Raw genomic sequence first — 72,089 nt, forward strand, 5'->3', positions numbered from 1 at the left:
CATTCTTGGCATCTCAGGGGGAGAAGACTTGTAGGGGAGATGAGTTGAGGACGAAACGGAGAGAAGATCATGACGATGATCCCAATGCACCAGAAGGTGCAGGTGGTGAGCTGCCAAGAACCTCTCAGGCTCTTGGGGCTTCCACAGCTGAGGGGGAGTCTACAAATGCAGCTGGTGACGACGTGGTAGCGGTTGATGATGATGCTGATGTTGAAGATGTTATCGACGCATTGAAAGAGTTGGATGAGGAGGATGATGAGTTTATGATTGAAGATGATGTGCTGACAGTTGATGAGATCGAGAGGATTGGAGAGCAGATTACGGTTGAAAACGTGTTAGAGGAAGGGGAGATTGTTGATGACTCCGTGGAACACGAGATTCCGGAGGTTGAGAGACCAGAGTTGGGTGATGAGAACGCGGAGGAAGATGCTGAGTGGGAGGAACAACCGAAATGGAAGGAGGGTTGTGCCCACTGGTTCGTAAAGACGAAGAAGCCGGCGGTCCCTAAGATGTTCAGAAAAAGTTACAATATTAAGGGATACGCGGAAGCCAAGAAAGGTATTATCTGCTGGTTATACGACGAGCAGCTGCGGCTCTTCGTGATCAAGGGATACGATGGCATTCAGTACTTCCAGAGAAAGTTGAGATCTCTAAACACACTGCCAGAATGTGAAGTAAAAGATTTAGCCAGATTGAGATTGATAAACAGAAGTGAAGACAACATGGCTAGAATCATTGCGAAGATCGTGTGGAAAGAGTGCGTTAAAGAGAAAAAGTTTGAGCTACTGAAACCACAAAAGGGGAAACTTGTCGAAGACAAGGATAGAGGTCTGAGAGTTGATGGAAAACCTTGGATGGTCATGAAATACAAACCGATCCGGTGCCTTAAAGAAGTACCGATGAAGTTCATGCCCAAGGACGTGCTCAAAGATCTAAAATGGTGGTACGTGGGTTGTGAGACAGCTGAGGCGGTAATGGAAGATGAGGATGAACAAGAAGTACTTCGGGTTTACGACCCGATGCATCTTGTTAATCTATCGCAGGCTGATCTGAAAGTGCTCAACGAGAAGAAGATCTTCTACATTCCTGCTTGGAAGGATCAAGCTAGGAAATATCAACGGGTGGTGTCGGTATGTGTTAGAGAAGGGGCGCATGCGTAGAGATGCAAGATTACAAGACTCAAGATTTGAAGATCAAGATATGAAGCTACTGCCAAGGGGGAGTCTGTTGGTACATGTGTGTCAGTAGTTCATAGTCTAGCATTTGTAATCGAGTCTGTAATGCAATTATGTTTTGATTATGTTTATATTTGTAACACGCGAAGTTGTCAACAAGTTCGCTCTGGCGAACTTGTTGAATCAGCGAAGTTATTGACAACTTCGCCTATGGCGAAGTTGTCATGTTTATATACTGTTTCAGCCGAAACAGTTAGAGTTGGTCGTTTAGGGTTTTCGTTTCAGCTGTTCACTTCGTGTGTTATGTGTCATTGTCTGTAATAGTGACCTCGGGTCACGTGTTTGTTATCAATATAACGTGTTTGGTTTATTGCTTGTGTGTTCGATCTCTACATACTCTACACTCGTATCTACCTACGCAGGGATTCCGCACCTGCGTTGTTAGCGATATCCCGTGTACGATCCGTCCAGGAACCTACAGTAGTATTCATTTCCATTAGGGTCTGGTGTTGGTGAGACCGAGAGGTGATCTAGCATTAGAACACGTTAGCAATTGTTTCCCGGTTTGGTCGTTTTAGGCGATTTTGAGTAGTTTAGGCTTGTTGAGTGAGACCGAGAGGTGATCCAGTGAGCCCGAGCGATCCTTAGTCGTGTCATCTTTAGGGACCGGTGTCTTGAAGTCATTCAATCCATTAGTTTGTTAGGCCTACAATTTGATTCAGACCTAGGTAGACGTTTTTCTCCATCCGAAGTCAACTCAGTTAGTTTGTCGTTAAGTTTTCTATTTTTGGTAAGTTTTGTCAGTTAGTCTAGTTAGTTCAGTTAAGTTAAAAGAATTCAAAAATCAATTAAATATTATTCTAAGGTAGGTCTTGTCTAGGGTTAGTAATCGTTAGCGTCTTACGTGTCCACGTGTTCGATACTCGGACTTCCTAGGTCTATACTACTTGCGATCGGTACACTTGCCGGTTGTGTGTGGTTTTAGGTTTTTCGTTTTTAATATTAAAGCTTAGGTGTGAGGGTCATTATTATAGAGTTATTAGACACACATCAAAACCTTATGTGGACCCCATCAATCAGATATAACATTTCTATCTCTTATACAGTGAATTTCACATGTACCTTTTTATTTGATTTTCCAAATTTTGATTAACTGTGACTCATGCAAAAATAATAAAAAGAAAATAAAGCAGAACGTCAAAATTTTCCCTTAAGATCAGTATTACTACACACAGATAAGGTTCCATTCAACAAAATAAAAAGATAAAAATAAGTTGAAGTTGCATAAAATCTTAACCCTCAATTCGGATAATCCCGTATTATCGCGCGGAGAAAGTCCAAGATTTTATACGAAACATCAAGAAAATAAAGAAGAATACTCAAATATTAACCCTCAGGTCGGATGATCTTATCGCGCAGGAGAGGATCTAATATTTGAATAAAAATAAAGAAAAAATAAAGTTGAATTTCTTTGTAAAATAAAAAAAACAAAGCAAAATTTTCTTAAAAAATGAAAGCATGCACACACAGTAATCATTTTGACTTTTGACTTTTAAGATGTAATTCCACTAGGTTCGGCATTCATTATCTTTATATCTTATCAGTTCTTATATAGTCTGTCAAGCCTATCTTTACATATCATATTGCTGGCCTTACGGTAATTTTTAATCTAGTTTATTCATGTACTAGATCAATCCCGTTAATGTACTATCATTTTCCCTTTTTGTTTCAAAACTCATTTTGAGGAGCATTTTTCAATGTTTTTGAAATTTTTTAATATTTGAATGTTTTTTTTGGAGTTTTTAAATTTCTCTGTACAAACAGAATACACAATATTTTTTGGATTTTATATTTTCTCCCCCTAAAAACAACAAAAATCGAAATAAAACAAGAAATAAAATGATTTAACCAAGATTTTGAATATCTGTTAATGTTTTTAAACCATTTATACCCAGCAGATATTGAAAACGTGTTTTGTCAAACGCTTTGGTATAAAGGTCAGCCTTTTGAAAATCCGTGTGAATTTTATCAATTGATATTAATTTCTTTTCAAAACAATCATGAATGAAGTGATAACAGATTTCAATATGTTTGGTTTTCGAATGGTGAACCGGATTTTTGGTGATTGAAATTGCAGCAGAATTATCAATATAAATGGGAGTAGTAAGAAACTTCAACCATAATCCCGCAAGTGTTGCTGGATCAGAGAACCTGTGAGCAGCAACTCGAGGCCACCACATACTCTGCTTCGGCTGTTGAAGTTGAGACCGTTGTCTGCTTCTTACACTGCCAGGAAACAAGCCAGTTTCCTAAGAATAGACATCCCGCTGTTGTAGACTTGAAGTTGATTTTGCATCCTCCGTAGTCCGAAACAGTGAAAGCGGCGAGATCGAACTTATCGTCTTTGGGGTACCATAACCCGATGTCTGGATTTCCCCTAAGATAATGTAAGATGCGCTTTACTGCCGCCAGGTGAGTCACTCGGGGACTTGATTGGTACCTAGCACACAAACAAACAGCAAATATAATATCAGGTCGCGATGCAGTCAAATACATGAGAGATCCGATCATAGATCGATACAGGGTTGGATCGACGGTATCCTCCAATTCATCCGGTGATAAATTGTGACCAACGGGAAGAGGTGTCGAAGGAATTTTGTTGTCGGATATCTTGAATCGGCTCAAGACATCGTTCATGTATTTGGTCTGATGGATAAAGATCCCGGAATCAGACTGGTGAACTTGCAATCATAAGAAAAAGTTCATCTCCAAATTCGAGCTCATCTCGAATTTGATTTGCATCGTCTTTTCAAAATCTTTACACAAGCTGTCGTTCATCGAACAAAAAATTATGTCGTCCACATCTAGGAGCAAATCATCACCCACGTTCTTAAAAAATAACGTACAATCCACAGTCCCTCTCGTGAATCCACTTTCAATTAGATGGTCAGCCAACGTACTGTACCAGGCTCTTGGGGCCTGATGTAAACCATAAAGAGCCTTGTTTAATTGGTAAACACGCTCTGGAAAGTCTGAATCCTCGAAACCGGGATGCTGCACATACACTTCCTCAAGAATAGCTCCATTCAAGAACGCCGATTTCACATCCATTTGATAAACCTTAAAATTTTTATAGGCTGCATAGGCAAGAAAGATACGTATAGCTTCCAGTCATGCAACCGGAGCATATACTTCGGTGTAATCTATGCCTTCTTGTTGATTGTAACCAAGAACGACCAATCGTGCCTTATTTCACACGATTACCCTGCGGTCGTCCTTTTTGCACTTAAAAACCCATTTAGTTGGAATCGCCTTTTTCACGCGACCGGGTTTATCAATTAAGTCCCATACACCCAGTCGAATAAACTATTGTAGCTCCTCCTGCATAGCTTCAACTTAAGACGGATCCTTGAGTGCCATTGCGACACTTGTCGGTTCTATCTGTGATAGGAAGCAGGTGTATTGTGCAATACTATGGATACCAGAAAAGTGCAAATCTGCATAAGCACAAACAATCGAATCCTCAGTAGGAGATAAATTACACTCAACTTGTTTGTCACATATATTAGCTAATTGGTGTCGTGTACGAACCCCGTCGTGTACATCACCATTTATCTGTTCCCGCGGATGATTAGAATGAATCCTTAAGGAAGGATTGGTAGGTACAGATACGTTATCACCCTGATTGGTGATATTTTCCTCAGCCGTGTCTAAAGAGATAGTTGGAGAGTCATCATCAATTAGAATAGGCTCATTTGTGTATATATCTTCCTCTAATGGTCCCGACGATGAATCAACAACATCAGCTTCATCGGAAGACTCAAAAACATCATTCGATGTCTCTGATACGTTAGGAGAGTAATTCACATCAGCATACAAAGAACTAGGAATTGGAAGACATTGTTCCTCCAAATAGGATCGAATAAAATTTTCAGGTATGTCTTCAACGGCTGAAGTGAACGAATTAAATAAACCATCGTAATCGAACATCCAGTCGGGACCCTTGCCTGTAGGTGGAATGGTATAACTTTGACAATCCACATGGTACCACTCTTCCACACAACCGGAAGAGATATTGAAGATTTTCTTTTTCGGAGAATTGTATCCCAAGAAATAACCCTCAAACGCCTTTTCTTCAAATTTACCGGCATCTCTCTTCAAAATAGTACAAGGACACCCAAATGGTTCCAAATACTTTAGATTCGGTTTACGATTATTCAGAAGTTTGTAACTCGTCTTCTTGAGTTTCTTTACAGTTAGTACGCGATTCAGTGTGTAGCATGCTGTATTCACAGCTTCGTTCCAGAATTGAACGGGTAGCTTTGAATCAGCGAGCATTGTTCTTGCAGCTTCAATCAGCGTACGATTCTTTCTTTCAGATACACCATTCTGTTGAGGAACATAAGGTGCACTGAATTCCCGATGAATTCCTTTCTGAATGCAGAAGAAATCCAATACATTATTCCTAAATTCAGTTCCGTTGTCACTACGAATTCGTCTCACTTTCAGTTTGTAAAGTGATTCGATTTTTGTAATCAGATTCTGAATTAAGATAGGTGTCTGATCTTTTGATCCCATAAATAACACCCATGAGTAACGTGAGAAATCATCAGTCACTACCAAGCTGTATAAATCTCCAGCAATACTAGCCCGATTCACTAGACCGAAGAGATCTATATGAAGTCGTTCTAGTGGTGTAACAATCGTGTTGAGTGATTTGCTTGGATGTGATTTCTTCTTTTGTTTCCCCTTCTTGAATGCAACACAATGATCATTGAACTTGAAATTCTTAAGAGATACACCATCCACCAACTCGTTTGAAATAAGAAAATTCATCTTGTGTAAGTGAATGTGTCCCATGTGTCGATGCCAAAGAATAGAATCCTTTTCTGTAGCTTTAGACACGAAACAAGTAGCTGAGGGTGAAACAGGTACATCATTACTCATGTCCAGTACATAAATATCACTTGATCGAGGTGATCTCATGACAACCATATCTTCAGGAATTGTATATCCTGGTTGAAGGATAATACATTCCTTGTCTGTGAAAATTGTGGTAAACTTTTTATCACATATGTGCGAAACACTTAGCAGATTATGATCCACCTTTTCACAATAATTTACTCTTTCAACCGTCACAATCCCGTTTGACACTTCTCCCTCCTTTGTAATCATTCCCCCGTTGTTACCAGCAAACGCAACATAACCCCCTTGAATATCTATAACATTCTTCAGAAGATTGAGGTTGCCAGTAATATGCCTAGAACATCCACTATCCAAAATCTGTTTGTGTGTAGACCCGGACCTGGATGAACTCTGCACAAACAAGTAAATGATTAGTTCAAAAAGGCAGCCCAAGCTTCAGTCTTGGGCTCTTCCTTTGATACTTTCGGAGAAAAGGATAATTTAACACTCGTATTCGGTACTTGAGAATAGGTGACAGGTTTCTTGTTTTTCTTCTTTAAGTACTCGTCACGTATAATTCCCGAATCAGTGTTTGAACAAATTGATTGAGCACGATCAACACATTTGTTTGTTACCTTAAATGATTCAATCCTAATAACTTTTCTTGGATTGACATCAGAATACATTATGACACTCTCATCAACTTGTTTTTCATTTGGTTTTACATTCAGTTTAGTCTTACAATTTGATGACACTTTTATCTCATCAACCTTTGCTCTACATTCTTTAGCAACATGTCCCGGTTCTCCACACTTAAAACATAAACGTGAGTCTAAAGACTTATGTAGTGAACCACTAGTTTGACCGTTAATCACGGGTTGAGATTTTGATTCTTCAAAAGACACTTTCTGAGTACCAGCAGATGTAAATCCCTTTTTATTTTGGAAAAATTCTAGGTTGGTAACATTAGATGAATTCTCCATCCCAGATGATTTGACAAATTTTATGGGTTTAAATGTGCTGCTCTTTGTCTTTTCTTGAACATGTTTAGATTTTGATTTGTTAAATTGTTGTTCAAGTTTGGTAACTTTTGAAGTGTCATCCCGATATACACTTTCAATCATTTCAGGTTTAAGAAGGTTCAATGGAACTTCTTTGTCCGAAAAAATTTTGATAAACCCTTTAACTTAAAAACTTTCCCATTTGAAGAAACAGACTGAGGATTGACAAATTTCATCAACTCCTCATCAGTGACAGTCGGTTTATCTAATTTCTTATTAGTGCATAATGTCAGTAGTTCATAGTCCAGTGTCTGTAATCGAGTCTGTAATGTTTAATTATGTTTTGTATGTTTAAGCGAAGTTACTGACAAGTTCGCTTAACAGGCGAACTTGTTAGTCAAGCGAAGTTATGGACAACTTCGCCTGAACATGCTAGGCGAAGTTGTCGTGTATTTATAGTCCTAGGTTACGGCTTGGTTTGTAATCGTCGTTTTAAGTTCGTGTCAGTAGTTCGAGTTCATTGTAACGTGAGGATGAGAGTCTGTAACAGTGATATTACATCACGTGTTTGAGTTATAATATATAACGTGTGTTCGTGTGATTCGTGTTCTATACTTGTATCGATCTACGCAGGGATTCCGCACCTAAGTAGACCGAGATATCTCGTGCGATCCGTCCAGGGAACCTACAATTGGTATCAGAGCATTTGCTCGATTGTGTGGTTCGGGATATTCACGCGGGTATAGAAATCGTCCCGTTTCGACTATTCCCGGGACGTGTTTTCTGTGTTTTTGAGTCAATCTTACCTCCTACCATCGTGTTCAAGCCTTTGCACCGTCAAAAACCTCGTAAAATCCAGATTTCAGATCTGCAAAAACGTCCGTGTTCATCAGGCGAAGTTGCCGTCAGGATACGTAGGGTTTCGGCGAAGATATAAGGTTAAGCGAAGTTATCCACAACTTCGCCTACCTTCTCAAGTTCGCCTAACTCAGTGAAGTTCTCTACAACTCCGCCTACCACCTAAGTTCGCTTACCTTAAGCGAAGTTAATCTTCTGCGAAGTTCTTCAGCGAAGTTAATCAGCGGCGAAGTTAAGGCTTAAGCGAAGTTATCCGTAACTTCGCCTACAGTACTTTTCAGAAAATTTTTTGATTTTTTTTGGGTTTCTTACTTTTCGGGAAAGATGTCGTCAATTAACATCTCTGAGTTAGTGAAGATGGAAGTTGAAGCAGGGTCAGCTACTAAGGCCCCAAGATTGCTGAAGGGAACCGATTTCGTTGCATGGAAGGATCGGTTCATACAATATGTCAAGTACCAGGATGCGAAGATGTGGGTATGCATCCAGGATGGTTATATTCCACCAGTTATGGAGTATGAAGGTCGTGATCAAATAAAAAAATATAGCAAAATGGAAGAAGAAGAGAAAAAGATGTATTAGGCCGAGAGCAAGGCTCATGCTGCTATTACTATGGCTCTTCCACAAGAGATCCTTCATACGTTTAGAAAGTACACGTCAGCAAGAGAGCTTTGGGAAGCTCTTGAGAACATATTTGAAGGGAATGTAGGAATCCGTGCTTCAAAGATAAAATTGCTCAAAACCCAGTTCTCAGTCTTCAAGTATTTGAAGAATGAATCTTTAGATGATATTATCACTTGATATTACCATCTGATGACAGAATTGAGCAACTATTCAATTTCCTACCGAGAAGAAGAAATAGTTGAGAAGCTTCTAGATGCTCTCCCACCAAAATGGGAGATGTACACTGTGCTGATGAGGGAAGACAAAGACTTTCCCACATATGATCTAGAAACGGCAGTCAACAAGCTCAGAACATTTGAGCTTAACATGGTCAGAAAGGAGACACCTATGGATCAGGTTCAAGATCCAGGTATGTATGGAGCTAAAGTCAACACTAGCTCAGGATCGAAGACTGAATCTGCTGCCTACTACTCGAAGGGAGAGTCGGGTGCAAACTCATCACATGAGGGTCATGTGTCAGTCAACACAAATGGTGATGTTTGCTATGTAGCATGTGGATCGAGTGGTTCTCAACCCCAGGTAAGCAAGAGTAGTTACTCTCCAAGTATTCCCAGCAACAACTACTCTAAGATGCCTATGAGTGTCAAGTCTGCTGAAGAGCAGTTTGGTCTCTATGCTTCTTTTATTGCTTCCTATGAGAACTACATTCAAGGGAAGGTTGTTGATCCAACTATGTTGGATGAAGACTATGACCAGATTGATGCTGATGATCTGGAGGAAATGGATCTGCAATGGTAGATGGCTATGATCGTAAGAAGAGTGAAGCGGTTTATGAGAAAGACCGGGAGAAAGTTTGTCGGTGGAAAGCCAGGGTTTGACAAGGCGAAGGTGAGATGCTACAATTGTCAGCAAAACGGTCACTTTGCAAAGGAATGCAGGAATGAGCGTGTGGAACGAAGTCAGGGCAGGTCTACACAGCAAAGTGGGGGTTCTAAAGATTATAGTGCAATGATTTCCAGAGAAGATGGTGAATACAACTGGAACCTGCATTCTAAAGAAACTTTTGAGCAGGCAAATTTGGCGAAGGTTGAAACTGAAGAGAATAAGAAGGTTACCGGAGAAGAAAAAGCTCTTATGGCAGACGTAAATGACCAGCTCTCCGAGGTATGTTCTAAACCTACATGTTCTAAATGTGAAAACTTGTCTGAGCAATTAGCAACTATAACCGATCAGTATGTTAGGTTGGATGCTGAATTTAAAACCCTAAAAGAAGATCATCATTTTACAAAAGCAAGAGAAAATAGCTATAAAGTCAAAATAAAAGCTTGTGAAAAAGATGTTAAAAGCCTAAAAACAAAACTTGCTGAAAAAATTGAAGTGATTGATTTAAGCTATGAAGTTTTGGAGGAAAAAACCAAACTAATTGCTGATAGAGAAAAACAGATTGCTGATCACCAGGTAAAAGTGGTGGAACTGAATAGAAAACTAGAGCAGTTTCAGAAATTCCTCTGCTATTCTTGATCACCTTGTTAGTGATCAAGGTTCCTCTGCTAAGAGAGGAGGAATCGGTTATCATGAGGTTCCACCACCTTATAATCACAATTACACTTTTAACCCTAGTATTCAGAAATCTGTTGATTTTGAGGTTGCTCAGACAGTACCAGTTAAAATAACTTGTAAAGAACCAAATGTTAGTGGAGGCGAAACAAGTTCGCCTGTTTCAAGTGTTAAAATTTCTGATCCAAGTCCAGTCTCATCGGATTCGGATAAGTCATCCGAGTCTGGTAAGGCAAAAGAGGAGGGGGTATTACCCAATGGTGGAGAGAAAGATAAGACGAATAAAAAAGAGTACTCCACTAAACCCGTACGTCCCACCATATGTGAGACGAACGGGCGGTAATAAAGCCTCGACATCGTTGATAAAAAGGTTGAGCATAGGTGTTGTTTTAGGTGTAATCAATTAGGGCACCTAGTTGCAGATTGCCCTCTGAAGCAGCGATTCAGAGGTGTAAGGCCTACTAAAACTGAGAATAAGCCTAATAGTTATTATCATGCTGCTAAAAATGAAAACCATTTAAAATTCAAAAATGTGACTAATTCAGGTTTTCATAGAAACAAATCTCAGTTTTACACTGCTAATAACCAAACTACAAACTATAATTCTTTCAATTCACTAAGGTTTGGTAGGCCTCACAATCAATCTACAAGGAGGTATTCTAGTAGGACTTACAGGAATTATCAAGATACTAACTTTGGAAAGCCAAAGTTTGGGATGTATAGATCCAAGACCAATTGGTCTTGGGTCCTAAATTCTAATCTTTTGCTTTATTGTGCAGGAACAGTTGAACAGGGCTGCCAACAATCTTTGGGTTGTAGATAGCGGCTGTTCCCGGCACATGACGGGTAACAAATACTTGTTACACGATTTGAAACCTGTTCAAGGAGGGAGAGTGAGCTTTGCCGGTGAAAGTGGTGGCAAGATTACAGGAATGGGAACGGTGTCGAACGGAAAGATGACATTGGAGAAAGTTAACTTTGTAGAAGAATTGAAGCACAATCTGCTGAGTGTGTCGCAGATCTGTGATAAGGAGTACACCGTTCATTTTACTAAGAATAAGGCGATTGTGTTGCAACCTGGTTTTCAGATACCAGAGGAGTGGATTGTGATGAAGGCTCCACGTGAAAGAAATACGTATATTATGGATATGAGGTCGACTGAAATGGCCACGGAAGAATCATGCCTTATGACAAAAGCGAGTGAATCGGAGTCCGAATTGTGGCATAGGAGAATGGGACACATTCATCTTCGGAAGATGAACCACATTGTCAGAAATGGACTTGTGCTGGGCGTTCCCTTGAAGAATTTCAATTTTGAAGATAAATGTATAGCGTGCAAGAAGGGAAAGCAGCACAAGAAATCCCATCTCACCAAGAAAGTCAATTCAATTGCCAGTACTCTAGAATTGCTTCACATGGATCTCTTCGGTCCTGTGAATGCAAAAAGTCTAGGAGGTACTTCTTACTGCTTGGTGATCACTGATGACTACTCACGATATTCGTGGGTATATTTCCTGAAATCAAAAGACGAAACGGCTCAGATGGTGAAGAATTTGATTACCAAAGTTGAGAACGTTATGGATAAAAGGGTTAAGTTCATCAGGAGTGACAATGGAACGGAGTTCAAGAATTTTAAGATGGAGATCTTCTGCCTTCAGAGAGGGATTGAACACCAATACAGCGCTCCGTATACACCGCAACAGAATGGAGTGGCTGAAAGGAAGAACAGAACATTAATTGAAGGAGCCAGAACAATGCTGGCTGATTCGAAGCTTCTTATGGTGTTTTGGGCTGAAGCTGTTGCTACAGCCTGTTATGTTCTGAATAGAGTCTTAACTGTTAAAAGACTTGGTAAAACGTGTTATGAGCTTATGCATGGGAGAAAGCCTAACTTGAGTGGTCTTGAACCATTCGGGTCCCCTTGTTCGATTTTAAAGACAAATTCTAAATTTGGTGAAGTAGCCGATGAAGGAATCTTAGTCGGTTATGTTGTTGGGACTCCCAACAGACGTGTCTTTAATACATTGACCAGCAAGGTTGAGGTGGTGTGTAACACCGATATCACAAGTTACCAACCGCCAAAACCAAGCAACGGACCTGCTGAGTTTTTCGACTATGTTAAACTTTTTAAGTCTTTTAACATACCGTATTTGGATATTGCTGAAGAAGAAGAGAGAGTTGCTACGAAGATGATCCTTGATGAGGAAGAAAACCTATTACAAAGACAGCTGATCGATAAATGTCAACCTTCCTCATCAAATGCTGTCGATACCCCTGCTGCCTCGACTGAAGAAGAATTTTTCAATCCATTTCACTCTCAGCATGAAACAACCATTGACGAGCTCTCTTCTAACTTGGAAGACAATTTGCATGTCGGTTCTGTTCCGACCACGAGAATTCATAAAGATCACCCTTTGGAGAATGTGATTGGTGATGTGTCCTCCGGTGTACAAACAAGACGTAGCTTGAATGAGCACACCTGTGTTTACACAAGCATCAAGGAGACAGGGATAATCAACGAATGCTTGTACACCTGCTTTATCGGCCAGATTGAACCGAAGAGTTATCAAATGGCTCTCAAGGACAGCTCGTGGGTCGAAGCTATGCAAGAAGAATTGGCTCAATTCAAGAAAATGGAAGTTTGGACTTTGGTTGAAAAACCGAAGCATGTGCATGCGATAGGCACAAAATGGGTGTTTAAGTGCAAGAGAGATGAGAAAGGGATTATCATAAGAAACAAGGCGAGGCTAGTCGTTAAAGGTTTTAATCAACAAGAGGGGATTGATTATAATGAAGTGTTCGCTCCTGTCGCAAGGTTGGAAGCCATTAGATTGTTTTTGGCGTTCGCTGCTTATAAGAAGATGAAGGTATTTCAGTTGGATGTGAAGAGTACGTTTCTGAATGGGAAAGTTGATGAGGTAGTGTATGTTGAGCAACCTCCGGGTTTTCCTGACCCAGACTTTCCTGATCACGTGTACAAGTTAAGCAAGGCATTGTATGGACTACATCAGGCACCTCGTGCCTGGTATTCAACTTTATCAGATTACTTGCTTGAAAATGGGTTTGAAAGAGGGAAGATAGATAGCACGTTGTTCTTCAAGAGAGATGGAAGCGACTTCCTGCTGGTGCAAGTCTACGTGGATGACATTATCTTTGCCGCAACAAGAGTCTCCATGTGTCAAGATTTTGAGGCCGTCATGAAAAAGAGGTTTGAAATGAGTGCTATGGGTGAACTAACTTTCTTTTTAGGATTGCAGGTTGATCAGAAGAAGGATGAGATGTTCATTCATCAGACCAAGTATGTCCATGATGTGCTCAAACGCTTCAAGATGGAGGACAGCACTCCATTCGACACTCCAATCTGCGTCAATCACAAATTGGGTGCTGAGTCAGACGGTGAAGCAGATGTGGACCCAACTCAATATCGGGCTATTATAGGTTCTTTAATGTACTTAACTGCTTCTCGGCCTGATATAATGTTTGCTGTTTGTCTTTGTGCACGCTTTCAGGCAAACCCAAAAGAATCTCATCTGAAGGGTGTGAAGAGGATACTGAGGTATCTCAAGGGAAAACCGAAGCTGGGATTGTGGTACCCGAGAGGAGGAGACTTGGAGCTAGTCGCTTACACAGATTCTGATTATGGAGGGTGCAATCAGAGTTGAAAGTCAACAACTGGAGGATGTCAGTTTCTTGGTAGCAGATTGGTGTCGTGGCAATGCAAGAAACAAACTTCGGTCGCAATTTCAACCTGTGAAGCAGAATACATGGCAGCATCCAACTGCTGCTCCCAGGTTCTTTGGATTCAACAACAGTTGCGCGACTATGGTCTGAATTTCTTACTTACTCCTATTTGCATTGATAACACAGCTGCTATCTCAGTAACTAACAATCCCGTGAAGCACAGTAAAACTAAACATATTGACATACGTCATCATTTTATACGGGATTGTGCTGAGAAGAAACTGATTGTGCTTGAAAAGGTGGATACGCTTGATAATTTCGCTGATCTTTATACTAAAGCGTTTGACAAAACAAGATTTCAAAACCTTATTGAACTGAATGGGATGATCAATCCCGAGTAACCATGCTTTTCATGTTCGTTTAAAAAAAAAATGTCACTATCGCTTAAAAATATGTCGGTTGCCTCAGTTTGACGGACTTGTCTTCGGATATGTTTTGGTCCTCATTTTCTACTTGTAGAATTTGAGGATAGCCATTAACCAAAGGACTGAAAGTGACCGGGGCGGTTTATGATGAGTTTTCATTCTTTCGCTTAATATTAGTCGATCATACTTAGTTAGAAGGACACATACTAGTATGTGGTCGGTCCAGCTGATCCATTGGATCTTCGGGATAGCCGTTTACCTGAAGACTTTGTTTTGGTCGGGGCGATTAATGTTAAAATTTTTTTTAAAGGGAAATGAAATTATTTTTCAAGTCTGCTACTTCGTAAGAAGTTCGTTTACTATGTTTAACAGAAAATTGATCCAACCTTGGAAAATGATAGATATACTAATTATGTGTGCTTAACTAGTGAAGTTATTAGGCTTAAAAGGCTTTAGGACAGTTATTGTATGTCATGGTAGCTTTTTATGGTGCGTAAAAGTAGATGTGATACAAACTAAATCTACTTGATTTTACGTGGAAACTCCTTACGAGTTTTGCATGTCTTCATATATATCTTTCCGAATGATAGGCAGAAAAGCGATTACCCAGTCATACACGAGCCCGTAAGTGCTCTGATTCCCGTGAAGATAGCGTTTCAAGAAACTGCAGTGATCCAGATTCGGGACTTGCAGTTGTTTACTACTCTGAAGTCTATGTAAATGTTTATCATAAAAAAAAAAAAAAATTATGAGTTATGAAAACATTCTAGAGCTGAAAATGTCAAGACTTCTCAATCATGGAGTAAGAAAGAGAACGGGAAGCAGATGAAGAGTACTTACAAACTTAATCAGACACTATGGGTCGAGGTCAATTCGGGGTGACTTGGGGAAAGCCAAATATGCTTTGAGAATAGATAGGAGGCATCAAAATCTCTGAGTTGTTGCCCACTTAAATTTTTGAGGCATAATTGAACCTAACTCGTATCACAGAAACGATGAAAACCATCTTAAGTTATTTACCTGCTTACAACCTGTCTCCTTATGTCATAATACAGCTAAACACGGATCTATGTGACAGTCACGTAGTTAGTATGATTCCTGTTCGGATCTTTTCTAAAACGTAGTAGTCCCTATCGAGACTGAAATTTGATCCCTTATACTTTATTTTAAAAAAAAAGTTTCTTGTACTTAGGTAGTTTTATAATTTTGTATCTGGTTACTTGGACTTGTTCGTGTCATTTAATTCTTAAAGGGAAGTTTTAAAAGTTAATTGAAAAATGTTCAAATTATAAGGGTTGATTTTGTAAATATCGGCGAAGTTGTTAAACAGGCGAACTTGTGAATAACTTCTCCTAGGCGAAGTTAACCGTAACTTCGCCTGTATAACATCGTCCCTATATAAGGATTTTCAAAGGTCAAACTGTTCATACTTTTCAAATTCAGCGAACTTATCAGTAAAACCCTAAGCGAACTTCTCGATAACTTCGCGAAGTTATCTGTCGATTCATCTTTGCTATCTTTCTTCGATTTCAAACAGATTTATAGGTTTGTTGGGTCATCATATCGTATAATCAATGTTCATTGATGTTAATCTGAGGTCGTTTCGACTTGTTTCGTGACCTCGGTCGATCGACCTTTGTTACCGGATTGTCAAAACTGGTTTTTACGTGGTCATGAACAAAACGATCGTCCAGATACTCTTAATATCATGTGTTTTAGGCTCCTCAATCGTCAAAATTGACCGAAACATCAGATTTTCCGACTTAGATTCTGCTTACTGTTGTCGTTTCAGATTCAGGCGAACTTAAGGTTAGGCGAAGTTATCCGTAACTTCGCCTGAGGCTCAACTTCGCCTGAGGCTCAACTTCGCCTGAGGCGATGTTGTGGTGAGGCGAAGTTATCATTAACTTCGCCTGGACCTTTTAATTTTTTAATTATTAGACGAACTTAAAGATGAAGCGAAGTTGTTCCTAACTTCGCCCCAACTTTAACTTCGCCTATACAGATTTTATCACAACTTCGCACATGGTAACAAGCGAACTTGTGGTACGCCTTAATGTTTATCTAACTTGGTTCGTTTGTTGCAGATATGGCTGCAGTAGCAGGTGCTGGAGGTGCTGGAGGTGACGATGGAGATAATCAGAGGCAATTCTTCCCAGGTCACAACATGTTCATCACCTTAGACCCGGAAGCGAGTGGTGTGGAGGATTACCACGAGATAATCACATTCCTCCTTCGCTCGAGGATATTCCACGCAATCACTACGACTCTGCCGATTTCCTTACCCAATATTGAGGATTTCTGGCAGACTGTGGAATACGATTGCCGCGTTGAGCCCCCGGTTATGAGAGAAACCGTCAATAATCAAGAAGTTCAGTTCTCGTCTGAACAAATTCGGGTGGCGTTACGTTTTGGAGAGGAGACTAGGGATGACCCTACAGAGTTTGTGGCTCCGTTCCGTGATGGAGCGTTTCTCCGAATGGGCTATTCTGGTCCATTAGGTGATACTCAGAGGAGGAAGGGTTTCCTACTCGATCAGTGGCGCTTCCTCATGCACGTAATGATTGTCTGCATGTCAGGGAGGAAGGCGGGCACTGACGGTATGGGTGCGACCATGCAGTCAGCAATGACTGCTCTGACTTATAACAAACGTTATAGCTTTAGTCAGATGGTCTTTTAAGAGATCGATAGACAGAGAAGAGCGATGGCCCGTGAGAGGTTCATCATGTATCCAAGATTCATTCAGATGATCTTGAATCATGTTGCTCCCACGTTGCCTCAACGACGTCCAATACGATACGTGGAGAATGTGAGCAAACGTATCTTCGCTCAATGCCGCACATCCAGTGCGAGGAGCAAGCCCGAGCTGCGTCCGAGGCATACTCCACTGTTTGGGTATTTAATCAACCCGGAGTATGTTCCTGCTACTGGGATGAGTTCAGAGACCCTCAACCACGACAGGTAGGAGCACCTCGAGATGTACCTGCTGTGCTTGTTGTGTCGGCTGGGAGGATGTAGACCTTGATGCTGCATTTGGCGGCCAAGGATTCTTCGATATGGACCGGTTTGATCCGCAAGAAGAGGTGCAGGTCTCTGCTGCACGGGTTCGGGAAGTGAATGTTACTAGAGCAGCTACGACGGTGGCTGACTCAGATCTTGATGATGTTATGGATGAGGCGAGAAGGATGTTGGTGACACGAGAAAGGACGTTAGGGAAGAGGAAGAGGACAGTTGATGATACTGAGTCAGAAGAAGAAGAAGAGGATATTCACGAGTTGATTAGACGGTCAAGACGGGAAAGTACAGGTGCAGGTATGGGAGCTGGAGAGACTTCAAGAGTGGTACGTTTCGCTCCGCCCGCACTGTCAGGTATGTCGATTGTTCCTACATCACTACAGGTCACAGGTTTAAGCGCCGCGGATGTTCCCGTGGTGGCTACATCATCAGCTTTTGGCATCCCAATCACTACTATCCAGCTGACGACTCCGGAGATTGTGTCTTTACCACCTCCAACGCTTACTCCTTCAGAGGTGGTGGCACAATTTGTAGAGTCGACAGTCGTTGCAACTGCAGGGTTGTCGGTCACGATACCACCTGCGGTTACGTCCACAACTGCTTCTGATGTCCCGGTTACATTCGAGATCCCTGCTGAGTATACTCAAGACACATCTAACATGAGGTTCGATTTCGATGCAACCCTCTCAGACTCGGAGAGAATAGCTGCACTTGAGCGGGTCGTGGCTGAACAATCAAGGGTGAATCTTGTCCAGACCCAGGCTATTCAGCGCCTTGTAGCAGAGAATCAACTACAGTCGTCCCTCCTGATTGAACATGGGAGATTTATAGATGCTATGAAGGAGTTCTTGGCATCTCAGGGGGAGACAGGCTGTAAAGGCGACGAGTTAAGGACAAAGAAGAGGAATGACAAAGACGATGATCCCAATGCATCGAAAGATGCAGATGGTGAGTTGCCAAGAACTACTCAAGCTCTTGGGACTTCCACAGCTCAGGGGGAGTCTGCAAGTGCAGTTGGTGGTGATGAGGTGGTGATGGTTGATGATGAAGATGATGTGATTGATGCTTTGAAAGAATTAGATGATGATATGCTAGATGATGATGTGATGTTTGATGATGATGTGCTGCCTACTGAGGAGATTGAGAAGATTGGAGCACAGATTGTGATTGAAGAAGATGTTGAAGAAGGTGAAATAGTAGAAGAGAATGTAGAGCATGACATTCCAGGTGTGGAGAAAGCAGATATGGGTAATGAGACAGTAATCGATGAGACTGAATGGGAAGAGCAGCCTAGGTGGAAGGAAGGCTATGCTCAGTGGTTCGTCAAAACGAAGAAACCAGCGGTCCCTACAATGTTTAAGAAGAGTTACAATATTAAAGGCTATGCTGAAGCAAAGAAAGGGATTATTTGCTGGATCTATGATGAGCAGTTGAAGCTCTTTGTGATTAAACGGTATGACGGCGTTCAGTATTTTAAAAGAATGTTAAGGTCGTTGAATACACTGCCGGAATGTGAAGTGAAAGACTTAGCCAGATTGGGGTTAATCAATCGAAATGACGATAATATGGCTAGAGTCATTGAGAAAATTGTATGGAGAGAGAGTATAAAAGAGAAGAAGTTTGAGCTGTTGAAACCGCAGAAGGGAAAACTTGTTGAAGACAAGGATAGAGGTTTGAGAGCTGATGGAAAACCTTGGATGGTCATGAAGTATAAACCGATCCGGTGCCTTAAAGAAGTACCGATGAAGCTAATGCCCAAGGATGTGCTTAAAGACCTAAAGTGGTGGTATGTGGATTGTGAGACAGCAGAGGCGGTGATGGAAGACGAGGATGAACAAGAGCTCCTAAGAGTTTACGATCCGATGCATTTGGTAAACTTATCGCAAGCTGATCTGAAGGTGCTTAATGAGAAGAAAATCTTTTATATTCCCGCTTGGAAGGACGAAGCGAGGAAGTATCAAAGAGTTGTGTCAATTTGTGTTAGAGAAGGAGTGCATGCGTGAAGATTCAAGATTGAAGATTACAAGACAAGTGCTTAAAGATCAAGATATGAAGCTACTGCCAAGGGGGAGTCTGTTGGTGCATAATGTCAGTAGTTCATAGTCTAGTGTCTGTAATCGAGTCTGTAATGTTTAATTATGTTTTGTATGTTTAAGCGAAGTTACTGACAAGTTCGCTTAACAGGCGAACTTGTTAGTCAAGCGAAGTTATGGACAACTTCGCCTGAACATGCCAGGCGAAGTTGTCGTGTATTTATAGTCCTAGGTTACGGCTTGGTTTGTAATCGTCGTTATAAGTTCGTGTCAGTAGTTCGAGTTCATTGTAACGTGAGGACGAGAGTCTGTAACAGTGATATTACATCACGTGTTTGAGTTATAATATATAACGTGTGTTCGTGTGATTCGTGATCTATACTTGTAACGATCTACACAGGGATTCCGCACCTGAGTAGACCGAGATATCTCGTGCAATCCGTCCAGGGAACCTACAAGTGACAGTCGGTTTATCTAATTTCTTCGAGTTAGAAATTACATTAGACCTTTTCACTGAAACTCCCGACGACTTTGAGCCATAAACTGCTTGCTTAAACTCTTCAGGTTCACACAGAATGTGATTGTCAACGGGTATATTTTTGTTTTTCACAATCTCACCTGGTTCAGTCAACTCCTCGATTGAACCATCCAATTCATTTTTGGTAAAAACAGTTTTACTTTTGATATGAGTTGGTTCTTGAGTAGTTTTAGTTGAATCAATACCCTCAGATTTAACAGTAGGCATATCTGAGCATTTTTCCACATCGGGAATGCTATTATAATCTTCCTTAAAAGAAGGAGGAATCTTGACATATCCCAAACCTGTTTTTCCATTTTTCTTATGTGAATGGTTAACTTCAATGATTTCATTCAAAAGAAATGATGAATCTCTAAATTTTCCAAGCATATTTTTAAGTTCCATTACTTCATTTTCGAGATTAGAAATACAGGTTCGGAGTCAAAGAATCTCCTTAAAATGTTGAGCAACAATAATAATTTTACACTGAATCTTAGCTTTAAGATCATGATTGCTTTCAGACAGTTTTTGAATTTTAAGAGTTGACTGTTCTAGTAATTTTGATTTCTGTTTGTAGCATTCATTGATTATAAAGTGATCCTTTGTGAGAGTATTGTTCTGATTTAAAGCTTTTTCAAGTTTGGCTTTGAATACAGCACATTCAGCACACTTAATCAATTCAGATGAAGATTCAGATGCATTAATTTGAGGTTTAGAACATACCTCATCAATCTTAGCCATACAAGCATAAGATTCAACTTGCTCAGGAATTGATTCGGTTTGAGATGATGAACTTTGATCAGTATCAGTCTCAGAGTCAGATGAATCACTTTCCTCAGATACATTATCACTGCTTGCATCTTCGAATTTTTCCACTGGTTCAACAATAGCTACATTTACTTGATTTCCCAACAAACGTTGAGACCAATCAACAGCTTCATTAACCACCAAAGCTTGAATAGCAGGAGACTTATCTTGTTCACCACCAGATGTCGTTTTACTCTTATCCCCACCAGATGAATTCTTTCCTAAAGGTCTATCTGAATTGTGGGCCCCAGAAAATTCTTTTCTTGGTTTATCGGATTCTTTGGCAAAATGGCCAAAGTCCCTATAATTGTAACATTTCACCTTCAACTTATCAAATCCAACCCTTTTATTCAAAGTGGCCAGGTCTTTCCCAGTTTGTTGCATGAATCTCTTGACTTTTCTGACTATCATAGCCATGTTCCACTTGAGATCCATTAACTCATGATCATCAGGGTCGATTTGATCATAATCTCCATCAGTTAACTCACTCGTGGCTATCTTACTTCCAACAAGCTGTTCATACGAAATCATAAAAGCGCACATGAATGCAAACTATTGTTCAGCCTCTTGCAGACTTACTTTAGGCAAGCTTGAAGCTGGAGCATTTGTGCTTGCATTAGCTTTATTAGCCATAAAGCATACATTAGGAGGATATTTTACATTAGGAATTTCTTCTTGAGCTTGGGCAAAGAAAGCATTAATTGGTACAGAACTTGAAGAATGATTTGCTGGCATAGCACCCCCATAGAGTGAAGGATTTTGATTTGAAGGATGCTGATTTTGATTTTCCTTCAACGAGTTTTGACATTTGATATCAAATTCCCTTTCCTCAATCTTATTGATGAATTGTACAGCTGTAAGCTCGGTGTTTCAAAAGAAACCGGTTTCTTTGAATACAAACAGGAAAGTCGAATATGAAAGGGGGAAAGCATTCTTCAGTGTATCAATCTTATCTGTTTCAGTTGGCTCAAGATTGACACTTGACATCTCAACAATCAAATGACTAAATCGGTTAATCATCTCTTCAACCGTCTCATTTTTCATCAAAATAAAATTTCTAAATTGAAATTTTACGAGAGTCTTCTTACTCTCAAGAGTGTTCCCCAAACTTCTTGTTTTCAAGTTGTGAACAATGAAGCACATATCTTAATGGTACTGTATTGATGTAGGTTCCCAGCCGGATCAACATAGGAGTATCTCGTAACACGAGGGTGCGGAATCCCCTACGTATACGATACGAGTATTTAATCGAGAGACACGTAAAGAAACATGTAACACGTAGGACAAAGGTTACTTGTTATTAGATGTTACCACCAAAACACCAAAAGACTTGCTGTAACTTACAAAACAGGTTACTTGTCTCTTTCGAACGGCGTAAGTTAGGTTTATATAATACGACTTCGCCTAACACCCTAGGCGAAGTTGTCCCTAACTTCGCCAAAACCAAATAACCAAACTAACTAGTTCATCAAGACATAACAAGCAACGTAACGATTGTAGACACGATAGACTCTAGACAAATGAATTACTGGCATAATGCACCAACAGGCTCCCCCTTGGCAGTAGCTTCATTTCTCTTACACCTTCGCCTCGTCTTGTAATCCAAAAAGCCGTACCTTCCATCTTCATACACCTTGTCTCACACAAACTGAGACCACCCTTTGATATTTCTTCGCTTCATCTTTCCAAGCAGGAATATAAAAAATCTTCTTTTCGTTTAGTACCTGCAAATCAGCTTGAGAGAAGTTAACCAAGTGCATAGGATCATACACCCTTAAGATCTCCTGTTCATCTTGATCTTCCATCACGGCTTCAGCAGTCTGGCATTAAACATACCACCATTTAAGATCTTTCAACACCTCTTGAGGCATAGTCTTCATTGGAACCTCTTTCATACATCGAATCGGTTTGTACTTCATCACCCTCCAGGGCTTGCCATCATCTCGCATTCCCCGTTCTGTATCTTCAATCAACTTCCCCTTTTGAGGCTTCAACAACTCAAACTTTTTCTCCTTAACAACTTCACACCACACTATTTTACCAACCCAACTAGCAAAATTGTCCCCACTCCTATTAATCAACCTTAAACGAGCCAAATCCTTCACTTCACACTCAGGTAACGTATTGAACGATCTCAACTTCTTAGCAAAATACTGAATCCCATCATATCTTTTCACCACAAACACTTTTAGCTGATCATCATACAACCAACAGATAATACCTTTTTTCGATTCAGCATACCCCTTGATATTATAACTCTTCTTGAACATCGTAGGTACCACTGGCTTCTTTGTCTTGATAAACCAATGAGCACATTCTTCTTTCCACCTTGGTTGTTCCTCCCACTCAGAATCACCCGACACATTATCATCTTGACCCACACGTTCTTGACCAGCACTCGGAATATCATGTTCAACACTATCATCAGGTATCTCACCTTCCTCTAAGCCACTGTCAATTTCAATCTGTTCACCAAGCTTTTCAATCTCACTAAGAGGCAACACATCTTCATCCATATCATCCTCATCATCCACCACAACCGTCTCACCACTTGCACTGCCAGATGGATCAGTAGATTCCCCCTGAGATGTGGAAGCTCCAAGAGTTTATTCAGTTCTTGGCAGCTCACCACCTGCATCTTTCAATGCATTGGGATCATCATCTCTGTCCTCTCTCCTGTTGGTTCTCAACTCATTCCCTTTGCAACTGGTCTTCCCCTGAGAGGCCAAGAACTGTTTAAGAGTATCAAAAATTTTACCATGTTCAATAAGAAGAGATGACTGAATTTGGTTCTCAGCCACTAGCCATTGAACAGCTTGTGTCTGAATGAGATTAATTCTTGACTGGTCAGCCACTACACGTTCTAGAGCCGCTATCCGCTCTGAATCTGACAAGGAAGCATCAAAGGTAAATGACATGTGAGAAATGTCTTGAGCATATGGCGGAGGGATACCCAAAGTGACCGGAATTTCTGATGATGGTGGACTAGTGATCGGAGAGGGAATTGAAACAGAGGACCTAGTAGTTACCATCACCGTAGATTCAACAAACATAGACACAACCTCAGACGGAGTAATAGTACGTTGTGGTGTAGACGCAATCTCTGGCATAGATATCTCAATCGTAGATGGTGCTGACAAAGCCACCGTTGGAATACTAGATGTCACTGGTAATGGATCAGATGAAGAGGGAGGCAGTGTAGACATACCAGACAACTGTGGAGGGGTAAAATGAACAACACTCGAGCTTTCACCAGCTCTAGCCTTCTTCGATCTACGGATCGAGGCATACAACTCCTCTTCATAATCCGACTCACTATCATCCGAATCTTTACTCCGTTTTCCTTGGATCCTCTCTGTGTAACCAGAACTTTCTGAGCTTCAACAGCCTCATCATTGGAAGAATCAGATAAAGTTTCCTCTAACTCCTCACCAGAGAGTTGAGATTTACCAACTGAACAAACGATCGAGGAAGATGGTACCCCAGATACTGCAATTAAAGAAACCTGAACTTCAGAGGATGTACCAAAAATCCCTTGCACTCCCAAAGCAACATCAAGATCTATCCCCTCTACAGCATACATAACAGGATCTATAACTGGATCATCCAGTAAAGGAGCATCTTGAACAGGATCAACAGGAACTGGAGCAACATGAACCACAGGAGGTGGTTGAGGGATATTAGCTTGTGCCGGAGCAGGATCAGCAAATCCATCCTCTGGTGGAGCAACATAGTCAGGATTCACAAGATACCCAAACAAAGCTGTGTGTCTCGAACGATGATTAGAATTACTCCGTGCGCTTGATGATCGACATTGAGCAAAAATTCTCTTGTTTACACTTTCCACAAAAGAGATAGGACTACGTTGTGGCAGATTAGGAGCAACATGATTAAGAATCATCTGTAAAAATCTCGGATACATTAAGAAACGCTCCTGATCCGCTGCCCGCCGCTGATGATTAATTTCGTAGAACGCCAATTGACTGAAGCTAAATGGTTTATTATATGTCAGCGCGGTCATGGTATATTGCATTGTCGCACCCATACCATCGGTTCCAGCTTTGCTGCCGGACATGCAAACAATCAACACATGCATCAAGAAACGCCATTGATCCAATAGAAATCCCTTTATGCGTTGTGAGTCTTCCAACGGACCAGAGTATCCCATACGAAGAAATGCCCTATTCCTAAAAGTGACCGAATACTCAGTGGGGTCCTGAGTAGTTTTAGCTCCAAACTGTAGAGCCTCCTGTATCTGATTTGTAGAGAACTGTACCACCTGACGATTGACGGTAGCACGCATCACTGGAGGTTCCACTCGACAATCATATTCCACTGTGCTCCAAAAGTCTTCTACATTTGCTAAAGAGATCGGAAGAGTTGTAGTGATAGCATGAAAAATCCTTGATCGGATGAGAAACGTGATAATCTCCGAGTAATCATCTACCCCACGAGCATCTGGGTCCAATGTCACATACATGTTGTGACCCGGAAAGAATTTTCTCTTATCCCCATCTCTTCCATCACCACCTGTACCACCCGTACCTGCTACAGCTGCCATACCTGCAAAGCAAACGAGTTAAGTTAGATAAATGTTTACTCAGTTTGTAACTTCGCTTAGCATGTAGGTAGCGAAGATGGTGTTTCGGCAAAGTTGTGACCAACAGATGTCAAGCAGCGAAGTTATAGTAACTTCGCCGTATAGGAACTTCGCCGCATATACGGTGCCTTAAACAAGATCCTTTTCAGTTGCAATTACAAACAATCAGAGACGGAAAATAGGTACAAGGATGTCCAATTAAGGTCTCGGAGTTCCAGACATCACCAATACATTAAAAAACTGAAGAGTATTATCGACTTTTATGGTTATTCAAGAGAACTGGTAAAAATCCTACATTATGGAACTGACTAACAAACGAAACTAGTAAATTATGAATCGATAGACGTCACTACACCTTATTATCAGACAAAAAGCAGATTATGTGAGGGTTGATTCAGAGGGATAAGTTCGCCGAGGGTTTAGAGTGTGTGTTTGACCAAAATGGACCCTGTCTGCCTTTTATACTTTCTGAAAAACCCAGGGGCGAAGTTAAAACAACTTCGCCGGTTTGACAACTTCGCCTAAGCGAAGTTAGTTTTAGAACAATTTGAAAGAAGAAAAAGACCAAAAACGAGTAACCCAAGATTCTATGTTATTCACATAAGACAAACGCATTAAATAATATAAAATAAACATTAGTAAAATAACATTGACGGGATCAAATTTTAGTCTGTAGAGAACCCAACATGTTTAAGAAAAGATCCAAACATGGAATCATACTGATTAAGAGGCTGTCACAAGGATCCATGTTGAGCATTATTATGACATAGAGAAACAGGTTGAAGGCAGGTATAAACTTTAGCATGATTTTCATTGCTTCTGTGATACAGATTAGGTTCAATTAGGCTCAAAATTTAGATGGACATCACTTAAGGAACCGTGATGCCTCCTATCTATTCTCAAGGCGTATTTGGCTTTCCCCAGATCACCCTGAGTTGACTTTGACCTGTAGTGTCTGATTAAACAATGTACATTTGAGTCGGCTTCACAATCCTTACATCTTGCACAAGACTCAGTTGGTGCCTCATCCATGTTGTTTTAGACTTTGTGAATTTCAAAGGCAATAAGACATAATAATCTTTTTTTTTTAAGAACTATAACAAACACCTGCAAGTCCCGAATCTGGATCACTGTAGAAGGATAACACAATATACGCGGGGATCAAGACACTAACGGGCTCCTGTATGACTGGGTAATCACTTTTCTGCCTATCATTTGGAGAGATATATGTGGAGACATGCACATTTCAAAATTACTCTCCATAGTAAATCGAGCAGATTTAATTTGTATCACATTAACTTTTACGCACCATGGAAAGCTACCGTACCAAACAGTGACTGGTCTAAAGTCTTTTAAGCCTAATAACTTCACCCGTTAGGCGCACAAAATCAGTTCATCTATCATTTTTCAAAGGTTGGATCAATTTTCAATTTTACATCAATTTTGAAGCTTCATGAGAAGCTATAGACTAAAAAAGTATATCATTTCCCTAAAAAAAATAATTTTATATTCAGACGCCCCGATCACTTCTAAGTCTTTGGGTAAATGGCTATCCCGAAAATCCAGTGGATTAGCAAGACCAAACACATACAAATATGTGTCCCTCCAACTGAGTGTAACCGACATAATTTTCAGCGAAGGAATAAAAACTCATCACAACCGCCCTAATGGCTTTCAGTTATTAGGTTAATGGCTATCCTTTGAATCTACACGTAGATACAAGGACCAAACATATTCAAGAACATGTCCTTCAAACTTGAGCGACCGACATAATTCTCAGCAATAGTGATGGTTTTTCTTTCTTTCTTTTTTTTTTAAGGAAAAACATGGTTACTCGGGATTGATCATCCCATTAAGCTCAATAAGGTTTTGAAAACGGGACTGGTCAAAAGCTTTTGTAAAAAGATCGGCAAAATTATTCAGTGAATCAACCTTTTCAAGCAAGATTAATTTCTTCTCAGCGCAATCCCGTATGAAATGATGACGAATGTCAATATGTTTTGTTTTACTATGGTTTACGGGATTGTTAGTTACTGAGATAGCAGCAGTGTTATCAATGCATATAGGAGTTTGAGTGAAATTCAGACCATAATCTCGCATTTATTGTTGTATCCATAAAACCTGGGAGCAGCAATTTGATGCTGCCATGTATTTTGCTTCACAGGTGGATATGGCCACTGAAGTCTGCTTCTTGCATTGCCACGACACCAATCTTCCTCCTAGAAATTGACAGCCACTAGTTGTTGACTTCCTGTTCGGGTTGCATCCTCCATAGTCCGAGTCTGTGTATGAAACCAGATCCAGTTCTCCTCCTTTTGGATACCAGAGACCCAATTTAGGCTTTCCTTTAAGATACCGCAAAATTCTCTTCATTCCCTTCATGTGCGACTCCTTTGGGTTTGCCTGAAAACGAGTACAAAGACAAACTGCAAACATAAGGTTAGGTCTGGAAGCAGTTAAATACATCAAAGAACCTATAATAGCTTGATACTGAGTGGGATCCACATCTTCATCACTGTCGGAGTCAGCACCTAGTTTGTGGTTGACACAAATCGGAGTGCCAAACAGAGTGCTTTCTTCCATCTGAAAACGTTTAAGCACATCGTAAACATATTTAGTTTGATGAATGAACATGCCATCCTTCTTCTGATCTACCTGTAATCCCAAAAAGAAAGTTAATTCACCCATGGCGCTCATCTCAAACCTTTTCTTCATGACCGCTTCAAACTCCTGACACATAGAAATCTTTGAGGCTCCAAAGATGATATCGTCCACATAGACCTGAACGAGAAGAAAATCTTTCCCATTCCACTTTACAAACAATGTATTGTCGATCTTTCCTCTCACAAACCCATTTTCCAGCAAATAATCAGATAAAGTTGCGTACCAAGCTCGTGGAGCCTGATGTAGGCCATATAATGCTTTACTGAGTTTGTACACATGATCTGGAAAATCTGGATTAGGAAAGCCCGGAGGTTGCTCGACATATACCACTTCATCGACCTTGACGTTTAGGAAAGCACTTTTAACATCCAGCTGAAACACTTTCATATCTTTGTGTGCAGCAAAGGCCAAGAAAAGTCGAATTGCTTCTTGTCTTGCCACAGGAGCAAACACCTCATTGTAGTCGATCCCTTCTTGTTGATTAAATCCTTTGACTACTAATCTTGCCTTGTTACGGACGATTACCCCTTTCTCATCTCTCTTGCATTTGAATACCCACTTCGTATCGATTGCATTCACATCTCGTGGCTTTTCAACCAAACGCCATACTTCCATTTTGTTAAACTGAGCCAATTCTTCCTGCATGGCTTTGAACCACGAGCTATCCTTTAATGCCATCTGATAGTTCTTTGGTTCGATCTGACTAATAAAGCAAGCATACAAGCATTCATTCATAATACCAGTGTCTTTAATGCTTGCATACACACGTGTGTTTTCTTCCAAGCTCCTTCTGGTTCTCACTTCATCGGAAGGACTACCGATCACATTCTCCAAGGGATGATTCTTGTGGATTCTGGTGGTTTGGACAGGACCAACCTCTAAGTCTTCTCCAAGATTTGGAGAGATTTCATCTGAATTGTGTTGAGTGTGAAACGGATTGATAAAGTCATCACCACTTGAGACAGCAGGAGTTTCAACATTACATGACACGGGAGTTTGTTTTTCATTAAACTATGGACGATGCAGAATTGCCTCTTCTTCATCGAGTAGCATCTGAGTTGCCATCCTTTCTTCTGTATCTGCAAAATCAAAAGAAGGTAAATTAAAGGATTTAAATAATTTATCATAATCGAAAGCCTCTGCTGGTCCCATGCTTGGCTTTGGTGATTTGTAACTTGTAATGTCACTGTTACAGACCACCTCAACCTTATTGTTCGATAGATTAAAGACTCTTTTGTTGGGTGACCCAACTACGTAGCCAACAAGAATACCTTCGTCAGCTTTCTCACCAAATTTTGAGTTAGTCTTTAAGATCGAACATGGGGACCCAAAAGGTTCAAGACCTTTCAGATTTGGCTTTCTACCATGCATTAATTCATAACAAGTTTTATTTAATCTTTTAACAGTTAAAATACGATTAAGGATATAGCAGGCCGTGGCACACAGCCTCAGCCCAGAACACCACGGGAAGTTTAGCATCTGCCAGCATAGTCCTGGCTCCCTCGATTAGAGTTCTATTCTTCCTTTCAGCTACTCCATTCTGTTGCGAAGTATATGGTGCACTAAACTAATGCTCTATCCCTTTCTGCAGACAAAACATCTCCATTTGATAGTTCTTGAACTCCGTGCTGTTATGGCTTCTAATGAACTTGACCTTTCCCCCAACAATATTTTCCACTTTGGTAATCAAGTTAATTACCAACTACACTGTTTCATCTTTAGCTTTCAGAAAATAGACCCATGAGTAACATGAGTAATCATCAGTCACAACCAAGCAATAGGATGTTCCACCCAGGCTTTTAACATTGATAGGACCAAACAGATCCATGTGAAGCAAATCCAAAGGTGTGACAATTGAGTTAATCAGTTTGGAGTGATGTGATTTCTTGTGCTGCTTTCCTTTCTTGCATGACAAACATTGATCTTCAAAGTTGAAATTCTTTAATGGAACCCCAAGTACCAGCCCATTCTTGACTATGTAGTTCATCTTACGTAGATGGATATGACCCATCCTTCGGTGCCACAATTCTGACTCAGATTCTGTTGCTTTTGACAAGAGACATGATTCTTCCGTCTCCATCTTGGTGGACCTCATGTCCATCACGTATGTATTCTTCTCTCTTTGAGCTTTCATCACAACCCAGGTTTCAGGAATCTTGAAACCAGGATAAAGCACGAGTGCTTCATCCTTTGTAAAGTGCACAGTGTATTCTTTGTTATAGATCTGAGAGACGCTCAGAAGATTGTGCTTTAACTCTTCCACAAAATTAACCTTCTCCAACTTGATTCTCTCATTAGTAACAGTACCGATTCCAGAAATTTTTCCTCCACTTTCTCCTGCAAAACAAACTCTTCCTCCTTGTACAGATTTCAAATCACGTAACAATTTCTTGTTACCTGTCATGTGCCGGGAACAGCCACTGTCGACAACCCACATGTTGTTCACAGTCCTGTTCGACTGTTCCTGCACAGTTAAATAAACGAATTAAAAGCGGGGGACCCAAGACCTTCTGGTCTTGGGTTGGTCAAACCTGTTAAACGGTATCCAATTCCTTGGTTGCCTAAAGTTCCTTTGAGGGAAGTTTTCATTTGATCTGAATGGAAGATTTCTAGAAAACTGATTATGAGGCCATCCAAACATCCTTGAGTTTCTAGCATTAATGGATTCGAAGTTACCCGTTCTGTGATTAACTGGGAAAAAACGAGGTTGCTTTCTTTGAAATCTTAAATTTGTCCAACGATTAAAGTTGGATGCGTTAGAATTCTTACCAGTACCAGTTTTAAAGTTCGTTTCATTTTTAGTTTTGGTTGGCCTCATATTTTTAGATTTCTTCCTTTTCAGCGGACAGTTACTGACAAAGTGTCCTATCTTGTTACATCTAAAACAACTTTTGTTCGGACTATTAATTTTGTTTGGACAATTTGTGTCTATCCGAACATTCTTTTCAGAAGTTGCAGCAGAAGATGAAGTTGCTTCACTGACAGTTTGTTTCATATAAGGGGGGACGAATGGGTTTAAAGAAGATTTCTTTTCACTAAAAGTATCACTCTTCCCCCTTCTGAGTAACACAACTTCATCATCCACTTTGCGAATGTTCACAGACTCCTTATTCTTGGAATCTTGATTCACGACTGACGAATTTGTCTGAACCGATTTGTTAATATCTTTATCGGGGTTCTCATGATTGTTCAATTTAACGTTGGTGTTGCTTGATTGAACTCTAACGGGTAAATCAATGGAACTGAAATTTCCCGTTACTGTCTGATCAGGTTTAACAAAAGCAGATGGCTGATTACAAGGATTATAAGTATAGTTATTGTTAAAAGGTGGTGGAACTTCATTGTATCCAATTCCTCCTTTATCGTTAGGAGAACGTTGAACACTTAGGACATGATTAAGCATAATTGAAGAATTCTTAAATTGTTCAAGTTTTCTGTTTAGTTCCACCACTTTCACTTGATAATCTGCTATCTGTTTGTCCTTTTTAGCAATAAGTTTGGTTTTTTCTTCCACAACTTCATAACTTAGATCAATTACTTGGATTTTCTCATCTAATGTTGCCTTAAGGCATCTTATGTCTTTTTCACCAGCTTTAATTTTGACCGAGTAACTGTTTTCCTTTTGTTTAGAGTAATGATGTCATTCTTTTAAAGTTTTTAATTCTTTTTCCAAACTTACATACTGATCAGTTAAAGCATTTAATTGATCATACAGTTTTTCACATTGTTCACAATGAGGTTCAGAACATACCTCTGAGAGCTGATCATTCACTTCTGCCATGTATGCTTGATCCTCCACTGGTTCCTTGTCACATCTTCCAGTCACGATATTCACCTGATTTGCTTGTTCAATCACCTCCTCAACTTTGATGTTCCAATTATACCCACCATTCTGTTGAGACACCATGGCTTTTATTTCATTTCCATTCCCCTTCTGTTGGGTAGGCCTGTTCTGACTCCGTTCAACTCTTTCATTTGTACACTCTCTTGCAAAGTGTCCATTTTGTTGACAGTTGTAGCAACGAACCTTTGACTTGTCAAATCCCGGTCTCTCTCCCACGAACTTTCGTCCTTTCTTCTTCATAAACCATTTTACCCTTCTTACTATCATCGCCATTTGCCACTGCAGATCCATTTCTTCCATGTCATCAGCATCTATCTGATCATAGTCCTCATCCAAGGTTGCAGGGTCAACTATCTTTCCCCTGATGTAATTCTCATAAGACGCAATGAAAGATGCATAAAGAGAAAATTGTTGTTCAGCAGATTTTACACTCATAGGCATCTTTGAGTAATTTACACTTGAAGGACTAGTAGAAGAATTACTGACTGAGGGTTGAGGTTTTGAAGAACTACTTCCACTAGCTACAAAGCATATATCTCCATCCATATTCATCACCACATGACCATCTTGAGTAGAATTTGGTTCCCCGCCTGAGTAATAGGCGGTCGATTATGTTTTAGAACTTGAGTTTGGAGAGCCTTTTGCACCATACATTCCCGGATCCTGAACCTGATCAGTAGGCGTCTCTTTTCGTAACATATTAAGCTCATAATTAAGTAACTTGTTAACCACCTTCTCTAAATCAAAGCTATCAAATTCTTTATCTTCTCTCATTAGAACTGTGTACATCTCCCATTTTGGTGGAAGAGCATCAAGAAGTTTTTCCACAATCTCACTCTCAGAATACTTTATGGAGTAGTTTTTCAATTCGGTCATCAAGTGATAGTATCTTGTGACGATGTCATCAAGTGAATCATTCTTAAAGTACTTGAATACTGAGAACTGAGTTTTTAGTAACTTTTTCTTAGAGTTTCGAATTCCAACATTACCTTCATAGCGATTCTCCAATGCTTCCCACAATTCTCTAGCAGACTTGTAGTTTCTGAAAGTATGAAGAATTTCCTGAGGTAGTGCCATGGTGATTGCAGCTAGTGCCTTACTTTCTGCCTCGTACATTTTCTTCTCATCGTCCTCCATTTTATTATATTTTTTTAGTTGCTCACGTCCTTCAAACTCAGTTGTTGGAGGGATATAGCCATCCTGAATACATACCCACATCTTTGCATCTTGATATTTCACATACTGCTCAAATCTGTCTTTCCACACAACAAAATCAGTGCCTTTAAGTAACTTTTGAGCTTTAGTCGCTGACCCAGCTTCAACCTCCATCTTTACCAGTTCAGTGATGTTTATTGACGTCATATTAAACCGAAATGAGAGCTGAAACTAATTCAAACTGTATTCTGTGATGGCGAAGTTAGGATAACTTCGCCTTGTGTTAACTTCGCTTTAGGCGAAGTTAGAACGTATAAATTAACTTCACTTTCTATTAACTTCACCAAATAACCTTGCCAGATTACAACTTCGCCGAAACCCTAATGACAGGTGATGGCAACTTCGCTGGATGTGGGATCTGATTTTGAGCACTGTTTTTCTGGTTTCGAATGATTAAAAGGTAGTATGGGGTGCGACGAGGGTAATATGGTGTAGGAATGGACTGAACGAACGGTGTTTTACGTGAAATGATTCCGCGAAAAGTCTAGCGGAATAATTTTAACACTCGTGTGATAATCCCGAACCACACAATCATGAGCAAATGGTTCTGATACCAATTGTAGGTTCCCAGCCAGATCAAAACAGGAGTATCTCGTAACACGAGGGTGCTGAATCCCCTACGTATACGATACGAGTATTTAATTGCGAGACACTTAAAGAAACACGTAACACGTAGGACAAAGGTTACTTGTTATTAGATGTTAACACTAAAACACCAAAAGACTAGCTGTAACTTACAAAACAGGTTACTTGTCTCTTTTGAATGGCGTAAGTTATGTTTATATAATATGACAACTTCGCCTAACACCCTAGGCGAAGTTGTCCCCAACTTCGCCAGAACATAAGTTCGCCAAAACCAAATAACCAAACTAACTAGTTCATCAAGACATAACAAGCAACGTAACGATTGTAGACACGATAGACTCAAGACAAATGAACTACTGGCATAATGCACCAACAATTGATGAAAAATTTGTTTAGGTAATGCCATAGTGAGAGTTGAATAAGCTTTATTTTCACTCTCAAAATCTTTCAACTCTTGAGTTTCATAATCCTTAAATTCCTTAGGTGTCCAACCCATGTTATCACTGCCTACCAGAGGTGCCGCATATACATCATCGAGAAAACGCACACTACTTGGAAGAACGGATCCCAAATGAGCATGGAACCTCGGTTCCCAACGAGCAAAATCTGAAAGTTTTAACAATTTGGGACATTTGTTGTGAAAGCCAATTTCATTATCCATGGTCAGCATCTGCTGCATTAACGCGTTCTGAGATGCTAATGCATAGTAAGAAACGTTTTGCGAAGCCATGAGGAAACAACTGTTTAAAAAAAAACTTCAAGGGTTAAATTTGTCAATCCTTTAAGGTTTATTGTTTACTGTTCACGCAAATGGGTACACAGTAACGAATGAAGGTTCCTTTAACGAATGAGTGATATTCGTTAAATATTTTCACGAAGGAACTGATTAACGAATGGACCGATATTCGTTAATGTTAAGGATTAACGAATGGGCAGTTATACTTAACGAATGAGCAGTTATGTCTTTAACGAATCAGTCTTCATCGTAACGAATGAGTATGCAAATCTTCATCAGGTCTGAAAACCAATTTAAACTTCAAATCCGTCCAAATAAAGCTGATTCACACTAAAACCTTAATCAATCTGTTCATAAACCAAATCTGAACCTTACTGAACTAGTCCGAACTCACTAACACTCATCAAACTTGGTCAATTTACTCGATCCATATTCATACCAATCCGAACACAATTCAAACATCAATCGTCTAATCAAACCTCAATTCAAACTGAGATTAAACTTAAACTATCAATTCTCATTCCTTAACACCTTAATAACGAATCAATACAATTATAACAGTCACTTTGAATCGATTCCTACAAGTCTTTGTTTCACTGGAATTTAATTAAACTTCAAATCTCAATCAATTCATCATGAAACGAATCAACTACAAGCTCAATTATACGATTAAACCAACTAGAAGCATCGTAGATCAGATCTGTGGCTCTGATACCACTTGTGAGAGCTTAGACGGATCTAGATCTTGTGATTATGAAAATACTCATGTTGATTATCAATACGATTAGGTTAAGGTATACGTTAGTGAGTACACTGTGTGTATTGAGAGAACAAATGGGCAGAGTAACGAGAGGGAATTCGGGAAAAATTAGAACTGTTACTTTAGATAACTTACAGGGGATATATATAGGAGATGATCTCATTCATTAAGATAGACTTAACGAATGAGTCATTCGTTACACTTACTTAACGAATAAACACGCTTATTCGTTAATACTTTAATGATAGCGAATAGCCCACATTCATTATGTTCCATTCGTTAATCTTGGTTAACGAATGGGACTTACATTAGGAGGAATGTGACACATTCTTTACGGAGTAACGAATTTACCTTACATTTAGGCAACTTTACATTAATAACCCCTATACAATTAAACTATTACATTATCAATCAATAAAGACCGAGACGGACAAAACATGTATCAACACAATCTCATCGGGTCAAACCAATTAATAAAATTGTGTTTGTGCATGGTAAGACCTCGGAATCTGAAAAGGAAGCAATTTTTAGAAATCAATCTAACCGGAAGTTTTATCAACAAAAACAAGAGCGTGAACAATCTGAATGACATCTCAGGTTAACAAGTTTGTTGACCAGAGACGTTGTTTTTGCTGTAATGAAATTGGGCATGTTTTCTATGCTTGTCCCAATCGATTTAAGAATGATCATGCTCCATCTCAGAAGTCTATCACCAAGAAACCTGGTCTAGGTTATGTGAGTAAAAAGAAACCGGTGATTGTTCCTGAAAATGTAAAAATCTTGAAACGTGATGAGTTTGTTAAAACTAATGATGAAAAGGAAGTTAAAATTGATGTTTCAAAGTCAAAGGTCTCAAAAATAACTCAAACATCTTTCTACAACAAGAAGCAAGCCATAGGTCAGAATTGGGTGGCTAAAACTGTTGGTAAACCGCCAGAGGTTGTTGAGAAAGTAAAAACTAAATCTGATTCACAAGTAACTAGTGAGGATTTGTTGTCTTATTATTCAGATATTGATGATATTAGGTTGTTGTACAAAAACTTCAAACAACCCAAGACCAAGAAGGCTTGGGTTTCCTTGTTTCACTAAAACTGTTTACTGTATGTGCAGGGGCTTCCAAGATCTCACAATTCTCGTTGGATAATGGATAGTGGAGCCTCTAGGCACATGACGGGTACTCTTCATCTTTTCAAAGATGTCAAATCTATTCATGGAGCGTATGTCGGTTTTACAGGAAACCAAGGAGGTCATATTGTTGGGGAAGGTACATTGACGAATGGAAATGTTACTTTTGAGAATGTCAACTACATTTCAGAGCTGGGGAATAATTTGCTGAGTATATCACAAATTTGTGATAAAACTTTCTCTACACATTTCAATGATCAAGAGTGTTTAATTTTGAAACCGAGTTTCAAAATACCTGAAGAATGGATTCTTATGCGTGCTCCTCGTGTGAATGATCTTTATGTCATGAATATGAGTACCGCATCAACATCTTCGGGATCTGCTCAATGTTTTATTTCTAGGGCATCAGAAAGAGAGTTAGTTTTATGGCATCGAAGAATGGGACATATAAGTGTAAGGAAGATGAATCATCTGATTCATAAGAACTTGGTTGAAGGAGTAAATGTGAGAAATTTTCAGTTGAATGAAGAGTGTTTGGACTGTAAGAAGGAAAAACAAACCAAGAAATCACATCCGAAGAAACTCATTAACTCCATTAACTTACCTTTCGAACGTCTACATATGGATCTCTTTGTTATGGTGAACGTCAAAAGTATCACATGAGAACTCTATTGTCTTGTGGTTAATGATGATTATTCGAGATTTTCGTGGGTAATGTTTTTGGAATCTAAGGATGAGACCTATGATTCCCTCATGATTTTATTCAAGAAATTGGAGACGTTGTATAATCTACCAATCCGTCGAATAAGAAGTGAAAATGGGACGGAGTTCAAGAACAACAAAATGCTTGAGTACTGTAATGACCGGGGGATTCTTCATGAATTCAATGCACCATACACTCCGCAACAAAATGGGGTTGCTGAATGAAAGAATCAGACATTGATTGAAACAGCTCGAACTATGCTTTCAGATTCAAAATTACCAGTTAATTTTTGGTCAGAAGCAGTAGTTGCAGCTTGTTATACACTTAATCGGGTGCTTACAGTCAAGAAATTTGGCAAGACGTGTTTCGAGCTACTTAATCATCGAAAACCTAATTTGAAGTGGCTTGAACCATTTGGATCAACATGCACTATTCTTGAATCAAGTGGGAAGTTTGGTCCCAAAGTTGTTGAAGGATTCTTTGTGGGGTATGCTAGTCCACTGAGACGTGTATACATTCATAGCCTCCACAAAATTGTTCAAGTCCAAAATGTTGATTGTCAAAGATATACTCCTACTGTTCAATGAACTGGAAATTCTAGGCTGTTTGATTATGAAAGCGTGTGGGAGAGTTTCAAACTCCCTGAGGAAATTCTTTCTGATGAAACTTTGGCGATGTTATATAATCAACAGTTATCAGAAGATTGTGTACCAATACCTGAAGTTTCTATGACCGTTCCTCAAGATGTACCAGATCATGTTCAATCTGATGACATGCCAGAGACTACTCCTGTTTTTGATGATGATAGTGACTCTAATGAGGATATTATCGAAGCTATTTCTCCATCTATTTCTACTGAATAATCTTCAATCTGAAGTGTCAGTTCCTATAAAAGTGGTGCCAAGAACTTTATCCTATCATCCTAAGGATAACATCATCGGAGATTTAAATACTGGAGTTCAAACTTGACGTCAAATCGATCAAAATCTCCAGTGTTTCTACTAAAAAATATCTCCGTTACTAAATCAATTCTCGTTCAAGTGTTTTATTTCGCAGATCGAACCTAAAACGTATAAGGAAGCCCTAACCAAGGAGAGCTGGGTCAATGCTATGCAAGAGTATAGACGAATGGGTTTAGCGAATGAGGAATGACGAATGTATATAACGAATCAGCTTGAACGAATAAGGAATCAGATTTAACGTTTGTGATTTGAATAACGAATGGTTAAGATTTTAACGAATAAGCAGTTAAGTTTTAACGAATGAGCAGTTAAAACGTAAAGAATGGGCAGTTAAGAATTAACGAATCAGTCTTCATTGTAACGAATGAGTATTCAAATCTTCATCAGGTCTGAAATTCAATCCAAACTTCAGATCCATCCAAATCTTACTTATTCATCCTAAAACCAATATCAATCTGTTCGTAATTCAATTCCAAACCTCACTATGTTAGTTCGTAATCACAAACACCAAATCCGGACCTCAATTATCCAGTTAACCACTCGTCGTGAGTTAACCGATTCAAAATCTCAATTCACTTATCAATTTAATCAAACATAATACAATTCCACTACAATCCGTACTCAATCCGCCATTACTCGTTCCAGATTACCTTAACTTTAATTAGAATTACTATCATATCGGTCCAATTACACTTAAAATGAAACTCTGTTTCACCTGAACTCAATTGCACTACAATACTTGATCAATTCACCATGAATTACTTCACTAACTGATGAATCAATACGGTTAAACAACGAATAGCATCGAGGATCAGATCTGAGGCTCTGATACCACTTGAGAGAGCATGATTAGAATCTAGATCTTGTGATTACAACGATGTATTCGTTATCTAGGTATACGATTAGACAGTATTACTTTAGGTATGGGAAGTGTGTGTATTGAGAGGATATTTTGGCAGAATAACGAGAGGGAAATCGGATAATCAGAACTGTTACATTAATGAATATATTACAGGGTTTATATAGGGGATGACTACATTCGTTAAGTTAACACTTAACGAATGTGTCATTCGTTACATTAACATACACGAATGAAAACTTCATTCGTTAATACACTCAAACATAACGAATAGCCCTCATTCATTATCTCATTCGTTAATCAAGGTTAATGAATGAGCTTACATTTAATACGAATGTGTTACATTCGTTACGGGCTAACGAATGTAACTTACAATAGAGCGAATGGCATTTTACATTATAACCCCTATATTATGAAACAATTACATTAATGTCCTGATAAAGACCGAGACGTATAAAACATGTATCAACAAACTCCCCCTCGTCTCGAGGTCTTTATCTTCATCTCTGGAATATCTTTGTCTTCCAGTCCACACAACTGTGAATCTTGTATGCATAACAGACATGAACTACTTTCTAGAATTGCATAGCAAGTTCATAGTCGCATACGTTAGCGAATCTGATCTGACTTGTAAATAAGGCATCGTTATCAAACTCAGATAAGTTAACCAACCACATTGGATCAATAACACGTATGGTCTTCGTGTTTGACCCAGATCCATAAACAATAACCGCTTCACCTGTATGACTGTCATAATACCAATAATTAAATGAGGTGAACAGACTCTGAGGGAATGTCTTCATTAGAGCCTTCTTCATTGTCTTTGGCGGCATTACTTGCAGAATCATCTTCCTCCAGCTAGTGCGTTGATCAATCTCATCAATATACTTGTGAGTCGGCACCTGCGGCTTGAAGAACTTGAAACCATAACAGGTTTCATGGAATAAATGAGTATAGAACCACCCAGCCCACTGATCATCTCCTCGATTCACAAACGGTCGGTTGGCTAGTGTTCTAACGTCCCACCTTGGCATAGATAAAATATCATGTGGGCGTTTGAAGTAATAAATACCGTGCTCCCACTTTACGATATATACTTTAAGCTCAAAATCAAACGGCCATGCAATCAAATCACCCTTCACGTCTTTTGCTGGCTTGTACTTTGTCATCTGGTATGCAGATGCTCGAGCCTTTGCCATGTTGACTTCCTCCCGTTCATGATAACGAAAGGTCTCGATTATCTTGTTCATCTTCGTTACGTTATGCTCGAACATACCATCCAAAGCACGTTTGCGCTTTTTCTCAGTCGCCGAGAAATGACTTGTTTTAGCAGCTTTATTCCATCTTTCTCTCTCTCTTCTTGTAATCGACGTTCTGCTGCGTCAAAATGTTCTGTAGTCAAGAAAGGAATACCTGAATCGTTTTTGCTGTTATCGGTGTAGAACTCAGGATACTCCTCAGCAGTAACTTCTTCTACTTCCACCTCATCAAAATCAGGTACATTCCCACGAGGAATACCTGTATTCGTACTTTCTTCAATCTCCACATCTACATCCACACTCTTACCCAACTCCTCAACCTCATCTTCGTTTAGATCCAGAAGCAAGGCTATTTGTTCTTTTGTTAACGAATGATCAACAAATTCACCTTATTCGATCTCATCTGCGTTTACCATACTGTACACAATCCCATCCATACCCACAAACAGAAGCATATTAGCCGGAATAACATCTATTGGCTTGGCTCTCGTGTAATCTTTGTATGGAACAATCTGTAGATTACTTGCTTCAGATCCACCACCAGTTCCCGAATCAGTCTTATTACCCGCCACGGAGCAGAACTACCGCCCGGTTGCTGATCTACACCTCCCGATCCATCTTGGTCATCTTCATCATTCTTTAACTTCTTCAATTCATCAACTTTACAAATGAGCTGGAGTATGATTTCATCTTGTTTGTCTAACCTCTCCCCCTGAGCAGACAATTGTTAACTTCAAGGAACAAAATTGTCAATGCTTAAAACTTAAGGTTACTGTTCATACGAATGAAGAAACAGTAACGAAAGTGAGTTGCAACTTTTAACGAATGAATGATATTCGTTAATGATTTACACGAATGAGTTGATTAACGAATGGATCGATATTCATTAAGAATTGAAACGAAAATGGATAACGAAAGAGAATAGACGAATGGGTTTAGCGAATGAGGAATGACGAATGTATATAACGAATCAGCTTGAACAAATAATGAATCAGATTTAACGTATGTGATTTGAATAACGAATGGTTAAGAATTTAACGAATAAGCAGTTAAGTTTTAACGAATTAGCAGTTAAAACGTAATGAAAGGGCAGTTAAGAATTAACGAATCAGTCTTCATTGTAACGAATGAGTATTCAAATCTTCATCAGGTCTGAAATTCAATCCAAACTTCAGATCCATCCAAATCTTACTTATTCATCCTAAAACCAATATCAATCTGTTCGTAATTCAATTCCAAACCTCACTATGTTAGTTCGTAATCACAAACACTCAAATCCGGACCTCAATTATCCAGTTAACCACTCGTCATGAGTCAACCGATTCAAAATCTCAATTCACTTATCAATTTAATCAAACATAATCCAATTCCACTACAATCCATACTCAATCCGCCATTACTCGTTCCATATTACGTTCACTTTAATCAGAATTACTATCATATCGGTCCAATTACACTTAAAATGAAACTCTGTTTCACCCAAACTCAATTGCACTACAATACTTGATCAATTCACCATGATTTACTTCACTAATTGATGAATCAATACGGTTAAACAACGAATAGCATCGAGGATCAGATCTGAGGCTCTGATACCACTTGAGAGAGCATTATTAGGATCTAGATCTTGTGACTACAACGATGTATTCGTTATCTAGGTATACGATTAGACAGTATTACTTTTGGTATGAGAAGTGTGTGTATTGAGAGGATATTTTGGCAGAATAACGAGAGGGAAATCGGATAATCAGAACTGTTACATTAATGAATACATTACAGGGTTTATATAAGGGATGACTACATTCGTTAAGTTAACACTTAACGAATGTGTCATTCATTACATTAACATATACGAATGAAAACATCATTCGTTAATACACTCAGACATAACGAATAGCCCTAATTCGTTATCTCATTCGTTAATCAAGGTTAACGAATGAGCTTACATTTAATACGAATGTGTTACATTCGTTACGGGCTAACGAATGTAACTTACAATAGAGCGAATGGCATTTTACATTACAACCCCTATAATATGAAACAATTACATTAATGTCCTGATAAAGACCGAGACGTACAAAACATGTATCAACACCAACAGCTGAATCGTGCATACTCATCCATGGGAAAGGACCTTAGGGTATTGCTTGATAACGGGGGTATGTCTTGTAGTGGGGATTATTTGCTGATATGCTTAAAATAAAAGTATTTTTATCTTCTGATTCTAAGGTTTAAGTCAAGTTGTGGTGACTGTGTAAAAAATCAAATTATGCCTGAATCAAGATTAGAACTGATAAATCCTGAAATCTTGTGCTTAATTGAACCAAATTAAAACTATCATAGAAATCTCTGAATCCTTTGTTTTGAAAGGTTTAGGTGGACAACAATGCCATTGACCAACTTAACACCAGTCATAATAAACGCTGAAAATAAAACTGTGATGGAAGGACAATTTGGTCAATGTGATTCCCTGCTCAAACTCACAAAAATATGTGATTTTTTGTTTTGATTTCAAGTTTGTAAATATTTGTTGAATTACATTTGCTATTTGTTTTTTTTTTTTGAAAAACCAAAAAGATTTTCTTTTCTGATTTGGTTTTTGACTCTTGATGGGCAGGTGAACTATATCTCTGAGTGTTTTCATGAATCAATAAATCTTGTAAAGTTTCTTCAATTCAAAATCAAAAAGATCAAAATGTGTATCTTTTTTCTACAAGGTCATTGATTTGGACTTGTTTAAAATAGAAATATTTTTTATAATTGAGCTTATTTATGTTATTCCTATAATGTACAAGGACATTAAGTTGTACTTGTGACATTGCATTGGTGTGACCAGGACATGAATTCAAATGTTTGATTGGTCATACTTATGCAACGTATAAGGATGAGACTTATACTCCGCATAAGTTATGCGCCGTATAAGTCTTACACTTATACGCCGCATATGTCAGAGTATATATAGAATGTTATACGCCGCATAAGTCACTTATGTGTTTAGATTTCCTGCTTTTGCTCTGGCATTGATTCACATTTCATAAAATATCATCCTGGTTCTTTGATTATTGACATCTGTTGTGGTGATTTGCACACCATTTCAAATCTTGAAGGTGAGAATTTGTTTTCAGATCTGAGTGTGAACAGTACTTTCGGCACGTATAAGTCAAAATTGATCTGAATAATCCATGGTTTGATGCAAAGTTTTTAAGAAGAAAGAAGAAAGACTGAAGATTGAAGATCGAAGACCTAGCAACATCCAAGGGGGAGTCTGTTAGAGCATAATGTCTATTGCTAGGGTCTTAGTTGTATTAGATATGATTGTGTAGAACTAAAATGTCAAATGTATAGTTTGTGTGTGTTAGTCAACGCATAAGTCTTCAAGTCAACGCATATCATATGCGGCGTATATGATATACGCCGTATATCATATACGGACTTGATGAGCTTGTTCATGTGTCCTATAAATAGGGGACTTATGTGTTATTATGTAGACTTTTGGTGAATGTTAGAGAGAGAGTAGAGAGAGAAAGTTGCTACAAAGTCATATCTTGTAATCCTTCAAGTTATCAATGAAGAATATGCTTAATGTTTACTTGTTTTGTTCACTCTCAATGGATTCCGCACTTTGAGATACAAGCTGTAACATCTAGAGATCCTAATTGTTGTATACATCAGCATGGCATCCCCTTTCAGCTGGAGTAGCTTGTGGCTGTGGGCTCGGCATTTGTGCAAGCACAGTTTGTAAAATATCTCCAAAATGAGGATCATACATTGCAGTAGTCATCAATGTCATGGTAGGAGGCACCGGAGATGTAGTCATAGGAACAAGTGTTGGAGAACGAGGAATCATAGGGGAAATAGAAGCAGGAACAGAGACATGTGTAGATGGTCTCACCATAGGCATAGCCGGTTGGCTTGGAATCTTAATACCCGAACCATGTGTAACCCTCTACTTCTTAGGTTTATCATCCTTCTCGATCATAGGCTCCTTTCCCTTTCTCTTACGTTTCTCAGCATAAGACAAATCAGCACTAGGACCCTGACCACCATCATTACCACCACACCTATACCACCATCACCACCTTCACGCTCCGAATCGGAATTATCGTGAGCCCAATGATCATTAGGTGGGGCCTCGTAATCGATATTGGCAATATGGCCAATTAATCTCTTGTACCTCGGCCGATCTTGTAAACTCCAGTTCCAGTATATACGTAAATGCCTCATAGTCTGCAGGTTCATGTGTTCCAACTTTATCAAATCGGCAAGATTCGTTGGATCCTTGAATAAGTTAGGCTGCAAGTCATTGATAATCAATTGGAGAAACCTCGGATACATCAGGAATTTGTGCTGGCTTGTGCAATTCTCCTTCAAATGATAGAAAACCAATTCAGAGAAATTGAGTGGTTTATTCAGCACCAAAGCAATGAAAGCCGATTGCAACATCACGGGCATTCGTCGTATCCTCCCTTTCTTCCTCCCAAACAATGTATCAACACGTGTAACAAGTACTTATATTGTTCGCACAAGTTAGCCTTGTTATACATGGAACGGTCCAAACTCCCCTTATACCTGATCCGTTTAAATAACCCATGTATCAACCCACGGTCAAATTCACAACGATCATCAATAGTGTCTCGAACCCCCAAATCATCTCTAATGACCCCAACATCCACCACAACATGTTTATCCTGAATCGTAGCCTCTATCTGGTTCTCCCCCTCAACGTGTCGAGCGGTATTCCAGAACGCTCGGATAATACTTTGATAAATCAACGTATCTGTAGATATCGCCTTGTAAATCCTTGACCTCAACATGTCTCCAAACATAGTTTTCCCAAAGAAATCGTCCTCTAAGAAAGCACAGATGTTGTGATTCTTATCCCATGATAATAACACTGGTGCTTCTTTAGGTTCAGCCTCGTGGACTTGAGTTTGAACTTCAGCTTCGGGTTGTTGCTTAGGTACGGGATTAGGCACGTTTTCTTCAGCCATTACCGTTAAAAAGAAATACATTAGTATTAAAAAATAATAAAAATATTGTTTCTTATTAACGAATGTACTCTTATTCATTAAATGAAATTTGAACGAATGACCACATTCGTGCTATAATACTTTAACGAATAACAAGCTATTCGTTATTCTAACGAATTAGCTAATTCATTACAGTATAAACCTTGTTAAAGAATGACCAACCTATTCGTTACAATTATCAATCCATTCGTTATTATAACAAATCACTTACCTATTCGTTATGACAAACGAAAGGTGAGTCATTCGTTACCCAAACAAATAACCACATTCGCTGAACTAGCGGATGACCCGGTTATTCGTTATGTAATAACGAATATGACTTGAATAAGTTAATTGACTATCAAGAGTCAAAATCAAAATTAACCAGAAACTCAAAAGTCAAAGACGATTAAACATCATCTAAACTTCATTGATTCTGAGTTTTATATTTCAATTAACCCTAATCATTCATGTCGTAAATGATCCTAACACATTAATGAATGAACAAACACCCTTAAACTATCAAGAATCTCAAGTATGTAAGACCCCAAAACTCGAGAATCCTACAGTTGTGTAAGACCCCGAATCCCGGGAATCCTACAGTTGGTAATCATATCCAAAATTCATAAAAATTTAAAACCAATAAAATTAGTTTTGTTTAGAACAAGTTCAGAGTAAATAACAGTGGAATAATAAGTATCAAGATTCCCAAAACTTAACAAAAGTTTGTCCCAAAGCAATACATTTTATTTGAAAACCAGTTCAGAGTATAAATCAACGGAAAATCATAATTATTAAAACAAGTTCCCAAAACTCGGGAAATATGCCAAAACCAAATTTCAATGTATTAAGTATAATTAAAAAGGACAACATTCATTAACAAAACTTTCCAACTAGATATGCCTTCAACCGTTCTAGTAGCCTTGAGCACGTCCAAGCGGTAAGCATCCTCCTCCTAACCTGAAACTCACACTGACATACAGACAAAGTCAGCTTGAGCTGAGTGAGTTCAAGTTTTAATAATTGACATTCTTAATAATCATTCCAAGAGTTTTAAATTTAAAACAGGATACGAACAGTTAGGCCATCATCAACAATAAGTAGTCATACTTATATGTACATCCATATAATGATATCCCTATAAATATCATCCAAGTAATAACATCAAGGTCGAGCACACGTACAACACAAACACGTAACATCTCATCCAACGTATGCAAACACAAAGTAGGCATACGTAAACATCCTTAGTCGATAATGACTAATTAACATCGCCAATTATTGGCCATACAATAATACATGTATAAACATACGTATATATATTATTCCAAAGTATACCATACTACAAGTAAGCCATCCTTAGTCACTAATGACCAACTAACGTCCCTAATCATGGCCATATGGTAACACATGTGTAAACATACATACATAACATCCCAATATGTACCACAATACAAGTAAGCCTAAGGGCCATAAGGTAACACATGTGTATACATACATAATTAACCTCCCAAACATACCATAATACAAACAAGCCTATGGGAAATCATTTAAACGGTTCATCATGTAAAATCAATTGGGTGTGTATGCTAGCCCAAAACTTGAAAAGAGTAAAAAGGGCATCATGAACTCACCTGACACAAGGCACGAATTCACGACGAGCTAGAGAACCCCTAAGTATCCCCATAACTCAAAAGCCTGTCGGTTTCCATACAAACATTACTAACGACACCGAAAGGACTCGTTTATCCTACGAGACGTTCTAGCATGGTTCGAGTTACCTAAAGCCTCGACCTCATCAAACTCATTCATAACAGCCCCCGGGGCCTTAAGTTTACCAACACGACCCTTAGATACTCCCGGGAGTAAAGGATTCTCAAATTACCCCGGAAGCACTATGTGATACTAACACACGCGTTTAAGAGTCATTTAGACAATTAACATCAGCCCCGTGTGGACCCAATATGATAAATTCACACACAACAAGTCCACACGGCGCTACACGAGTCAAATGGGTTGGTAACTCGCAAGCACAACGCACCAATTGTTCAATAAACGCGAATGCGCGTTGTACCGACCCGTTTGAGTAACCGACAAATTCAGTCCCAATACTTATAAAAATCATTTTCCAACAGCCCGCACATTAAACTGAAGCTATCCAAACTGAATTGGTCATCACTTACTTCATCCCTCGCGTTAAACGCAACAAATCACTATTCTAGACAACCGAAAACTAGTTTTCAATCTACAACTAGTTGACCAATCAAACGTACATCAATGGACATGATTTTAAAGTATGTTATACTAGACATACCTAGGAAGATGTTGGTGCAAAAACCTCCACCAAAACAGTCCTGAAATTGCTCAATTGGGCAGCCACCCGGTTAGCCTAGAACAAGCCGTTTATCGATCAATACGCAAGATATATGACCAATTAAGGTGTAAAAGACTCGGGGGAACATAAAACTAACCTGCAATTGAAGTTTTAGACCTTGGGAGCGGCTGGAAAAAAGAAAAACAAAGCCCTATTGCAGCTGCTCAAGTCCGATCGGCCAAGGGAGGGAGGAAGGATTAGGGTTTTGTGATATAAAACTAAATGTTACATTCTAGCCCCTTGAAGTTGGAAATTATGCTAACTTGAGTGAGAAGGTTAAGAAATCCACTTATAGGAGTGACATGAAGGCCCCCGAGGATTACCGGACAAGACCCGAGAGAAGTACATACTTAACAAAGCTTAAATCATTAAACTGGAAGTGACGGGGGTTACAAGTTGGTAATCATATCCAAAAATTCTCAAAAATTTAAAACCAAACATGTTCATCTTATTAAAATCAGTTCAGAGTAATAAACAGCGGAAAAATAAACATCAAAATTCCCAAAAACCAGGAAAAGTGCCCAAAAACCAAAATTTAAATGCTTATAGTAATAAATTAAAAGAAACAGTTTGCGTTATTAATTCTTCGACTAGATATGCCTTCAACCGTCCGAGTAGTCTCTAGCACGTCCAAGCGGTAATCTCCAATCCTCAACCTGAAAATCAATCTAACATACACACAAAGTCAGCTTGAGCTGAGTGAGTTCAAGTTTTCAATAAGTAACATCCGTTAAACAATTTAACTCCCTAAGTATAAAATGTAGGAGAAAATCATAAGTGAATAGATATATAACTATCCTTGGTCAAATCATAGGTAAATAAAATAAACAAATAACTCTTCTTGATCAAATCATAAGTAAATAAAATAATAAATATCTTTTCTTGATCAAACACACAACACGGGCCTCCTCACCCTGGGTCTCCCCCAAGTAATATATTTGACCCGGTCGCGGTTTAACAAAACCAAAATCGCGCAACACGAGCCTCCTCACCCCGGGTCATCCCCAAGTAATATATTTGACTCGGTTACAGATTAACATACCTAAACACGTCACCCCGGGTCTTCGCCAAGTAATATATTTGACCCGACCACGGTTTAACAGAACGACGGGCCTCCTCACCCCGGGTCATCCCCAAGTAATATATTTGACCCGCCGGGACATAAACATGCAACACGGGCCTCCTCACCTCGGGTCTTCCCCAAGTAATATATTTGACCCGGTCATAGTTTACCACACATACACATTCACATACACACTTACAAACATCTAATTCAAACATTCAACCAAACCATATCATCACATTCAATCCATAAATAATGAATAATCTAGAAATTAATATTAGGCCTAATAGTATCCTCGAGCCTAGACCATAAATAGTATATATAACCTTAATGAATATAAGACCATAAACGAGTCTAAAATATCCTAAGGCATAAAATATAATTCACACATAGTTTCATAAATCCACATATACAAACGAGGCTATGTAATACCATCCAAATAGTTTCAACGAGTAAAATCGGGTAAAATCGTAATACGGTGTGTATGCTAGCCCAAAACGTAAAAAGATTAGAAAAGGCATCATGAACTCACCTGAAATGAGGTACGAATTCACCATGAGCTAGAGAACCCCTAAGTATCCCCAAAACTCAAACGCCTGACGATTTACATACAATCATTACTAACAACACCGAAAGGACTCATTTATCCTACGAGACGTTCTAACATGGTTCGAGTTACCTAAAGCCTTGACCTCACCAAACACAATCATAACATACCCCTGGGCCTTACATTTACCGACATGACCCTTAGACACTCCCGGGAATAAAGAATTCCCAAATTACCCCCGGAAGCACTAGGTGATACTTACATGCGCGTTTAAGAGTTGTTTAGGAAATTAACATCCAAACCAACCCCGTGTGGACCCAATATGATAAATTCACAGCCAACAAGTCCACACAACGCTACACGAGTCAAATGGGTCGGTAACTCGCAAGCACAACACACCAACTATTCAATAAACGCGAATGCGCGTTATACCGACTTGTTTGAGTAACCAACAACCAATTCAGCCTCAGTACTTATAAAAATCATTTTCAAACAGCCCGTACGTTAAACCAAAGCTATCCGAACTGAATTGGTCATCACTTACTTTATCCCTTCTGTTAAACGCAACAAATCACTATTCTAGACAACCGAAAACTAGTTTTCAAACTACAACTAGTTGACCAATCAAACGTACACCAATGCACATGATTTTAAAGTATGTTATACTACACATACCTAGGAAGATGTTGGTGCAAAAACCTCTACCAAAACAGTCCTGAAATTGCTCAATTGGACAGCCACCTGGAAAGACTAAAAACAACCGTTTTTCGACGAGTAAACGAGCCATAAGGATGAATTAAGGTGAAAAAGAGTTGTAGACATTTAATACCGACCTGGAATTAAACTTTGGATGGCTGGACGGTGGTTGATTGCACACAAAACGAGGAGGGGGAGGGTCTAGGGGGTCGCCGATCGGAATAGAGCTTGGGGGTTAGGGTTCATTTTCTTTATTTTATTTTAATATAATAACTATTTTACACTCTAGCCCCTCCACTTTACTAATGGTTGAACTTGTATGAAAAGTTAAGCATGATAAGCTTACGAGGGTGGCAAGGGGTTCCCGGGAATATGCCGGATCAAGCCCGAAAGGTGCACACAACACTACAAGGTTAAACCTTTTATCGGAAATTAACGGACGTTACAAAGTACTTGATCCATATTATATGCAGCTCATAGCCGTTTGTTTGATATTCAATTAAACCCTTAAAACTATGTTCATATGGCATAAATTTGATATCCCCGAACTCGCCATTACCTGTAGAATAACAATCGATCAGTTAATTTGATTAATATTGAGTATTGGAATTCTAAGAAAAATTGGCAAGAGTTCTGTTTGTATATCAATGAAATAGTGAATGGACGAATGAGGTTCCCATTCGTCACCTGGGGATTATAAATCCCCTTTAATAATGTCACACGAATCGAGGTAATTTGTTAATTTTTGAAATAACAAATGACGTCATTCGCTAACTTAAACCCGTTATTCATTTAAAACTCACATGAAAGAGTCACATTCGTTAAATTTTTAACAAATAACACTCTCATTCATTGAATTTTAAAAAATAATACATAAATTGTCCATTTGTTACAACAGTACACGGATGTCTTCTCATTCGTTATGTCAGCGCAAGCGAATGTGCATCCTTAACAAATGAGTCCCATACGTTATGGATAAGGACGAATGACCTGTCATTCGTTAATACTATTATAACGAATAGCAATATCCATTAACGAATCAAAACTCATTTAATGAATTAAATAATCAATTAATTCTCAATTAGGGTTTCAATTGAATTAAATATTATTACTTACATTAAACCCGATCGATCGTTGACCAAAAATGATTAACTTAAGCGGATTTACTTTAAAAATAATACTTTAAGTACAAATTAACTTAAATTGGGGTAAATCTTTTTGTTTTTGTTTTTGTTTTTAAAAATGTTCGCTAGCTCGATAAATTGAAAATAAAGCAGAAAAATTAAAATCGTTTTGGATTTTGAATTTTATCAAACAAAAAGGAAATGCCGTAAATGTAAAGCAGTAAAGCTAACAACTATTCAAGCGATACATCTTTTTGTGAATTCGAGCAGGGAATCATATTGACAAAGTTATATCTAAGTACCACTTCAATTTCAATATTATTTTACACGTAACCCAACGATGATTGCTGATATAGTTATTCTCTTAAACTTTACACAGACTTTTTGAAATATTTATGATATTTATTAGGGTTCAATTAAGCACGAATCTTATGTGGACCCCACGTATCAGATATAAAATTTTTGTCTCTTATACAGTGATTATTTACATGTACGTTTTTCTTGACTTTAAAATTCGATTAACTGTGACTCATGCAAAAATAATAAAGTGAAAAATAAAGCAAAAAGTTAAATTTTCCCTTAAGGTCGGTATGACTACGCGCAAATAAGGTTCTATTTTAACAAAATAAAAAGATAAAAATAAGCAGAAATTGCACAAAATCTTAACACTCAATTCGGATAATCCCGTATTATCGCACGGAGAAAGTCCAAGATTTTATACAAAACACCAAGAAAATAAAGCATAATATTTAAATACTAATCCTCAGGTCGGATAATCTTATCGCGCAGGAGAGGATCCAATATTTGAATAAAAATAAAGAAAAAATGAAGTTGAATTTCTTTGCAAAATTAAAGAAAAAAATAAAGTAGAATTTTCTTCAAAAATGAACGCATGCACACACAGTAATTTTTCAACCTTTTGACTTATTCAATCAAATATAGTATCACACGTCAAGATGTTATTCCACTAGATTTGACGTTCGATATATTTATATCTTATTAGTTCCTAAATAGTTTGTCAAACCTATCATTGCATATCATATTGCTGGCCTTACGTATTTTTAATCTAATTTATTCATGTACATTTTTCTTTACATAACTTTTCTCATTTTTTTTCTTTTCAGATCAACATTTAGAATATTTTTATTTATTTAATTTTTTTCTTTATTTTTTTATTTTTTTCCGTTGTGTACTTAGGCATCTTTTACCTAAAAATATATAACTAAATTCTAAAGCTCGTATAAAATTGGACAAAGCGGGGCGCCACCACTCTTTATTTATTTTCATAAAATGGAGTGACGTGTTAATTTTAAAGTGCATTCAATTCTCACCACCTTAGGGTAATTAACTTATGGTAATACTCTCTATGCCTTATTGAATTTCAGCTTCACTATCCCCCCTAGGATGAGAACCCATGAAATCTATGATTAATTAGGTTTATTTAGAATATACAATGGGAAACCTTTCAAGACTAGTTGGGCCTACCGACACATCCCAAGCTAAGTACGCCTTCTTTAATATTATCTCATATTATTAGTAGTTTGAAAAATCAATTTCCGATTATGCTATCATCTTCCATTATAGTGCAAAAAGAGACAAAATCAAGGGACATTTTTCAAACTTTTTTTTTTCAATTTCTTAATCCTGTCAATGTACATCACTTTCCCTTTTTGCTCAAGAACTCATTTTGAGTAGTATTTTTTGATGTTTTTGAATTTTTAATATTTGAATGTTTTTTGGGTTTTTAAATTTTTCTGTACTAACTAAAACCACAATAGTTTTGTATGTTTATATTTTCACCCCCTAAAAACCTACAAATAAAAACTAAAAACAGGAAAAAGAAAAATAAAAGTGATTTAACCGAGCTTTTGAACATCTTTCAAAGATTTTAAAACGTTTATACCAAGCAGATATTGAAATCGCGTTTTGTCAAAAGCTTTGATATAAAGGTCAGCCTTTTGAAAATCCGTATGTATTTTTTCAATATAAATAAATTTCTTATCAAAACAATCACATATAAAGTGATAACGGATTTCAATATGCTTCATTTTTGAATGTTGAACCAGGTTTTTGGTGATAGATATAGCAGCAGAATTATCAATATATATGGGAGTAGTAAGAAACTTCAAACTGTAATCCCGCAGATGCTGCTGGATCCAGAGTACTTATGAACAGCAACTCGAGGCTGCTACATACTCCGCTTCGGCTGTTGAAGTAGAGACCGTTGTCTGCTTCTTATATTGCTAGGAAACAAGCCGGTTTCCCGCCGTTGTGGACTTAAAGTTGATCTTGCAACCCCCGTAGGCAGAATTGGTGTAAGCAATTAAATTAAAACTATCATCCTTAGGTACCACAACCCGATGTCGGGATTACCTAATCCCGTTAGATAGTGTAAGACTCGCTTAACCGCCGCCAGATGCGTCACTTGTGGACTCGATTGATACCTGGCACACAAGCAAATAGCAAACATAACGTCTGGTCGAGACGCAGTCAAATACATCAATGAACCAATCATAGCTCGATATAGGGTCGGATCTACGGTATCCTCTAATTCGTCCGGTGACAAATTATGACCCACAGGAAGAGGTGTAGATGGGATTTTTCCGGCAGATATCTTGAATCGGCTCAAGACATCGTTCACATATTTAGTCTGATGGATAAAGATCCCATTCTCAAACCGGTGAACCTAGAGTCCAAAATAGAAACTCATCTCTCCCATCGAACTCATCTCAAATTTTGTCTGCATAGTAGTCTCGAATTCCTTGCATAATCTGTCGTTTGTGGAGCCGAAGATGATATCATCAACATAAATCTGGACGAGGAGCAGATCATCACCAACATTCTTGTAGAAAAGCGTACAGTCTACGGTCCCCCGTTTGAAGCCACTATCGATAAGATGATCAGCAAGCGTACTGTACTAGGCTCTCGAGGACAGGTGTAAACTATAAAGATCTTTGTTTAATCGGTAAACTCGCTCTGGATAGTCAGGATATTCAAAACCGAAAGGTTGTTTCATGTATACTTCCTCGTGAATTTCCCCATTCACAATTGCAGACTTAACATCCATTTGATAGAGTTTCAAGTTCTTATATGCTGCATAGGCCAAGAAAATGCGTATCGCTTCTAGTTGTGCTACTGGAGCGTACACTTCAGTGTAATCTATGCCTTCTTGCTGATTATACCCAAGAATGACCAATCATGCCTTGTTGCGCACAATCACCCCACGATCATCCTTTTTGCACATACATACCCATTTAGTCAGTATCGCCCGTTTTACTCTGTCAGGTTTGTGGATTAGGTCCCATACACCCAGCCTTACAAACTGTTGCAGCTCCTCCTGCATCGCTTCTAACCAAGATGGGTCCTTAAGTGCCATCGTGACACTCGTCGGTTCAATCTGAGATAAGAAACAGGTGTATCATGCAATATTCAGAATACCCGTGGCGTGCACATCCGCATAAGCACACAACACGGAGTCTTATGTAGGAGATACATTAGAATCAGCTTCTTCATCACATACATTAGCCAGTTGATGTTGAGTTCTAAGACCATCATTTACATTACCGATGATCTGTTCCTGTGGAAGATCCGTGTGAACCCTTAAGGAAGGATTAGCAGGAACAAATGCAGTATCACCGATATTGGTGATTTTCTCCTCGGTTGTGTCTAAAGAGACAGTCGGCGACACGTCTTCAATTTGAATCGGCTCGTGAACTTCTTGAACTTCATCCAAAGGAACTGAAGATGAATCGACGAATTCAGCTTCATTGGATGATTCAGAAACATCGTTTAATGTTACCGATGGATTAGATATCTCGTTCACGTCATGTGTAGAGGAACTTGGCTTTGAAAGACATTGATCCTCCAAATAAGCTCGAACCAAGTCTTCAGATATTTCTTCAACTGACTGTGTGAATGAGTTAAATAAAGCCTCATAATCGAACATCCAATCAGGTTCTTTTCTAGTTGGAGGTGTAGTGTAGCTCTGACATTCAAGAAAGTATCCTTCGAACGCCTTCTCGTCGAATTTCCGGGCGTCTTTCTTCAAAACCGTACATGGACACCCGAATGGCTCCAAATACTTTAAGTTCGGCTTACGATTATTAAGAAGTTCATAACTAGTCTTCTTGAACTTATTAACCATTAGGACACAAATAAGCGTGTAGCAAGCAGTATTCACAGCTTCTGACCAAAACTGAACGGGAAGCTTAGAATCTGCTAGCATCGTCCTACCCGCCTCAATCAATGTTTGGTTCTTCCGTTCAGACACACAATTTTGTTGAGGAACATATGGTGCGGTAAGCTCCCTATGTATTCCACGTTGAATACAAAAGAAGTCCAACACACTGTTTTTAAATTCTGTACCATTATCACTACGAATTTGTCTCACTTTCATTTTGTAAAGTGATTTGATTTTAGTGATAAGGTTCTGAATCAAAACCGGTGTCTGATCTTTAGACCGCATAAATAATATGTTGAGTCGGATTTATGATAAGAAAGATTGGAATCTTCTCAACCTTCTCAGAAAATGGCTAAGTATGGACTCCGACCAACCCTAGACGATCGAGCATGGTTTTACTACTTCGATCAAGGTCTTCAGAACCTTAAATGGTTGATTCTTCTAAGTGTTAAGGCTTCGAGCAAGCTACACTTCAACGAGCAAGAGTATTCTTCTATCGAGCATGGATTGCCAATCAGCAAACAGCTTGATCATACAAGTTTTAACCAAGTGTTACGAGCACAGGATGATCGAGAACATGGGGACAAGCATGGATGCAATAAGAAGATGTCACGTGATCAAAGTAAGGACTTCAAGCACAGTTTAGTTCCCGAGCAAGATTTACATCCGAGCATGCTAAAGATTGCTGAATAAGTATAGCTAAAGACATCAAGAAGAATGAGCTTGCTCGATGGACTAGTTCGAGCAAAGCATGCAAGTCAAGAAGAATGGAGTCTGCTGGAAGCAAATATCTTCACTGAAGATATTCTAAGTAAAGCATGCTCGAAGACACTCATCGAGCAAACATAGCATAGTGAACTTGCTCGAGCAAGATTGTTATCTTGCTCGAGGACTCAACACTTGTATTATTTTGTATTTCATTATGTAATGATTAGGAACTTCTAGAAGGAATGTCAGGGTCTATAAATAGGGGTCCTAGGATACCTTTTAGGACACGGATTTCCAGACGGAATACAGGCTGGCACACACTGAATACGAAAAACATTCCAAAGAATATTCTCTTTGTTTTCTCGTACAATCATCGCCGCCGTCACACAAAACCCTAACATTCCTTTCAATGTTCCATTAATGATGTATTTATTACAGTGAATCTTTGTCTATTGAATGAGCTTTTATTGACCATCTATTACTGTTCTGTGTTTATTATTCACACTCGTTCGTTCCCACTCGTTGGATATCCTAATTACGCCAGGATATTCAACAGGCCTTTGGGTAATCGAGTTGGTGTGTTCTTGTCAATCTTTTAAGGATTCACCCGATTCACGGTCCTGACAAGTGGTATCAAAGCTTGAGTAAGCTCACTAAAGGCCACGAGACTGAAGGTGTGTGATAAAATTTGAAGCTTTACTCTGTTTTTGCTGTTACAAATCTCAGATCTGATAAGAATGGAAGACCAGGAAGTTTCCACCAACAAGATTCCAAGGTTGCTTGGACAGGAAAACTTCATCAAATGGAAGGTGCTCTTCGAATCAGCCGTAAACTACAACGACCCAGAGCTTTGGACTTCCATCACTGAAGGAAACTATGTTCCTTCAACAGCTCCAAACAACAATGCCACCATTGAACTGAAGATGAAGAAGAGAGATGTTAAAGCTCTGTCTATGCTGAAGTTAGGGCTATCTTGGGAGATTTTGACAACTGTAAATCATCATAAGACCGCAAAGGGTATGTATGATGTAGTTATCGAAATGTTTGAAGGGAATACTGAACTCAGAGACATCAAGAAAGACAGACTGAAGCAGCAACTAGACAGGTTCAAGTTTAAGGATGGGGAAAGACTGAAATCAGTGTTGCAAAGGTTTATGACAATTGTGAACGACATAAGAACAACTGATTTACAAATCTCTGACTTTGAGCTAAACAAAAAGCTGTTATCATCATTATCCAGAGAATGGTACACTACGAGCAAGTTTATCAAAGAAAAGGCCAGTTTTCCGAACTTCAAGTTAGATGATGTGATTGCATTTCTCAAGGCTGCAGAACATGAGATGATAGAGAATCATATGATTAGGGAGGACAAGCCAAGCTTTCAAGTTAACAATGCTCTTGAGCACCAATGGGCAACCTCTCAATCAAGAACCAGCAGCCTATCATTGAGGAACCATCAGACACAAGTTCAAACTGCAGTGGCCAATCCAGATTCAATGTTCAGTTGATTGAAGATGACACTCCCTTTGCAGCAAATGGGCAGTTAACATTCTTGCAGAACAATAATGCTCAAGGAACAGATTATCAAGCATTATTTTCAATGTTTACTGAGTCATATCACGCCTTTGTAGCCAAGAATCTGATAAACACAAGAATTGTGCAAGAAGATCTGGAACAAATAGATGCTGATGATTTAGAGGACATGGATATAAAATGGCAGGCAGCTATGTTGGCAGTAAGAAGCAAAAGGTTGTATAACAGGACTGACAGAACAAGTTTCAATGGACTAAATGAAAGAATTGGGTTTGACAAATCAAAGGCCATTTATTATAACTGTCAACAACCAGGTCATTTTGCTAGAGAGTGTAACATGCCCAAGCAAGTTGGCAATCAAGTTAACCAGAATCAATTCTATCAGAACCAGAACCAGAATTTCCAGCAGAGAAATCAGATTTCCAACCAAAATCCCTATCAAAACCAGAACAGAACCCAGCAACAAACATTTCAACCACAAAGAAACAATCAAATGCAGGTACACTCAAATCAAAATAGACCAAATCAAAACACTGTGAACTAGCAAAGAGATCAAGAAAATGTAGCTGTTACAAGGGTGCCATAGGATGGAGAATTTGATTGGAGCAACCATGCTGCTGAGATGGAAAAGGCAAATGTTGCATTCATGGCCATAGTGCATGACAAGCCTGAATCCTCAAACTCTCAGGTACAATCTGATATCTTAATTTCTGATCTTCTTATTACAATTGATGAATTAAATCAGGAGATTGGAAAGTGGAAAAATGAGTGTGGAAGAAAGGAAGTCTTCTTGAATGTCTACGAAGCAAGTGAAGCAACCTATGAAAGTCAAATAAAGGGACTTGAAGAGAATTGTATGATTTCATACCAAACCCAATCAAGAATGACAATTATTGTGTGTTAGATAACCCTATAATAATGACCCTCACAACTAAGCTTTAAATATAAAATAAAAATCCTAAAACCAATCACAACCGGCAAGTGTACCGATCGCAAGTAGTATAGACCTAGGAAGTCCGAGTATCGAACACGTGGACACGTAAGACGCTAACGATTACTAACCCTAGACAAGACCTACCTTAGAATAATATTTAATTGATTTTTGATTTTTAATTACTTAACTGGACTAACTAGACTGACTGACAAAAGTTACCTAAAATAGAAAACTTAACGGGGAACTAACTGTGTTAACTTAGGATGGAGAAAAACGTCTACCTAGGTCTGAATCAAATTGTAGGCCTAATAAGCTAATGGATTGGATGATATCTAGACACCGGTCCCTAAAGATGACATGACTAAGGATCGCTCGGGCTCACTGGATTACCTCTCGGTCTCACTCAATAAACCCCCAACTACTCAAAATCGGCTAAAACGATCAAACTGGGAAACAATTGCTAACGTGTTCTAACGTTGGATCTCCTCTCGGTCTCACCAACACTCGACCCTAATGGCAATGAATACTACACAACCAAGGATAGAGGAACAATTGAACTTAAACTAAAATAGATCAACTAGTCGCTCAAAACACCTAAACCTGACAAGAAACAAACTTGCTCTCGTGCAATTCTTATTCTAGCATGCAAAGGCAATGAGACAACCCTAACTTCCTATCACCTCTCGGTCTCAAAGAAGGTGCCTAACCGCTGTACTTTAACCTCAAATTCACGCAACAAAACCCTACGGTGGTACCTACCGCAAACAAACCCTAAACACTAAGTCTAGAATCAAACAATGCACTGATCAATCAATACAAAACTAATCAATCAACACACGGGGTTTATGAAATGAATTGATATAATTTCCAGCCCTTAAACACAACCTATTTAATGTCTAAATCAATCTTTACAATAACAATTAAAGTCTATCAATCAAACAATCCATAAAACCTATCAAAACCTAACAATTAACATCATCCCTAGGTAGAACTAACAAGTTTAGCCTCTGATCATATTTGGACAGCAGCAAATACTCATTAAAATCACCATAAAACTCATACCAATCATCTCAAAGATCATCCAACAATCAATACTAATCAATAACAAGTCAATTTTTAAAGCAATTGCAAAACTAGTTAACAATTCAATAAGAAAATCAAAGTGTTGAACAATGTTTAAAGAGGAAGGATATATGATGTTTATGGCTGCTGTTTGCTGATGGAAACTGACGGGAAATCAATCCCCGAGGCTTGTTCTTGCTTGTTCTTCCTTCCCTAGCCGTCACACAATCCAACCTTGGCTGCAAAAAAACTTTTTTTTCTCCTTGGATCCCTGCTGTCTTTGCGATCGGAAGTCAGCTGCCAAGGTTAGGGTTTTTTTTCTTTTTTATAATATAATATAATAGTAGGCTTGGGCTTTTCCACGATGTAACGGACCGGGCCTTGAGTTTTTACTTGAAAACGTATGCGTAAAAGGCCTTTAAACTGCTCGAAAAGCTCAGTTTTTTTCTTCCTTGTAACCCAACACCTACAATATGAATAAAATTATGTAAAACCTATCTAAAACAAGTTAAAACACATAAAATGTAATACAAAAACGTAGATAAAAGTGACGAAAAATACAAGTGTTTTACAACACATCAGGAAGTCTTCTTGAATGTCTACGAAGCAAGTGAAGAAACCTATGAAAGTCAAATAATGGGACTTGAAGAGAATTGTATGATGGCATACCAAACCCAATCAAGAATGAAAATTGAAATTGAAGGGTTGAAAAAGATGTATGCAGATGAGAAGATGAAGAATGCTGAATTGCTGATACAAATGGAATTCTTGAAGAACCTTATTTCCACAGGCAATATTGTGGGTCATGTTGATAAAATGACTGATGAAGAGAAGTATAAAAATGTGTCACCACCTTTTTGTGATAGCTACCCACTGAAGGTGGACAAGGAGAACAGAAGTGAGTAGCTTAAACAATTCAATAATGTCTTTGATGATAAGGCTGAGTTTGTTGAATAGTATGCTGATGTAGTTGTGGACAAAGATGGAAAATTTGCCATAAAGCAGAGTGAGGAGCATGAGATTGAGAAAAATGAGAAAATTGAAGGTGAGAAGAAAAAGTGGAGTGAGTACTCCAGTGAAGACAGTAACTGCAGCTGTGGAAGCTCTAAGTCATCTAAAAGCAAAAAGAAGAAAAGATCAAGCAAAAAGAAAAGTGATCAAATTCCTTTTCTACCAAAGATGACTCCAAAGTTAAAAAAAACACTATGAGAAAATGAAAAGGGAACATGTAGTGTTTGACATATGTGCAAGACCACAGTCTGTTATCAAGAAAAGAACAGAAGAAACTATGAAATTTTCCTATGATCAGTCACATTCACCAATTTATCCAGTTTTCTCTAACCATGAGTTATTTGATATTGGGATGTTGATTATATGCCAATGAGAGGAAATTCAAGACAAGAAGAAGGAAGCTCATCAAGAACTCCCTCCAAGCTAAAGAAAATTGTCTTTGTCAAAGAAAAGTATCCACAAACAATTGACATCAGTGAGCCAATCAAGATGGATTACTCCAACACTCTGTGTCCAAAGACCTCTTTGGGATTTGACTTTCCCAAACCTAGTGACAAAATCAAAGACCAACAACTACTTGAAGATATGGGAAGTTTTGTCAAGGTATGGTGCAAGAAATGTGATGCCTATGGACATCACACGGATTCTTGCTGGATTCTTGAGGACAACTTTAAAATTCCTGATGTGGTGTGTGGATTCGATATGAAGAGTTACAAAGAAATGTATGAGAAATACTTAAATGGAAGTAGAAAACCATCTGGTTGCAAATAACAAAACCAGATCCTTGAAAAGAAACTCACGACCATTTTGAAGATCAAGGAAAATGATAAAAGGTCATCTAAAGCTGAAAAGAACAGAAAATCTAATGACAAAGGTAAAGAGAAGATTAGACTTGGTGTTCTCAATGGATATGAGAAATTTCTGATGAAGCAGGGATTTGAACCAAGAGGGTTCCAATGGAAGACTAAACAGGAGGTGATTGAGAAGAAGAACTATGTGATTGAACAGACAGAATAAGTAATCAAGTCACAAGTTGTGTAGGATGGGTCAGATTCTGACATTGAAGAGGAATGTGAAATTGTGTATGAAGACCCACTCCCAGTTTCAGTTCCAACTCCTGATGAATCATCAACTGATACTGACTTACAAACTAATGCAGTTTGTAAATCAGAACTTAACTAATTCTAATTTATATATTTGTGCAGGAACAGTCCTTGAACAGAAATGACTTATGGTACATGGACAGTGGATATTCCAGGGACATGACCTGTGACAAGAGTGTCTTAATCAATTAAAAAAAGAAATATGAAGGGCCAGTTGCCTTTGGGAGTGATGAGAATGGAGGAAATATTGTTGGAAGAGGAATACTCACAAATGGCAAGGTATCCTTTGAGAATGTTCTACATGTTGAAGGACTACAATACAACCTGCTCAGCATTTCTCAAGTCTGTGATAAAGGATACAAAGTGGCTTTCAATGATGAACACTGCCTGATTTTGAAGGCTGAGTTTGTGATTCCAACTGAAATGATCATGATGATGGCTCCAAGAAATGGCAACCTCTATGAAGTGAGAATGAATACTGCAACTTCAAGAGGTGGTTCATGCTTTGTGTCAAAAGCAACTGAAAATGAAACCAAGCTATGGCATAGGAAGATGTGTCATGTGAACTTAAAGAATATGAAAAAACTTGTAAAAGGTGAACATGTTGTTGGCCTTCCCATAAGAGATTTCAAATTGGAAGAAAAATGCACATCTTGCCTCAAAGGGAAACAACACAAATCCTCGCATAAAAGAAAAATGATAAACACTATTGATGAGGTATTGGAACTGTTACATATGGATCTATTTGGTCCTGTAAGTGTTCCAAGTATTGGGAAGAAAAGATACTGCCTAGTAATCACTGATGATTATTCAAGATTTACTTGGGTATATTTCATGGGCAGCAAAGATGAAACCCCAGACCTGATCAAATCCTATGTGCTAAAGATGGAAAATCAGCTTGAGAGGAAGGTGAAGGTCATTAGAAGTGACAATGGGACATAATTCAAATATGGAATAATGGATGAATTCTGCACTTCTAAGGGAATTTTTCAACAATACAGTGCACCAAGAACTCCTGAACAGAATGGTGTTTCAGAAAGAAGAAACAGAACATTGATTGAAGCTGCAAGGACCATGATTGCTGATGCCAATCTGCTAGTCACCTTTTCGGCAGAAGCAATCAATACTGCATGCTATGTGCAGAACAGGGTTCTACTAAACAAGACTCAAAACAAGACTCCATATGAAGTTATCTTCAAAAGAAAACCTTATGTGAAGTTCTTGAAGCCTTTTGGATGCAGATGCTCACTCTTGAATACACAGGATTATTTGAACAAATTCCAGTCCAAATCACTGGAATGCTTCTTTGTGGGCTACTCATCTCATTCAAAGGCTTACAAGGTCTATGTGAAGGAGCACATGGTGGTCATTGAGTCATTAGACATAATTTTCAATGAAAATCATTTTAACAATGTTGATGGTCCCAAATGGCTGTTTGATGTAGAGAAAATGATCAAATCATTTAAAATCTACAATGAAGATATGGATGACAGTATGTACAGAACCGACTTTGAAGAAAAAGGAAAAGATAAACAAGTTAATCTGGACAAGCTGTGGACATCAGTTGCTCCTAAAGCAAATGGATTTAACTTTGGGAGAAGCACCCAAGGAATAACTGAAGTTGAAAGGAATGGACAAAAGACCGCTGTTGAAGTCTCAAATGAAGGTCCAAATGATGTTGAAAATGAACCTATTCAGACTGAGGGGATACATCAATTGAAGATAGGTTTCAATCTTTGTTTGACTCAATGCAATTTGAAGTAAATGAAGCATCAACATCTGAAATTAATCAAACTCAAGAATCTGATGAAAGTCAAGAAAGAATTGAAGATGACTCTGCTATATTAAACATGACAAATCTAGAGACAGAAGTGTCTGAACAAAAAGTTGTGCAGACCACCTCTGTTGAAAGGAACCACCCTGCAGAAAACATAATAGGAGACTTGCATGAAAGAGTGACAAGAAGTTCTTCTGAAAAGGCAAATATCTGCCTGTATGCCTGCTTCTTATCTCAAGTTGAACCAAAGAACATCAATCAAGCTTTGAAAGACAACAGCTGGGTAGAAGCTATGCAGGAAGAATTAGCCCAGTTCAGAGACTTGCAAGTATGGGACTTGGTAGACAAGCCCAGAGGCAAGTATGATATTGGCACAAAGTGGGTTTTCAGAAACAAGAAAGATGAAAGAGGAATAGTAATCAAGAACAAAGCAAGACTGGTGGCCCTAGGATGCTTACAGGAAGAAGGAGTAGACTTTGAAGAAGTTTTTGCCCCAGTTGCACGGCTAGAGGCTATTAGGATCTTTTTTGCATATGCAGCATCAATGAACATTAAAGTCTATCAATTTGATGTAAAGTCTGCATTTTTAAATGGAAAAATTGATGAAGAAGTCTATGTCACTCAACCTCCTGGATTTGAAGATCCAGTTCATCCAAACAAGGTTTACAAGCTCAGAAAAGCATTGTATGGACTACATCAAGCACCAAGAGCTTGGAATGATGAGCTTTCAAACCATTTGTTGGAAAATGGTTTCTGCAGATGAGCAATTGACAAGACTCTATTCTACAAAAGGAGAAACAAAGATCTGCTACTGCTGCAAGTGTATGTGGATGACATTATCTTTGGCTCTACAAATGAACAGATGTGCAAGGAGTTTGAGCAGGTGATGAAATCCAAGTACAAAATAAGTTCAATGGGGTAAATGAATTTCTTCCTTGGACTTCAGGTGCAACAGAAAGCTGATGGAATATTCATAAATCAATCTAAGTGTGTACAAGAGATTCTTAACAAATTCAAGTGCCAAGACTTCAAGATAGTGTCCACACCAATGGACACACATGAGAAAATGGTACCTGATGAAAAGGGGGAGCCAGTGGACCAGCATGAATATAGGGCCAAGATATGATCATTGATGTATCTCACAGCTTCTAGGCCAGATATTATGTTTGTTGTGTGTGTCTGTGCAAGATTTCAAGCTAACCCCAAGGTCTCACATATGCTAGCAGTGAAGAGGATATTCAGATACTTGAAAGGAAACCTAGATTTGGGGATTTGGTATCCAAATAACCCTTCCTTTGACTTGATGGCCTACAGAGATAGTGACTATGATGGTTGCAACATGAGTAGAAAATCAACCTCCGGAGGATGTCAGTTTCTTGGAAACAGGTTAGTGTCTTAGCAATGCAAGAAGCAAACTATAGTGTCAATTTCTACTACTGAAGCTGAGTATATTGCTGCATCTACTTGCTGTGCACAGGTTCTATGGATTCAGAATCCACTGCTGGACTATGGTCTGAATTTCTTACTTACACCCATTTTAATTGATAATACTGCTGCTATGTTTATTGTTAAGAATCCAGTCCAACATTCTAAGACTAAGCACATTGAAATTAGACATCATTTCATTAGGGACTGTCAGGAAAAAGGTTTAATAGAAATGAAAAGGGTAGACACTTCTGATAATTTGGCTGACTTGTTCACCAAACCTTTAGATAAAACCAGGTTTCATTTTCTGTTAAAATGCCTAGGAATGATAAATGCTGGTGAAGTTTGATTTAGGATGTGTGCTTAAGTGGGTGCTTATTGATTATCTGTGTTACTCACTTTGAATGTTTGCATGATGAATTGCTATGCTTAAATGATTACTCTTATTGCATGAATCATGTTTGTGACTGCTCTTGTGTGGAATTTCTGTTAACTGTGCTAATTACAGCTTTTAGTACTTTGATCTGTGTTGCATGATGTATCTTTGTGATTCTAAGTACTTCGAGCATGAATCTGTGCTTGATAATGTGCTTGTTGCTCTTCGAGCACAAGCATAGGCTCCTGTAAGACCATCCTAAGTCATTCGAGCACAGATGTCATTGCTCAGCTGCTCGAGCATAGAATGCTGTCTTGAAAGCTTTTGCAAGTGTTTCAAGCACGTTTCTGTGGTAGATGAGTGTTTTAATGCTCTTCGAGCACAAACAATCCATGTTTGGGGTTTTACTCAAGTAACTCGAGCATGAGTGTTGTTACCAGTGGTCGAGCATGTACATGTGTTCAGGATAACTTGCTTATTCCTTGTAAATTACTGCTCGAGCACAGAGTTAAAGTTTTTCGAGCACAATCATTGAAATAATATACTTCTAAGGTTGCTCGATAGACTTATGGGCATGCTCGATGAAGTTTTGAGCATGCTCGACAGACTTAAGTGATGATTTGTTGGTTCTATGCTATCTAAATGTTTGTGTTTTGATGCTGTGAAAGTGTGTGCTTATTACAAATGCTTGAATGACAACACCGGTTTTGAAAATCAATACTTCTAAATTGAACATTCAAAAGGAAATGGTTTTTCAAAATGGTAAAAGTTTTGACTAAGCAACACTGTTTTCGGTGAATATTTAATAAGAGACATGATAATATTATCCAAGTTCCCAGCTCTAAAGAAGCTAGAAACTGTTTTTGTGGAGATTGAATCCAACCCAAAATGGGAAATGATAGAAAACTGTTTAAGATAACTAACCCATGGATTATAAGTTCAAAAGGCTTTGAGTACAATCATTGGCAAAGTATGGTAGCTTTCCATAGTCTGTAGTTGCAATATGTCATATACACTTAAATTTGCTAAGTATGATGTGGTGAAACATTGGAAAATAAGGTATGTTCTCTAGCATATCTCTCCAAATGATAGGCAGAATGGTCATTATAATCATACACGAGCCCGTTGGTGTTTCTAGTCTATAAAAATATCTATTAAATATTTGAGCAGAAATAAATTATTGATATATGGAAAACCTCTCAAAAGAAAAGAGAAAGAAAGAGATTGAAAAGTATTAAAAAGATCAAAAGTATAATATATATATATCTATATATATATATATATATATAAATAAGTTATCTGATTTCATGACTTAAGGGGCACTAAGGGAACTACAGGGGTGGGGCATTCAAATAAGTCTTAAACACTCTGAATGTAAGGCATGTAAGTCCGGATGGCATGTAAGTCCAACGTTCAACCTTACAGTCTGTTATCAAAGAGAAAAATATAAATAAGTAACTGCTCTATTATACAAAAATCAATTTTGACCAGGGCATCAGGGGGTTGGAGTCAATTCGGGGGTGATTTGGAGAAAGCTAAATACGCTTTGAGAAGAGATTAGAGGCAATCTGAAACTATAGTGATAACCATTCCTATCTTATGCTCTAATTGAATCCTAAATGTATCACAGAAAGCAATGACCATTATGCTAAGTATACCTACTGTCAACCTGACTTGAGTCATAATAACACTGACCATGAAGTGGTGTGATCGTTGTTTTAAATAGTTTGATCCCATGATTGAGATCTTTCCAAATGAACTAAAATGAATTTTATTTTGAACTGGATTTTGATCTCTTATTTCACCTTAAACTAACTGTTTAAGTCGGCTCATCAAATTGAAATGAGTATTTTTAATTCGAGCAGGAGAACTTTGCTTAATAAGCATGATACCTTTATAACTATTTTATGTGACTTGTATAAATCATCAAGTGTTTCGAGCATGCATCTTACCTTGCCTTCAAGCATACTGATGAAAATTCGTTGTTAAGTATTTCGAGCATGCATCTTACTTAAGAGCACCTGAAATGACGTGATTGGTCATATATGTGTTTTGAGCATGATTGCTTTACTGTTTGTCTAAAGGATTCGAGCATGGAAGTGTGCTAGGTGTGTAGGCATGAAAGTTCGAGCTTAAGGAAATGGATCACTAGTGGTTCGAGCAAATTTGTGGTCTAGACACTTAGGTTGTGCGGTCGAGTATATGCATAAGAATGATTTAATATGCTAAGGCTTTCGAGCATAATGGTATTTCGAGCACATTGAGTATTTGCACTTAAGTTAGTCGAGCAAAGGTTCTAGCACCTAAGAACACATCTCGAGCATAGGCCATTCTCAGGATATATTCTAAGTAGTTCGAGCATGATGTATAGTCGAGTAAGATTAGATGACAGGTGTATGTCAGAACTTTGTATTGACCAAATTTTGTTAAGTATAGTCGAGCATACTACATCTCGAGTATGACTTACTGCTCGAGCAGGTACTATGATGTTCATTAGAATTTTAGGGATTGAGCACAAGTCTAGTCGAGCAATCTGTCTCGAGTACACTTGTGATCAAGGAGAATATTCCAAGTACGTCGAGCAAAGTTGGTACTATGTACTCTTGTAAGGAGGGAGCCAGCTGTTGCCTTGGCTGTATGCTCGATCAAGGGAGGTACATTAAATTTGAATTAAATGACAACTGTCGTGCACTAGACGACAAACCAAGGTACTGTACCACCCAAACGTTAGGTATAAAAGGGGGACTTAGAAACTTTTTCACATGTCTCTTCCTCTTTTAAACCTAATCGCTAAAACCCTCTTGCTCGTGCTATCTCCTTCTTGCTTGCTGCTCTAATACTTGCTTAAATTTACTTCGATTACAGCCATTAGCTCTGTTTCGACTTCTGTAAGACATCGTTATTCGATTATCGTTGCACCGATTTCAAAATTAGGGTTTCAAATTGAACTATTATCTAATTGTTTACTTGTTCTGACAGGTACGCATTTTACTACGAAACAGAACTGATGGCGTTTAAATTCGAAAAATGGCATAATATGTGCGCTCAGTTGGAGATAGATGATGAAAACCGTGAGTTGGAGCCGATGATAAATTTCTTAAGCAACTCTAATATGCGGGTGGCATTGACTGAAAATCCCACAATCTCCAGGAATCATATTTCGGATTTTTGGGGTTCTGCAACATATGTCAACGATGTCAATGGAAAGAGAATTGAGGCGTCGGTTCTAAATCACGAAATTGAGATAAAGGAAGCCTCAATCAGAGCTGCACTAGACCTAAATGACAATTTTGGGGCTCAGCTGTCTTACTCTGTCCCAAGGCTACTGAGAGTCTTTCAAGAGACGATGGGCTACCAGGGAGGAGTAAAGGAAGGGCAATTTCAAAAGGGAAGTTTTCCATTGGTCTACAGATTCTTGATTCACCATGTGATCCAGTCCTTATCTCATAGGAGAGGGACTTGGACTTTAGTAAGCAGAGCTGCACTAGACCTAAATGACAATTTTAGGGCTCAGCCGTCTTACTCTGTCCCAAGGCTACTGAGAGTCTTTCAAGAGACGATGGGCTACCAGGGAGGAGTAAAGGAAGGGCAGTTTCAAAAGGGAAGTTTTCCATTGGTCTACAGATTCTTGATTCACCATGTGATCCAGTCCTTATCTCATAGGAGAGGGACTTGGACTTTAGTAAGCAGAGAGCTTGGGACTCTCACTGTGGTAATACTCTACAGGCAACCCTTTAATGTCTCAAGACTTATCTTTCAAAGGTTAGTTTCCAATGCAGAGAAGGCAGAAGGACAAAGATTCCTCATGTATCCGAGGTTTCTACAGATTTTGATAGACAGGGCTTTGCCTGATCTTCAACGAACTAGTGAAGTATTGAGATTGCAGAATCCAAAAATTTGCAAAGGATTGAAAGATGCCAAAAGCAAATTTGTTGATAATGATGAATGGGATTTACTCCCATGGTTGCTTGTACCAGCACTAGAAGCTATTAATGTACCAAGGACTCCAGGGAATAGTGATGATGAAGATAGTGATGGTGCAAATGATGATGGTAGTAGTAATGATGGTGACGATGGTGCAGAAGGTGGAAATAACATGATGGTTAATAATGATGATACTGCACAGGAGGCAATTGAAGTTAATGTACCTTTAATTGAACAAGTTGCATATGAGGCAGAAACTGCAGAAGTGGAGGTCCAGGAGGAGATAAATGAACCGGTTGTGAGTCCGATCACTCAATTTACAGACCAAGTGGATGATGGCACATTTGTAGCAAGTGTTGTATCAAATGTTGCTGCAACATTCCAGAAGGTAACCCCACCAAAATCACCACCACCTGAGGTTTACCATGATGATACAGCTTCTGTGGAGCTAGATGATGTTAATGATGATATTCCTTCTTCACCAGCCACCACTAAGCCTGCCTTATCTGACAATGAACCAACAGCTAACATTCCTACACCAACTCAACCAATCCCATCCTCTGAACCCGCTCCAGAGCCTACTTAAGAAAACCCACCGACAGCCCTGATCTTTAAGACATTGTCTGTGAGAATGCAAGACTTGAATTTGAAAATATCATGTTGAAAGAACAGAATGCTATTTTGGCCTCACGGAACTTGGCATTGGGGGCTGCTTTAAATGAGGCTATATTGAAGATTCGAACCCTCGGGGGGCATTATGAGGTTGAGAAGACCTCAGATGCACCAAAACAGGGGGAGAATACTGAAGGTGCAGAGGGTCTGAGGGTAATTGGTGAACTATATGAAAGTTCTGAAGAGGAGGCTATGGAGGTTGGAACATCTGATGCCTTGAAACTGATAAATCAAGCATATGATGATGGAGAATTGGAGGATGAGGGGGAGGATAAAGAAGAAGAAGAAACTGAAAAAGAGATTTTGAGAAGAAAAGCAAAGGGAAAGGGGGTGGCACTTACTGATGATGATCTACATCCCCTGCCCCAACATACAATTCAATCTGATGATGTCTTGTACAAAGAAAATGTAGTTGATCCAGATGTGGCAGAAGTTGAGTCTGTGAAAACTGCAATAAATTTATTGAATGAAGAGTTGGAGAAAGAAAAAGAGGAGGAAATTCCTCAGGAAGTCATTGAAGTTTTAATGAACATGAAAGAAAAAGAAGAGGCAGATGAAAGGATGATGAAAGAGGCAGATGATGCTTTTAAAGCTACAATTGAAGTTCTTAAAACAAACCTGAATGAAGTTGAACAAGAACCTACACAGACTGAAGAGCCAGTTATAACTGAGCCTGAAGAGCCAATAACTAATGAGCCAGAACAATTTGAGATTGAACCTGACAATCCAGAAAAGGAACAAGAACTTGGCTTGGGACCAGTTACCCATGAAGAAGATGAAACCATTGAAGTCTCAGCAAGTACTATGGTAAAACTGGTCATAATGAAGAATCTTACACTCATTCTGAATAACCCAGAGAGACATCATCCAGAGATATTGATAGCAGCAAGAAAGGCTCAACAAGACTTCATTAATTTGAGTAAAGAAGGAGAACCAAGAGTTGAAAAGCATGTTGAACCAAATGAACCCATCATTCAAGAAGTTACTGAAGAATCTGAAGAGACTCATATAGATGAACCTGTTACTGAAATATCTGAGTTAGTGGATGAGGAAATCATAATTGAAGAACCAGAAACTGAAGTAGAGCAACATGACACATCCACTCCACCTCAATCATCTTTGAAAAGAAAAGCTACAGTTGAAGATGAGACACCAAAACCTAAAAGACAGAAATCAGTAAAGAAAATGGTGTACAAATTAAGATTAGAAAAGATAGAAGAAAGAAGGAGGGCTCAATCTGCAAATGTTGAAGAACCAATGATTGAGGCTCTTCATAATCTTGAAGATGTGATTGATTTAGAAGTTGAGAATGAAGATGATGAGGGTTTAAAGGAAACTGAAAAGGAAAATGAAGATAAAGACTATCTAATCAGCTTGGGATATGATCCAATATATCTTCAAAGACTATCAGAAGAAGAAATAGCAAAGGAAGCTGAGGGGTGGAGAATGAGAAACACCAAAAGAGAACTGTTGATAAAGGCTGGTCACAAGCCTGCATTCCTTAACCTGTAACCATTTGATAAAATTGACAGACTCTACAGAAGGGCTCTTGTAGATGATATCTCAGAATATGTGAAGAAGGTATCAAAGAAAGTAGAGGGTGAAAAAAGGACTAAAAGAGTTTGACAGTAGTAAGAAGAGAACTGAAAGGAAAGCAACTGATGAAGCAGAGTATGAAATGTTAAAGACTAAACATAAAGATATCAAATTTCTTCAACTGTACGGCTACAGTTATAACTATTTGATAAATCTTTCTCCTGAAGAATTCAAAAGATAAAGGACTCTCACAAAGATCAGGCAAGTAGAGAAAGATTTGAGAGAGAACAGGAGTTAAAGATGAGGTTACAAGAGGAAAGAAATGAAGCTGAAAAGGAAATTCAAGAAGCAAAAGAATGGTTTGAAGACCCTCAGGGAGTCCAAACTTTAAAAGATCTAGTAATGGACAAGGGTATGACTGAAGAGGAATTCAATAGAATGCCCCATATTCAACTACTAGAGATATACAAAAGGGAGCAAAGAATGTATATGGAGATAGAAAGAAAGTTACAGGAAGATAGAAGGAAGATGGATGATCTAGTAAGAGCAGAAATGATGAGTGCATTGCATAGGAAAGGAGTAGGTATGGGAAGATTGATTTAGCAAACTGATGAAACTATCAAGAGATGGTATGAGGAAGAAGGGCTTGGTGCACAAAAGAAAACTCAGCAAGGAAGCACAAGCCGGACTCCAAGGTCAGAGGTTGTGAGGCCTGAACCACCACTTAATGTAAATTTGCCCACACATCTCTTCTTCGATAGACGATCAAAGACCTTGAGAGTCATTACTGAAGATAAGGAAGAACATCTCATCATCTTTAGGGATGATTTGAAAATTTTCACAAAAGAAACGTTGACCAGGATGGTTGAATTAACCTTGTATGACAATCAAATCAGAGATCAGCCATCTGGTCAACAAAGAAATAATCTCTCGAAATTCATAAAAGAACAAGCAAAAAGGGGATTCCCATTCTTGCAGCAAAAGAAGAGAGAGATCAGAAGTCAAACAGAAAAGGATAAGAGGAACAAGAGGATAAACGAAGTATACACATCTGAGCTCTCCCTCTTTGATTCCAAGAAACGAAAGTTTGAAGCAAGCAGCTCACACCACAAAAGGAAGACCTTGAAA

This window comes from Bidens hawaiensis, unplaced genomic scaffold (genome assembly GCF_021521415.1).
Source record: "Bidens hawaiensis isolate Kalapana, Puna unplaced genomic scaffold, B.hawaiensis_p1.1 tig00001463_1, whole genome shotgun sequence".
NCBI lineage: Eukaryota > Viridiplantae > Streptophyta > Magnoliopsida > Asterales > Asteraceae > Bidens > Bidens hawaiensis.